At 35.1% G+C, this 72,089-nt stretch overlaps 1 pseudogene; it reads left to right on the top strand.

Annotated features, from left to right (window-relative positions):
- Positions 1-37,711: 37,711 nt before the first annotated feature.
- LOC123953897 lies at positions 37,712-40,391 on the top strand (annotated as a pseudogene).
- The last annotated feature ends 31,698 nt before the right edge of the window (positions 40,392-72,089 follow it).

Genomic DNA, 72,089 nt, shown 5'->3' with positions numbered 1-72,089 from the left:
AAGTTTTATGTCATACCTACTACTTTGTGATAAAATAAAAGAGTATATTAAAACAATTATTTTGCAGCAATAAATATTTTGGGTGCTAAACTTACATGATTGATAAAGGATATGTCTCTGAAAGTTCAGTAACTAATATCAGATACATACACACAAGTAGGACATGATAGTGCATTCAGAGCATTTTAACAAGCATGATAAAGACTATTAACATGGAAGTACCAAAGAAGATACCTACCTTGGACCTGGTGGTGGAAGGTGGTAGTGATTTCCTAAATTCATCATTTAAAAACTTTAAATATAATAAAAATTAGTTTATAAGTTTATTATATTACCTTTTCTCTAGTAGGAATAAGCTAAGGAGGTTAGCTTTGGTAGTTTAATTTGGGGGGGGTAGTTTAATTTAAAAAAAAAGTGTATTGTCAGGTCAACAAAAATCACACATCCTCTCTTTTAAAGACAGTTTCGTGCATTTGATACTGGTGACATATCTTTTTCTGGCAATACACAGAAGATGTCTTTGCCTGCAGAGAAAACTCAAGAAAAGCAAATGTGATCTGCCCATGACACTGTCACTTATACCACTTTTGTAATTCTCAGTCTCTCTGCTTTCCTTTTCTTTAAAACTGCAGTTCAGAGAAAGACAATTATCATATGATCTCACTGATATGAGGAGTTTGAGTTTGAAACAGAGGTTCATTGGGGAATGGAGGGGAAAATAAAACAAGATGAAACCAGAGAGGAAGCCAAGCCATGAGAAACTCTTAATCTCAGGAAACAAACTGAGGGTTGCTGGAGGGGAGGGAGGATGTGAGGGATGGGGTGGCTGGGTGATGGACATTTGGGAGGGTTGTGCTATGGTGAATGCTGTGAATTGTGTAAGACTGATGATTCACAGACTAGTACCCCTGAAACAAATAATACCTTATATGTTAATAAATAAATTACAGTTTAGCTATCAGCCCCCTAATAGCTGAGCATCTATATGTAACCTATCAAGGTAAAATGTTGAGCATTAATCATGTTTCTGATTTATGGCGAAGTCACTGGCTTAACTGGAATTATTCCTTCAAGTTTTAAGTGTTCAATGTTACAGTATCTTCCTAACAGGTGACTCTAAAATTAGTCACAGCTTCTGAGTTAAATTTTATAGTATTGACTATTGGTGCCTGTGTTACATCATGCCATTCCGTTTGCCACTATAAATAAAGGAAATCAATGAGAAAATAGAAATGATATTTGAGAATGATAAAGCATATTTTTTATTGTTATGTTTTTAAATAGGATCATTTAAAGTTTTCTATGGTGAGTTGATTTGATGAACATTTATTTTAAGAGTCAAAGGGAACTTAGTAATGCATTTATGCAAAACTAATGCTTATAATTAGCTTATGTTATGCAGTGCCCTCAATAAATAAATGACAGTTTTGAGCTGAGGCACATTTTTGTTACTATTTTGCTAAATATTTGTAGAAAAAATGATTTGAATCATTTGCAAGTTATATGAGCCATTAGTGATTATTGCCTAAGGTAGTAACTGAAAGTTATTTAAGTAATTTCCAAAGCCTGGTCCACAGTAGGCTAGGCATTAATCATCTGTTATGTCTTTTATAAACACGGAAGCAATTAAATGAAAATTGCCAGGTTTACATAGAAGACATTATCATTGGCAATTATAGTATTAGAGGATAACTAGTGATTTAAATTTTGTTGAAGAATAAAAATCTATACCACATTATAATGGCTCTTTTCTGAAGTATAAGACTAAGCTAATTACACAAATAAAAGAGGGGATTTGCAACAATATTCATGATCCTGGAATAAAAACAGTCACAATACAACAGTAAATATGATACTATCTCCTTTAAAATATAATATAAAACAAAATACGTATGAATGTGTTAATTTTAGAAATAGTGGATTTGGGGAGAGAGTGATTTTATAGACTTTTGAATTCTGAGTGAGGACACCATAGTGCAATTGTGACAATCCACTCCTTAAAAGCACAAATCTGGGGGTGCAAAATGGTATGTATATTAGAAAACTCAAGGATTTTAAATCACTTGAAATAAAATCATTCATAATATTTACACATAATTTTAGATAGATTTTGATGTTTTTACATTATTCAGCAGCATAGTAAGTAAAGTCATGTTGTTAAAGAAAAATATATCTAATTTATACCTATTTGGTTTAGTTATCATCTAAAAGCAAAAATTATAGCTATGTTCAGTTGTGGAAATTTAAGTTAAAATTTGTGCATATAAACATGAAGTTTAAAAAAAAATAAAGACTAAATAGGAAGTTATTTTGTATGTCAGCATGGTGCAGGTTGGTCCAAGAAAGGTTTCTCTAATCAGGCTAGAGGGAAATTTATCTAAACAGTTCCAACTATGGACCTTAAACTGTCAGAGCATTTTGAATTGTTGATTGATGGCAGCATCTGGAAAACTGAGCTAGGTGTTTTGCGCATATCTCTTTGTGTCTTTTAACTTCAGACATCATTGGAAAAATGAGAAAATTCATCTTTTTTAGTGTTCTACACTTGACTGAAATATATTTTTCATGGTTTAAGGGCTCATGAAAAAAATCATAGTCGAGAAAAAAGAAACTTTTTCTAAGGAATTGGAAGGAAAGTCTTCTCATTAAATAGCTACTTTGTGCAAACAAAACAACTTGCAAAAAAATCTATTCTTTTGGAGACACAAGTTGTTTTCTTTGTTAATATGGTTGCAGGCTATAAATTCCTAAAGTTTTCTTCCCATTTCCTTTCCAAAAACCTATGAAGACTCTTGGGTAAAATAAACAAAAGCAATAGACCATAATGATAATGATTAAATATATGCAAAGGTTTGGCAAATTTCTTTGCTTCCTGCCATAACAATGAAGCTTGACTAGAAATACAACTTGCTGTATATTTTGAAATGAATCAGCATGTTTGGCAAGAAAGAAGGTGAGTTGTGAGTTTACTCACACTCTACGGTGCCTTGACACTGGTAGTTCTGAAACAATCCAGAAATTCCAGAAAAACAGAAAATTAATACCTACTTTCAGCCGGAAAATTCTGTCTCTTTAACTTTTTCATTCATTCTTTTTTCCTCCACTATTCAATCATCTTTGCATTCACCAGATATTCATCGAGTGCCTCCTTTGTTCAAGGCACTCTGAAAGACACCAGGAATACAGCAATAAAAATAAAGTCCTCCTAGTTACCACATGAAACTTAATGTCTGGTTGAGCGGTACACTGAAAATATGAATATAAGTGTGGAAAGTGTTATAAATTATGAAAATACAGGGTGCTCTGAGAGTATGTGGCAGAGTCTATCAACTTATTTTTTGGCCACCTACTCAGAAAACCATACTTCTCATGATATAACATGAACCACTAACAATGTCCGTCAAGAGGTATATATTATAAATATAATATAATATAATTATGTATTTGGTAATTTTATTTTTCTTCCTATATGTTATATTTTAAAAATTTTTTTAAAGGTTTTTTTTTAAAGATTTTATTTATTTATTTGGCAGAGAGAGATCACAAGTTGGCAGAGAGGCAGGCAGAGAGAGAGAGAGAGGGGGAAGCAGTCTCCCTGCTGAGCAGAGAGCCTGATGTGGGACTCGATCCCAGGACCCTGAGATCATGACCTGAGCCGAAGGCAGCGGCTTAACCCACTGAGCCACCCGGGCGCCCTTAAAAATATTTTCAAGGGGAGTCTGGGTAGCTCAGTTGATTAAACGTCTGTCTTCTGCTCAGGTCATGATTTCAGGGTCTTGGGATCAGGTATCTTCCCCCACACCCTCGCATCAGGCTCCTTGCACAACAGGGTGTCTGCTCCTCCCTCTACTCCTCTCTTTCCCCCCATGCTCTCTCTTTCTCAAATGAATAAAATCTTTAAGAAAAAAATTTTAAATAAATTTCAGTGGGACAGGATTGACATTACAGAACATAAACTTGGTGATAAAGAAGACAAATTTGAGAATATAGCAAAATTGTATACATTGTGGACTATTATGAGAAGATCAAAAAATGTGTAGAAGAAAAATTAGAAAGATCCAATACATAAAAGATGTATTACTGAAACTAGAAAAAAAATGGCAGGAGCAAACATCAAATCTATAAGAGAAACGGCCCTAAACTGGACAAATACCTTTACCTTCAAATCATATCTTAGAAATATGAATAACCAATGTCTAGATTAAAAAATTAAACCTGGCAAAGAAAAATATGAAGAAAATATGGAAACAATCATCAAAACAACAGCAAAAACAAATACAAAAAGCAGAAAATAAAAGTAAAAGATCCTAGAGGAGCATCAAGGTTGCCATTCAAGAATGTCAGAGCTGGGTATACATCATTGTTTTAGGCAATCAAAAGTCAGTCTCAAACTTTCAGATTTGGGGAAAATATGTTATCCACCCATTTAAAAAACTCATTAAAGAAGGCATCTAAATCTGTGAGAAATTAATATGGAAATATTAAAATTGGTAAATCCATGCTAAAAATGGCCATGAATAATGAAGCCAAGTGAATAAGGTAGAAACTGGAAAATAAATATACTTACCTTAATTTTAGGACTAAATAATGCTATCTAATTAGAGGAGAAAGAAAGACACAGGAACTTTAAGAGAGGATTAATTATTCTTTTAAATGAGAAAATGAAAGCAAAATAAGCTATTTTTTTTAAAATTAAAGAGCTAACTATAAAAGAAAGCAAATTAAGCAAATAAATAACTTTTGAAAAGTCAAAAGTTATTATTTTGGGATTTATAATTTGATAAATGTATTTCTAAAAAATAACTTGGAAAACAAATTTTTAGCTAAAGTTTGTTCAAATTAAACACATTCCAAATTATTTCAGAATTATTTTTCCAGCAAAAAACTTTAAAACATTAGATATGACAAAATGTTATGGTTTAAATTCTGTTTATAGGAAGCAAACATTTGAGATTATACCAAAATACCAAATTGGGAAATTATCTGCTTCTAAAGAATTAGACTAAAACAAAGTGATGTTGAAGAACGTAAAGCCGAAGTGTTATATTATAGAAATCTGTACCCAATTAAAGAAAAAAATGACAATATTACTATTAGGCAGAAATAATAGAAGAAGAGAAGCACAATCGGTGATGAATACAAAACAAATTTGTTCTTTTATGCACCAAAGAATAGACATGAAATTAAAAACAACTGCTAGCCATTTAAAGATGAACCAACAGATTTCCAATTTTACTGGCACATTTTAACACATTATCATTATTTTACTCTATATAAGAATATACAAAAATTTTTAAAAGATTTTATTTATTTATGTATAACAGAGAGATAGCAAGAGAGGGAACACATGCAAAGGGGAGCTGGAGAGGGAGAAGCAGTGTGGGATCATGACCTGAGCCGAAGGCAGAGGCTTAACCACTGAGCCACCCAGGAGCCCCAGTAAAACACAGAGGATCTAGTCAATCTAATCAACATAATGAAACTAACTGATACGGAAATCCTTAACCTTTACTCACATTTTACATCTCCCTTTATATGTTCAATGGGCTACTTACATAATATTTCTTTAAAATATTTAACCAGAATGATACTCTCAAAGAATTAAAAAAAAAATTAGAAACTAGGAAAGTCAAAAAGTAATAGCATTTTTCAAAATGAACTTTCTATTCAGCAAACAGATTATTTGCATTAATAAAAATAGAACATTTCTTACTATTATAGTGAAACTACAAATAATTATATCTTGAGGAAAAACCTGAATAATGTAGATTAAAATTTATAGGCAGGCAGGCGTGCCTAGGTTGCTTGTCGGGTTGAGGTTCTGACTCTTGGTTTGGCTCAGGACATGATCTCATGGGTTGTGAGATGGAGTTGGCATCAGGCTCCACACTCAACAGGGAGTCTTCTTTTTTTTTTTTTTTTTTTTTTTTTTTTTTTTTTTTTTTTAATATTTTATTTATTTAGTTGACAGAGAGAGAGGTCACAAGTAGGCAGAGAGGCAGGCAGAGAGAGAGGGAGAAACAGGCTTCTCACTGAGCAGAGAGCCCGATGCGGGGCTCGATCCCAGGACCCTGAGATCATGACCTGAGCCGAAGGCAGAGGCCTAAACCACTGAGCCACCCAGGCGCCCCAACAGGGAGTCTTCTTAAGGAATCTGTTCCTCTGCCCCTCCCTGAACTCATGACTGCTTGGTCTCTCTCTCTCTTTCTCTCTGTCTGTCTCAAACAAATGAATAGATCTAAAACAAACAAACAAGCAAACAAGGGCAGTGGCTAACTCATCTCTAAACTTATCATTACTAGTGCCAGTCAGTAAACTAGATTATTTCAAGACACGACTTAGAAAGAGAACTGTAAACATGTTCTAGTTAAAAAAGAAGACAATAGTAAAAACTGTTATAAATTAATAAGAATAGAAAAAGCATTGCCACATCTAAGGTTTCATTTCTTAAGCCAAAATTGGACAAAAATAAATTCCTGGAAAATATAATCAAGAAGAAAAGAGCAAAATGTTCCTAATTCTCACCCATTGACAGCATTTAAGGTGATCTACAAACATCAACTGTAAAGGAAGAAATTACTAAGGGAAGAATTTCCACTTCGGGTTTTTTTATTTTGTGAAAAAAATTAGATACTTATTGTGAACACAGATAATGCTTCTTTGCAAAGAAAGTAGGGTTAGTGTTGAATTCTGCCAAGCAGGGATGTTATTGAAAAGTGTAGAAATGTTGTATACTTTTTGGTAGGTGTGTTTTATGGTTGTATTCAATATTTGTATAACTGCATATGTTCACATTTGCACTTACAGAGATTTCAAAGTGCTTTACAATTTTGGCTTGCTTAGTTCTAGATGGTTGGTTATTAAATTACACAATGGATTTCTAAAACAGATTACAAAAAGGAAACAATAGAAACCAGTCTCTCTTGGAATATAGTTTTGCTGCAACTATAATTACATTGTGCCAATGATTTATTTTTCATAGCGATGTCTTTGAAACTCTATTCTTAACCTCCTTGCACACTTTTTTCCTAGACCATGTTATGCACATTCATTATTTTAACATACATTGATAAATCCTGATTATAACCAGTTTAGACTTATACCTGGGGGATTCAGCATTTGCAGTTGGAAGTTCTCGGAGTATCTCATTTTTTATATACCTCAAATACGGTGTAACACTAGCCCACTCTACCCAAATCTGTATTTCCTTCAGTATTTGCTTATACAGTAAGTATAATCACCAGTCACCAAAGATAGGAATCTGGCCATTATCCTAAATGTCATTCTTTCTGTTACCCAACCTTACAAATCAAATTAAATTTATGATTATATCTTAAAAACATTACCTTCTTTTTTTTAAAACATTAGCTTCTTAAGTTATTTTTTATTCCATATTCCCACTGTAATGTCAAGATTTGCTCACGTGATTATCTTCACTCCAAGCCTGCAAATCCCTTCTTCTAACTGATCCTCCAGACTGCTTCTGCCATTATTATTTCTGTCCTCCAAAGACAAAGCTCAAAGCTCCCCAGAATTTCAGACATGTTCCTCTGATACTTTCCCTTGTTTGCCTTGATAAACATTTCCCATTCATTGTTCTCTTGACTCTCTATGCTAGACTTATCAAATTGCTTCTTGTCCCTCATCCCCATAACACCGAACTTCCTGTTCTTTCCTGAAATGTCCTCATCCTTTCTCTGCATTCCTCAAAGCTGTGCAAACATTCTCAGTAAAGCTCTCTTTAACTTCTTTATTAAGCAGGGTAAGTAATCTTTCTTTCTTTTATGCGATATTTTTTATTAACCATCAAGCTTCCTTGGTTACATGGTCCTCTTCTGCTATGTTGGATTCTACATAAATTTATGTCTGCATAACGTTTGGCTACCAGATGAACTGAGGTTTCAGTATACATACAGTCAGCCCAGTAGGAATAATTTTAAATAGAATATTGGGTGTTGAGGTTAGAAAAAGTAAAAGCTGGCAAATGAGAGTGTTTCAATTCAAGCATTGAGAGAAATAAAGATAGCTGCACTTATTTGTAGCCTTCTTTGTGTGATCTTATTCTTAGACCTCAGCTGAGGAGGGTATTTGGAAACAACAGCCAAGAGCACCTGCTTAAACATGAACTCATCATACACAAAGCTCAGATTATACTCAAATATGTTTTTCCTTCTCCAGATCTATTCTTTCCACACAGTATTTCTGACCATACAACGGGTGCAAGAAACATCCTGCTGTAGTCTTCTTACCACACACTTTTTCTCTTTGTTGAGATGTCTTAGGAAGAGCAAATTCCTCAAGAAACTTGAATCCAGAATGTTTTGAGATTTTTGTATCAAGTCAATTTTATAACACTTAAATTGGCTTTCATTGTGTTAATCAGAAAAATATTCACAAGTATTTGCCTATTTTTTCCATCGAAACTCCTTTAGAGACAAATTTGCCTTCCCTTCTTTCAGTTTTTTTTTTAATATTTTAGCTATCTGAAAAAGGTTTATGTTATAGTTTGTGTTTAATCTTCTTGTTTATTTGTTTTTATTAATTACAAAAATCTATTATTAATCTCTCAGTATAAAATTTACAAATGTAATTGTACTCCTGGGTCTCTAAGTAGTCAAACTGAAGGGACATTCTTAAAAAAAAAGGGAATTTCATTTCATTTATTTTATTTAAGTAAGGTATTTTAATATACATTTTTCGAAAGTTCTTTTTTTTTTTTTTTCTTTTTTGGTTTGGCCTGTTGTCTATCTGCTAAGTGTGAGTATGTTCCCTCAGATGAAAAAACAGACTTTGTTGATGTGATTAATGATCTTGGGATGAGGAGAATACCCTGTGTTATCAAGGTGGCCCAATAGCCTAACAGGGTCATCACAACGGAAAGAGGAATATAGTCTAACAGTCCGTTAGAGATACGAAAGCAGAAGAGGCCCGAGAGACATCTGTAGATGCAAATGGCCTCCAGAAGCTGGAAGAAGCAAAGGAACAGATTCTTCCCAAAGCTCCCGGGAACAATGCAGCCCTGCCAATACCTTGGTTTTAGGATTCTGGGCCTCCAGAACTGTAAGATATGAATCTGTATTGTCCTGAACCACTAAGTCTGTGGCAATTTGTTAAAGTGGCACTAGGAAACTAGACCATGATCAATACTACAATGTTATGTTTGTTATATGTTTTCAGATTATGGAAATTGTTTTACTAAGCATAGATAAGAGAGCTAATTGTTATTGAATACTTCAATGTATAAGAAATGACAAAGCTACATATTTTGCCAACTTTATCTATTTTTATCTTTAAAATTTCATGAGATAGAGCTTATCTCCAGTTTAATAGTGAAGATTTGGTAATGAACAACATCAAAAAAATTTAAAAAATTACACAGTTAAATGATAAAACTAGGATTTAAAAACCAGTATCTTTGGACTTGAAATCTATTATATTTCAAAAGAATTCTTGACTCAAATTTTAGATCAAAATTATTTCTGAATCTGGAAACATCTGAAATAACACCATCAATCCTGGCTTGATTATTTCATTTTAAAGATATTTTTACTGAATTTACTTTTTGTCATCTTTTAATGATTTACCACTGTCAAGAAATCATCCTTGCCCCTTACTTCCTTCTGTCATCATGGATTAGTTGGTTCTTCTAAATGTTTTCTTATTCTGCACCTCCATCTACTTTTTAAAGTATTTTTTTGTTTCCCCTGTATTCTACAAGCATCTTTACAACATGTAGAATTGATTTTTTTTTTTTTTTTGTATCTAGTATGGTAACATGATGACTTGCATTTTTCAATATTTTTTTGTATAATTAATAATTCAGAGCATGGCCTGCTGATATTTTAGTAAAATGTTAAAAAAATTTTTGAAATATTGGGCAGTTGCTTTATTTCAACAAAACATCTTTATTTTTACATCTATATCTATCAGTTTGATGATTTGTTGTGTCAATTTAACTCATGTTACAAATGTTGCTTAATGTGGTTTTATTTGTCTGCATAGTTGATTCTAAAATATTGTTTGGAAATAACACTATTGCAGTAGTAGATGGAGACAATATTATTCATAGTTCTCAGAAAGAAAGACTGAAAAGAGAAACAGAAACAAGTTATCTACCAACAAGTCAATGGCAGAAATGAAAATAGGAGAGTCACCTGGGTGGCTCAGTGGGTTAAAGCTTCTGCCTTCGGCTCAGGTCATGATCCCAGGTGCTGAGATCGAGCCCCACATCAGGCTCTATGCTCTGCGGGGAGCCTGCTTCCTCCTCTCTCTCTGCCTCCCTCTCTGCCTCCTCTCTCTCTGCCTCTCCCTACTTGTGATCTCTGTCTGTCACATAAATAAATAAAAATCTTAAAAAAAAAAAAAAGAAATGAAAATAGGAGGGTGCCTTGGTGGCTCAGTCAGCAAAGTGACTGCCTTGATTTTGGCTCAGGTTATGATCTCAGGGTGATGAGATTGAGCCCCATGTGTCAGGCTCCAAGCTCAGCATGGAGTCATCTTGAGATTCTCTCTCTCCTTCTCCCTTTATCCCCTCCCCCTGCTTGCACACTCTCTTTCATAAAATAGATAGATAGATAGATAGATAGATAGAGAAATAAATAAATATCTTTAAAAAAAAGGGAAAAGAAAATAGAGTTCAGGTAAGCTAACAGCACATACTACTTTTTCTTCTCAAATGTTTCCTTCTTTACCTCATGTTATCTGTGACTTTCAAGTTATTTCATCCAATATATCCCCATATGAAAAACAGCTAAAGTAAACGGGTATATACATATTGGTTCAGTCACGTCTGGATCCCAGTTCTACCACCCACTAATAAGCTGTTCCCTGTTGTGAAGTCAAAATGTAAAGTGCAAAACTCATCAGAAACGTGTTCTGTTATAACAGCAAATCTGAAATAAACAGAAACTTTTTTTTTTTTTTTAAGGGAGACTGTAGGAGTACAGAGTGCAGTGTGTATATGATTTTAATACAGGAAATATTTTCCTGGTAAAATCATATGTGGTTTACCAAATACATGAGACAACAGAAGAAAACTGTGAAAAGAGCTGTATGTATACATCTTGGGGCTCTGATTTAATCAGATTTGCTTGAGCTTTGGCTCTAGAGATTTTAAATCAAAATGTTACTTTTCGAGATGAAGAATATGAATAAATTGGAATACGTATTTTAAAATATGCTGTATATTCTTAATATAACATAATCATGGAGTAAAACTTTCACATTAATCAATTGATCATTGAACTATCGAAAGGTAATTGCTCAATAGACTTGTTAAAATTGGCAAGGAAGTATCTACTCAAGACTATTGCAACAGAGGTCAAGATTATAGGGGTGAGAAGTTGAACTCAACTCCACTGAAACAAAAGGCAGAAGGATTTTCAAACTCTAAAGCTGACTAATGGAAAAATACTGAAGACCCTGTGGGAGGGTTGGTCTGTGTGATTAGGCTATCAGTGTTTGCTAATTGATGCTTATCAAAATGAGGCTTCCACTCTCTCACAGAGACTGGGCCACAGAAGCCTTACCTTCCTCATGGTTACAGTTCAAAGGGACAGCTCTTAGAGTAGGACACTATATCTCTGCATTGTAAAATATTTGTATCTCAAAGAAACAGAGAAAGAATTTACAATTGAAAATTTTCTAAAGTAAATGCTCTGAGAAAAAGGAGTGCAGGAGTTTACAGTCAGTAAGAAATAGATATAAAATATAGTGAACTTGGAGGGAATGTTAAGGCCCTGCTGGTCCATGTATATAATGCATGACTTGAATAACATGAATTACAATACTAAAAACATTATGTTATCTTGAACAAATTTCAATAGTGTCTTTAGGATTCAAATTTTTGGGGAAATGTAATATTTTAGGACATTCCTTTCTTTCTTATACTTGTATAAAAGTGCCAGTAAGCAAAAAGAAAAAAGAAAAAGAAAAAAAAAGAAAAAGGAAAAAGAAAAGAAAAATGCTCTTTCATCACTATTTAATTGTTACAAAGATATTTCAATAGTAATCAATGTCCTCAGGTTGAATTTTGAATATAGGCTCTCCTGAAGAGTTGTACTCCTGAAGAGTACAACTATGAAAACTAGGTAATTCAAACAATGATGCTGATGGTTTACATTTCCAATCTTTTTAAAAAGAGATATCAACACAATATTGCTACCTCGATTATATAGCTTTATAACATCAATTTAATTTCTGTATTTATAATTAGATCAGCAACACGTTGACATGGGCAATAATAAGAAAAATTGTATCCAAGGTTAGTATTTTAATTTGTGCTAGTGAGACCATGCAAATTAACTTTTTTAAGTGATGTGGGGTGGGGCTTCAGTTATTTTGCTTATCTATTGTGAAATTATTAAAACGAAAAAGACAAAACACTTAAAGAAAAAGAATGAACTGCATGAAAACCCAGATAATAGTACAGAGATGAGTAATTTTGAGGTAAATACCCTGTCTGGACATTTTTAAAATTATATTTTATTATTTTTTAAAAGATTTATATATTTATTTTAGAGAGAGTGAGAGAGCAGAGGTGGGAGGGCAAGGGGTAGAGGAAAAAGGAGAGAGAATCTCAAGCAGACTCCTGACTGAGCTTGGAGCATGACATGGACCTCAGTCTCACAACCCCACTGGGACAATGACCTGAGTTGAAATCAAGTCAGATGCTTATGTGACTGAGCTACCCAGGCACCCCTGCCTGGACATTTAATTTCCATTGAGTTCTACACAAAACAAAAGCAAAAACAAAATAAAAACTAATAAACAAGAACACCAATCAAGCAAAAACACTAATAATGGAGATTTTAAATCTCTAGTACTAAGAAGTAAGGGGGAGGAAAAGGAGCTAAATTCACTACTATTCTTCCTAGAGAACCACTTTAAGGGGAGCAGAACTTGTGACCCCAAAATATGTCTCTTGGAGATTAAGATTTTGTTAACTCGTTATCTGTAAAACAATAAAAAAACAAAAGACAAATACGACAACAATAAAAAAAACAAGCAAACAAAAGACAATAGACATAAAAGAAGCTTTGAAAACCAAGTGGAAATTACCTTTTTGTAAAACACATGTACATTTATAAGGGAAACTTCCATTTGTAATGGTATCTCCATCTCTGTAGAACTATGAATAAATCTCCATAAAAACTTAACAATGAAGAAAACATGGACTTAAATCACATAATAGCATACCCTTCTTTACTGTGTTTTGCCTGATAACTTCCCATAACTTCTCACCCCCAGTATCTTATTTTTTTTTTTTTCTTTTGCTGAAGATGGTATTTAAGGGGACAGCTTGGGCCATTTCAAAGTTATTCAATTCTCCTAGAGGAAATAAATCAGGAAGTATACTTGTTATTAAAATTCTATTTGTTTTTCCTTCTATTAATCTTCCTTTTGTTACAGAAGGGGTCTCAGCCAAGAACCTATGAGGGTGGAAGGAAAATTATTTTTCCTGAGAAAAACCTCTGAGATTTATTGTCTATCAGAATAAAAACAGTCTGTGCTTTGAAAATGGTCCAAATCATCTGGCTGTAGCATTTCCAAGGTTCTTATGAGTAAGACTGAATTGAAGACATCAAAGGTCATTGGTGTAAACGACAATAATAGAGCCATGGTAATATTGATAATGAGGCATATAATGAACTGGACTTCATTTTGGAGATCCTCAGTGACCAAAAAGAGAATTGCAAATGAAGTGGAAATTTAGAGAAGATTAGTCAGGGATGATGAAAAAAGACTATTTTAAAAGGTAGAATTTCAGGTTGGCTGCAATTTAGTATAATGAGATTCTACTCTTAAGCGAAAATCCATTAAATGACAGAAATAATTTAAATAATGAGAAATTCTATGAGATGAGACAGCAAAATCCATATATCCAGAAGAGATGTTCTCTCCTGACTTTAGTCCCTGAGAACTGCAATGAATCTGTTTCAGTCACTGGTCCATTTTGATCAATTTGACCAATGCAATCCATCAAAAAACCCAAGAACTGAATTAATTTATTATTAAAATTTTGTTAAATTATTGTAGAAATTAACATATATATGTTGTTATTTAATTGTATAAGTTTATGACCTTTTTCCTGATTTTATACAGCTTTTCTAGCTTAATAAATTTTTATTTGTACATACAGTGATGCAAGTTGATCTATCCTATCTACTTATCACCTATATATGTTTACATAAAAAATAACCACTACACTGCCTTTAAATGATTACAATAATGATTCATCTATGTAATTATTTTTTATTCTTAGAAAATTGTCCTTTACCATACAAGCATCTTTGAGAAAACCACCATTCCTCTGACAGTGTTGTTTTCCATTGTTATAGGTAGATACCTATTTCCACCATTTACCACCTATATGAACTCCAATAAACTTATTATCCTTTCCAAACTTCAGTTTTCTCACTGGTAAAATGGTGGTAACTACCATTCTCATAGGGTTGTTCTGAGAAGTAAGTGAGTTTACTCAGATTATCCTAAATTATGGGAATGGAGGTTGGATTTTTGTATATATATAATAGTATATAACATTCATATATATGTGTAAAAATATATAATTAAAAGTGATTTCCAAATGTATTTAGCGTTTTCTATCATTTACAGATAAGGAAATTAAAGATAATGGAGTATAATGAATTACCAAGGTTATACAACTTGGTAGAAACCATGACAATATTAGAATCCAGTATTCCTGATTGTCTAAGTCAGTGCTAAGAATGGATTTATTTATTTTTTAAAATATTTTATTTATTTAAATGACAGAGATCACAACTAGGCAGAGAGGCAGGCAGAAAGAGAGAGAGGGAAGACTCCCTGCTGAGCAGAGAGCTTGATGTGGGGCTCAATCTCAAGACCCTGAGATCATGACCTGAGCCCAAGGCAGAGGCTTAACCTACTGAGCCACCCAAGTGCCCCAAATTTATTTCTTTAAATATTCTACTAGGTAAATAGCATTAACTACAGTGATGAAAATAACTAATTACCGTATAAGTTTCAATAAGACACTTCTGTCTCCACTTCTGAACTCTCAGCATCCTTTTTGAGAATCATATAAAAATAAGGAGTCAATCCCATTTACAATTGTACCCAAAACTTTTTTTTTTTAATATTCCAAGAAATCAGTAAAAGTTTAAAACTAATTTCAAGAAAGCTATGTGTCTCCTTTCAGGTTATAGTTTTATCACCTATCCTTTCTTTAGGGGAAAAAGAAGTCAGTTGAGTAAACATACATGTATTTCCATGCATACAAAGAAATAGTAAAATAATTCATAATACCAAGAATCTAGAAAGAAAATACACAAACTAATTATTTTAAATATCCTAAAAGTGTTCAGTTTATATACATACACACACAATCTTTTTTTATTATTTTTATTAACATATAATGTATTATTTGTCCCAGAGGTACAGGTCTGTGAATTGTCAGGTTTATATACTTCATAGCACTCGCCATATCACATACCCTCCCCAATGTCCATACCCCAAACACCTTCTCCACACCCCTCCACTCCCCAGCAACGCTCAGTTTGTTTCCTGAGATTAAGAGTCCTTATGGTTTGTCTCCCTCCTGATCTCATCTTGAAACATTTGTAACGACATGGATGGAACTAGAGGATATTATGCTGAGCAAAATAAGTCAATTAGAGAAAAACAATTATCATATGATCTCCCTGAGATGAGGAATTTGAGAGGCAGCGTTGGGGGTTTGGGAAGTAGGGAAGGAAGAAATGACACAATTTTTTACTCATTGGTTGAGGAGAACAAACTTGGTGACATTTAAGGAAAAACTTGAGGATAGATACTACAGGTTTGTAGATTTTTCTTTCATCAGAATTTTATAATCCAAGAATAATTAACAAATTTGGCAAAAATTTTTGCCTGATGAGCATGGAATATTCAGTGCTATAACTCCTAATTTCATGAGAAAAACTGAATCATAGGATGTTATATTTTCTGGTAGGTCTCAAATATTTGCTTCTAGTAGACAGTAATCTTCCCTTATTGATATAACTGTCTTGCTTAGACAAAAATACATTAGTACTTATATATAATTGTAACGTAAAAACATAAAAATCTAATTCTTTGTTATACATTTATTTATAATCCCTATAATTCTTTATGAGTATATATAATTAAATAACAATTACCTCATTTAAAAACTTGATTTTATGTACTATAATATGGAGTGTTTATTTATTAGTATTTAATTACTTCTTAATTAAAATTTGCAATTTATAAAATATGTATTCCTTTAAAATAGCTAATGATAAATATAAATAAATGAAAACAATTATTTTACTTACAAGTTAATAATTATTAATTATTAACTTTTATTTATTAATTTTTATTTATTAATTATCTTTTTAAACTGACATTTTGTTTCCTTTAATGTTTTTAATAACATATACTTACAGACTTTCTAAGTGAAATAGGTAGGAACATTTTAAGTATAGAGGATCTCAAAGATTATTGTCCATAACAAGTATTATTTTCACTTAGTGAAACACGGTTCTTGTGTTTGGTAATTCAGGATGAAGAGAGTTCCTGCAGCTATATTCTCAACTTAAATGGTGGTTGACTCCTCAGAAGTCTTACTAGAATATCATTTTGTGGATTTCTCCTGGGCCCTAGCTATTGCAAGTGTCAGCAGTAATTTGTTAGAACACTTCATCTCCTATAACATAGACTTGTGACCTGAATTTGGATAATAGTTTCTTTTTATAACAACTCTTCAGTGTAGTTGAAATAAGCTCCATTTTACAGATCAAATAGTGTTAAGGAAAAAAAAATTCCATTAATCCTCATTCAAATTATAAAAAGCAAGTTTATTTTTTTCTCAATATGCTCAAATCACTAGCAAATGGTATAAATGTTCAAAAGGAATTATCTAATAGATTATTTCATGTAATATTTTTAAAAATATGAGGTATGTTATTTTATGATTATTAATACATGAATATTTTGGTTCTATCATTAGTCATGTGAAAATGTGCCATGCACATAAATCTACTGCATATATTTAAAAAGTTTGTCCAATAAGAGATTGTGTCCAAGATGCTGTCGGAAGTTAAACACCATGAAACATTTACTTCCAGTGAAAATATATTTCTGATTTACTGAATAAATCTTGCTCAATTGCCCTAAAACATTAAGCTCTTCACACTTCAAGTGGTCTCTTCTAATTATGTTTTCATTAGCTTTGGATTTATAACATAAGCTGGTCTGTTGGGTCAAAGGGAGGATATTAGAAAATCAGATGGGAACACACAAAAGACAAGTTGAATAGGAACATTTCACAACTTAGAAATTGAAAAAATATTTTTCATACATAGTAATGGGAGGAGAAAGATATATACAATATCAGGTTTTGATGAATATATCTATCCCATTTGACTTTCCAATTATTCAAAAGTTTTGTGGGACTTTTCCAGAGGAAAGCAATGGTCTATTTCTGCGATGAGTCAGCAGGGGGCAGTAGGTATCACAGAAAGAGGATGGAAGAAGCTTTAACAAACTCTTTTCCAGTGAGTTCCCTCACAAACTTCTAAGAACTTGTTACCAACACATCGCTTTGATGTTTCTATGTCAGTGCTTTTATACACCTGTTTGAAAATGAGCTGATGTAAAAAGTAAACCTATTCTCAATTTCCCCAGAGTATACTTGTTGAGTGCATTTATTTTCAACAGAAGAAAGTTAATCCATGTAAATAAAAACTTACTGGAACATCAAGAATAACATATTTGGAGTTAAATGAGCCCTTGGTTCTGAACAGCTTAGAAGTTTATAGGGGTGGTACTCTTACCCAGTCCCCCATCCAGTAGATATTTAACCATAAATTTTAATTTTTCTATGTAGCTGAGATTAAATGAATATTTAGAATATAAACCACTGTAAAGCCAAGGTTTTCTAAAATAAAATCAATAAAACATTAAAAATACTGTGATGTCTTTAAAAAACTCCTTCAGTGCTGGTTTTTGCTTTGCTTTGTTTTGGTTTCTGAAGTCCATTTAAAATACAGCTTTCTGTGGTTACTATGGGATAATGGTAGCTGATTATATGATAGAGCTGCACAATAATAATTTGCAATCTGTCATGTGTGAAATCTTGCATTGAAGCAGATAAACCCAGGCTGCTGAAGTGTGCTCGGTATCATTGCATTAGATGTAATAGCACAGATTGTATAACAGTATATAATAAAAACACTGTGTTTCTTCTATGATTAGAAATTTGATTACTCTAAATTATCATTCTGCCAAATGTTTTAAAGATTTTTTATAAGTTCAACTGGAACTTTGTACATTAATTAAAATGATCCACCACAAGTGCAGAAAATCCATTAGGAAGAACAGAGTTTGCTCCACCTGGTTATTTTTTACAGCCTCAAGAAGATTTGAATAAATGTCATGTTCAATTCTACCCATCATCCTATTGCCTTTTTTCTGTAATGAATATGGAAAAGATGATGAGGGCAGTTTACCAATGAGACAGGCCATGACACTCAGATGCTGAATAACATTACCATGATTCTTATCTCCCAATGAAACTAGAAAATTAAAAATGTTGGGAGCATGACCTCATGTAAAATTGAGGTCATTCCTTTGAATGTTGTGACAAAGAAAACTTCCAGGTGTATTACGCCCCTTACCAGGGTCACAACTTGGGCACATACATGTACTGTGCTGGCATCAAAACTTGTTAGCCTATTCCTGTTGGTAAAAATTTCCCTAGGTTTATTCAGTAATCATAAAATTATCTTTATGTCCATGATAAAAAAGCAAAAACAAAGAAACAGCTTTGTGTACAGGTATATATGGATAAATTTTACCCACATGAAGAAATTTTGATACTTAGCCACAGGTAGGTATGAACTGTGAGATGTGGGTTGCAAGACTGGGTAAGCAAATATAGAATCTTCATGGACCAGGAAAGAAGTCTTATGGTTAATTGGTATTAATTTAGGATGGACTGCGTGAAAAGAGTCTGCTTGGTTGTCTTTTTAAGAAGGGTAGGATAGGGGCGCCTGGGGGGCTCAGTGGGTTAAGCCACTGCCTTCGGCTCAGGCCATGATCTCAGGGTCCTGGGATCGAGTCCCACATCGGGCTCTCTACTTGGCAGGAAGCCTGCTTCCCCCTCTCTCTGTGCCTGCCTCTCTCAGTGCCTGCCTCTCTGCCTACTTGTGATCTCTGTCTGTCAAATAAATAAATAAAATCTTAAAAAAAAAAAAAAGAAGGGTAGGATAGCTGGTTAGGATCCCAAGATAGAGAAGATGCCCTAGTCAAGAAGAGGTACGCACACAGATTCATAAGCATCAGACTTTTTTGAAATTGGATGCTTTCAATCAAAAAAAGAAGGTGAGTGGGGAAAGTTAAGTTGCCAAAAGAAAGAAAGAAAGAAAGAAAGAAAGAAAATGTTGACAACCAGCTTACTTTCTCACTAAAAAAATCTCTAACAATCCAGAACTTTGTGGTGGTACCAAATTTTGTAGGGGATAGGCCAATTACTGGCTGTAGCAAAAACAACTATTTAATCAATAATAGTGGTAATAATGATAACAACAATACTAAGATTTCTTGATCAAAAATGGTGTGCCAGAAACATTTCAAAGTACTTTCCATACATTGTCTTGTTTGTCTCTTGATAAGTTTAAGAGGCTGATATTAATTTTATGCCCATTTTATAGATGTAAATATTGAAACAAAGAGTGATTGGCATGCCCAATGTTCTGAGAGCTAGTTAGTAGTGGACCCAGGTTTTGCATCTACGATATCTGGATTGAGAAATACAGGCTCCCTACTTATATCTATAAAGCTATTTGTGAAGAACTTTGAAATAGCTAAGAAATTTATGCTCTAGATTTTTGTTGCTAATTAGTATTTTGGTCATTAACATATTACTAAAAACTTTTAGTTTTATATTACCAATGTTCTAAAATTTAAGTCATCTAACACTGAACTTACCTATTTCTATTAATTAACATACAATATATAGCCTTTCCAACCATGCTTGGAATTTTTCAAATTTGTCAACTCTGACAGAATTGAATGATTAGAAATGGATGAGCTTATCTATATTTTCACTAAAAACAATGTAAAGAATTACAAGACACCTGAAGAGGTTTGGGTTGTGCTTAACTGTTCATGTGAGGAAGGAGGTTAAAAACTTAGAGAAAAAAAAAATGCTGAGTAGAAGTCAAATGTATATACCGTTAACATTCTATTGTCTCCAAGTTGTTAAATTATATATTTCTCCAATTCTCTTCTTTTCACTTTTTGCATTATATTACTACTATTTATGAACTTAACTTTACCCCATGATATTCTCATCTCCTTGAGATCAAGGTCCTTATTCATATCATCTGTTGGCCAGCAAAATGAATTGGATGGTGATAAAAGAGGAAAGCATATATCCAACAGTTACTGTGCACTAGAGTCTGTGCTAATCTAATTATTTTATGTTCGTTACTTCAGTTAATCCTTACAACAACATGAAGTCCTGATAAATGAGTAGCGTCAGTTCCCACCATACTAAGTGGTGAGGCTGGAGTTGCTTCTGTTAACTCTGGAGTTTTACATGAGAAAATGGAAAAAAACAAAACAAAACACACCCCCCCCCAAAGCATGAGAGAGTGGAGAGGAGAGTGTGGTGAATAAGTGAATGAATAAATTAATGTACATATGAATAAGGCATGGTTCTTTATTTTACCTTATATTGCATCAAGCTGTTTTTTTCTGTATGTGCCAAAAAAATGTTTTTACAGAAATTTTAATTCTCATAAAGTGTCTCCTTATATTTTGGAACCCCTCCTCACTAAACTCCATTTATTTTCAGAATATAAGCAATTGAATGATCTGTTCACTGTGACTGTTCTGAAGTTTGTATGGCATTGCTTATAGTACAGAAATTTATTGAGCTTTTTGATAAAGTGCTGAAAGAATTTTATTGTCATAAGTGCTTGAGGAAAATCTTTTCTTCCCTGATTTGACATTCTCTTATAATGTGAGGGGTGTGCATATGTGTGTTTATTATATGGATGATGGTTAAAACATCAGTGTAGTGAGGGACACCTGGGTGGCTTAAGCAGTTAAGTGTATGGCTTTGGTTCAGCTCAAAGTCTTGGGATCCTGGGATCCAGCCCCGTGTAGGGCTCCCTGCTCAGTGGGGAGTTTGTTCCTCCCGCTCCCTCTGCCACTGCCACCTGCTTGTACCCCCTCTCTCTCTCTCAAATAAATAAATAAAATCTTAAAAAAAAAGTAAATGTAGTAAATTGGTGAGAAATTTTTCACCATTCCGTTATTTTCAGAGAAGTAAGTGAACTATTGGGTGAAGCTGGCTGCCAGTTTTATCATGGACACCTTGATTCTTCCCTGTGTTCTGAATTATCAAAATAGGAGGGTAGTACATCCATAAAATCAACAAAATATTTACATTTGGAAATCTGCATTTAGCATGATCTTCAATTTTGTCTCTATCAAATTAAAATCAGCTTAAAAAGATCATCAGGGTATGAGGAAGTGGAGATGCAACATGGGCGGTTAGGGGGGTTAGGAGAAGAATAAATGAAACAAGATGGGATTGGGAAGGAGACAAACCATAAGTGACTCTTAATCTCAGAAAACAAACTGAGGGTTGCTGGGGGGAGGGGGGTCGAGAGAGGGTGGTGGGGTTATGGACATTGGGGAGGGTATGCGCTATGGTGAGTGCTGTGAAGTGTGTAAACCTGGTGATTCACAGACCTGTACCCCTGGGGATAAAAATACATTATATGTTTATAAAAAATAAATAAAAAATTAAAAAAATATATCATCAGGGGGGCGCCTGGGTGGCTCAGTGGGTTGAGCCTCTGCCTTCGGCTCGGGTCATGATCTCAGGGTCGTGGGATCAAGCCCCGCATCGGGCTCTCTGCTCAGCGGGAAGCCTGCTTCTCCCTCTCTCTCTGCCTACCTCTCTGCCTACTTGTGATTTCACTCTCTCTGTCAAATAAATTAATAAAATATTGAAAAAATATATCATCAGGATTGTTGTATGATTATCATTCTATGTTAATAGGATTAATAAAAGCAAAAAAACTTTTCTATAATTCTATGCACGAGATGTACTACTGATTGAAAATTGAAATGTTATGCTTATAACTTACATGTTTATAAAATGGGATAGAATGTTGACATTTCAATTTAAGTCCCTATTATTGTTATTTTGTTTGTATGCTTTTATTTTCATGTTTCAGGTTTTATATTATGCAATAGCCACCATGAGCATTTAAACAAAATAAAATTCTGAAGTAATATTTTGCTTCAGTAGGGATATAGATTACCAAAGCGTATCAATGCAAGTATCTTTTCAATTTATTAAATTATTGTTAGTTTGGGAAGTTATCATAAATTGGCCCTCCCAAGAAATTTATATATGAAAGGGAATTTTTTGAACTAGCTGAAATAAAAATCTTTGAGCAAATTGTGCTTCATTTAATTGAAGAAAAACTTTTAAAATCTGAATAACTTAGAGTAAATGTTTATATTACAGTTACTATAGGTCAGCTGTAATTATGAATAATATTTTCGTATATTTTAATTCAATTCATTAAAGTGTAATAATTATTATCTGATAGGTATGAAAACAGAGGCAAAGAGAGGTAAGATAAATTACTCAGGGATATGTAGTTACTAACACAACGATTGGGATTTGAACTAAATACTTGCCTTAGAATTTGAGTCTTTAATTATTACTCTAGACTAACTCTTCTGTTTTGTTGCCATATCAAGAATCTAGAAACATTAGAATATATTTTTATTTATTGACCCTTTTTATCTATAAGCTCATGTTAACAGTTATCTATCAAGCTCATTGATTTGTTTGTGTTGAGACATCCTTTCATCTCAGGGATACGCCCTACTTGATCATGGTTCATGATCTTTTCAGTGTGCTGCTGAATTTGGTTTGCTAGTATATTATTTTTGGTATCTATATTCATCAGGGTTATTGGTCTTTAGTTTTCTTTTCTGATAATGTTCTTTTCTGGTTGTGGTATCAGGATAATGAGTCTGAGACTGTTCCCTTCCTTTGATTTTCTGAAAGAGTTTGAGAAGTTTTGGGGTTCATTCTTCCTTGAATATTTGGCACAATTCACCAGTGAAGCCAGTCCATCCTGGGCTTTTCTGACTGGGAAATTTTTGATTGCTGATTCAATTATTTTGCTAATAATAGGTCTATACAGATTTTCTATTTCTTCCTGATTCAGTCTTGGTAATCTGTAGGTTTTAAGAATTTTTCAATTTCTTCCATCGTTCAGTTTGTTGGCATATAGTTGTTCATAGTAGCCTCTTATGATCCTTTGAATATCTGTCATATCAGTCATAATGTCTCCTTTTTAGTTTATAATGTTGTTGATTTGTTTCCTTTCCCTTTCTTCTTAATCTAGCTAAGGGTTTGTCAATTTTGTTTATCTTTTCAAAGGACCAACTCTTAGTTTAATTAATCTTTTCTACTATTTGTCCTCTATTTCATTTATTTCTGCTGTAATTGCTATTATACACTTTCTTCCACTAACTTCAGACTCACTGTTCTTTTTCTAGTTCCTCAGGGCATAGAGTTAGGTTGTTTATTTGGGATCTCTTTTGCTCCCCAGAGTAGGTATTTATTGCTATGAACTTTCTACTTAAGACTGCTTTTCTGCATCCTATGAGCTCTGGTATGTTGTGTTTCCACTTTTATTTCTCTCAAGAAAAGTCTGTTGTGGTCTTTGAGAAGCTGAAGGTGCTGCAGCCCAACTCCCGTGTTCTAAGATTCTCTCAGTGGTGAATTTTTCTTGAATAGATACTAGCTGTTCTTCTTGTGAGAAGTGAAGTCAGGAACAAAGTATGTCATCATCTTGGTGATGTACTCTTAAATTTTATATATATATATATATAACTTTTGCTATTAATAGAAAAATTTACAATCAGTTCTGGAGCTTACTTTTTAATACATCCCCTTCCCTACCATGCACCAATAATTGCCAGTTTCAGTTGAAAGTAAATTCCAATGTCACAAAACATTGCATATTAAACTTGACTATAACACTTTGAAGAGTACACTATCTATGTAAATTTGTGGGTAATGGTACAAGGAGCAGATTTGGGTTTGGTGATCTAAGGGGACTTTAAATCTTTATAAGGAGAACAGCAAATAATTTAAAACATAAAGTTTAAGGAGTAGTTTATAGATAATTTAGTGTATGTTATATGTTCTTAAAATTGGGAGTTTTATAGCCCATTTGATTGCACTCTATTACTCTAGCTTTGTCAAGCTATTGAATATTCAATATTCTTATCAGATAGCATTTCTTTCCCATATAATTTAGTTGGAAAGAGCTCATTTCTTTATGATGTAGTTGACAGTATTTATTCCTACTTAATTTTTAGTAAATTTGCATCTATATTAAATCAAATATGTATCTGTAAATTTATACTCCTTGTCACTAAGTAGTTTTAAGTAACTGCCATGAATATATGTAAGAATTATAAGTTACAAGTTAGTTCAAGCAATCAACTTAGTATTTGTGCAAACTGTATATCCAGAAGTATGTTAAGGACCTATAAGGGTGAACAAAATATAAGATAGTGCCTTTGCTCACAAAGACTTGGAGAAAACAAGTGAAGACCAATTAAGAGCTAAAGAGTGAGATACTGATTTTAAGGTCAATAGAATGCAGAGAATGACAAGCTCACTCTGGGCTGAAACTCAATGGAAGGGGTCAGGAGTGAATACTCAGGGAGAAGAAAGAAATTGAAAAGCATAAGACTTCCTGTGATTGAAAAGAATCCAGACAAAAGGAATTGGAACAAATTTGTAGTTCTTAGAGTGACTTATAAGATTAGACACCAGGAGCTGACCTAAGCAAACCCTGAAGAAATCATGGGGGATAAGTAAAAGGAAAGACAGACAAATTTGGAAGGGAAAAAATTGCTTGAGAAATCAAGAGATGAATTCTCAGTGCAGATATAGAAGGTTACAGAGGGGAAAAAACAGCCATTGGTTTCAAAATGGGTCTCAAGTTTCAGCCTGCAAAAATAGAGGATATATTTTTAAGTAAAAATTATGTTTAAAAGAAGAAAAGTAGTTAAGTGCAGTAAAAATTGCAAAAGGGAAGACAAGCACATATTTATTTTTCAGGAATGGTTATGATCATGATTAGTGGTTGAATGAAAGATAAGTACTAATCTTTTACAGTGCACTTAAAGCAATAATATCCTTCATTGGTATAGGATTATGTCACTTGTTATTGAAAATTTTGTGTGTTTTCATATTTAGCACAGTTTAAGAACAACTTTGGGAAATCAGATTATTATTAGTTACTATTTTCTCTTACCAAATATTTTTCTAAAGGTTTTTTATTTATTTATTTGAGAAAGAGAGAGAGAGAGATCACAAGTAGGCAGAGAGGCAGGCAGAGAGAGAGGGGAAATCAGGCTCCCCACTGAGCAGAGAGCCTGATGTGGGGCCCAATCCCAGGACCCTGAGATCATGACCCAAGCTGAAGGCAGAGGATTAACCCACTGAGCCACCCAGGCACCCCATCTCTTACCAAATCTTTAAAAATATTTATTTATTTATTTATTTATTTATTTATTTATTTATTTATGTGAGAGAGAGAGCAGACCAGGAGGGTATGGCAGAGAGAGAAGTAGGCTCTCTGCTGAGCAGAGAACCTGATGTGATATGGGGTTCAATCCCAGGACCTTGGGGTCATGATCTGAGCAGAAGGCAGACAATAGACTGAGCCACCCAGGCACCTCTCTCTTTTTGATTTTTGAATTTTTGAAGAAGAGAAATATTAACACTGAAAATTTCTTGAACATAATAACAAGACTTGTAAGTGTCAGAACTCAGACATTTGTTTGAAGATTTTAATTAATTACTTATTTATTTATGGAGAGTATGCATCTAGAAGTGGGAGGAAGGGCAGAGAGGGAGTGGAAAAGAGAATGTCCAGCAGACTACATTCTGAGCGTAGAGCCTGAGGAGGGACTCAATCCCGGGACCCGGACCTAGGCCAGATCAAGAGCTGGACATTTCACTGACTGAGCCACTCAGGCAACCCAAGAACTCAGATATTTTGAAAGCTATTTGTGTGGTCTTTTATCACTATTCCACGTAGTTCTCCACCTGTGGGATGACTGTGTTTATGCATATTAAGTGTATTATAAATAATACACATATATCATTTTCTACATGTGTACATTATATACACATCATATGTGAATGTTTTAATTCAAATAAATGCTTTATTTTTTAAATTTAATTTTTTATTGTTCCTTAAATATTCATTAGCTTTTATTTATTTTTTAAACCATTTTGCTGAGATATAATTAACATACAAAAAATTATACATATTTAATATACAACTTGATGAGTTTGGGCATGAGAATATACCCATGAGTGGTGCCTGGGTGGCTCAGTGGGTTAAAGCCTCTGCTTTCTGCTCAGGTCATGATCCCAGGGTCCTGGGATCAAGCCCCACATTGGGCTCTCTGCTCCGTGGAGAGCCTGCTTCCTCCTCTCTCTCCCTGCTTGCCTCTCTTGCCTACTTGTAATCTGTCTGTCAAATAAATAAATAAAATCTTAAAAAAGAATAATATACCCATGAGATCATCACCACCACCACCAAAGCCATAAAAATATCCAAGGTTATGTCAATGAACTTTTTCAGCCTGAATGTTGTCCCACTTTTGTCCACTGAAAGATATTCTGCTTAGTAGTTCAGAAGGTCTGAAATTAGAACAAGTTAAACTTTTTTTTTTTTTAAAGATTTTATTTATTTATTTGACAGACAAATCACAAATAGGCAGAGAGGCAGGCAGAGAGAGAGGAGGAAGCAGGCTCCCCGCAGAGCAGAGAGCCCGATGTGGGGCTGGATCCCAGGATCCTGGGATCATGACCTGAGCCAAAGGCAGAGGCTTTAACCCATTGAGCCACCCAGGCACCACTCATGGGTATATTCTCATGCCCAAACTCATCAAGTTGTATATTAAATATATATAACTTTTTGTATGTTAATACATACAAAGTTGAACAAGTTCAACTCTTAAATAACAATTTCCTCAGGGTGCTTGGTTGGCTCAGTCACTTAAGCATATGCCTTCGGCTCAGGTCATGATACCATTGTCCTGGGAAAGAGCCTGCATTGGGCTCCCTGCTCAGTGGGGAGACTGCTTCTCTCTCTCCCTCTGCCCCTCTGCCCTAATTGTGCTCTCTCTCCCTCTCTCTCTCGATCTATTTCAAATAAATAAATGAAATCTTTTAAAAAATTTTCTATAAGTCCTGGCAGTTAGGAAGTCCATAACAATAGCATAGGGATCTAAGTTGACCGAACAACCAGTATCTTTTTCATGTGGAGGCGATATGTTGACTTATAACTAACATCCCATGATTTTTGAGATTGAGTGAAAAATTGCAAATGCACAAAGAGCTCCAAAATTTTCTTTCTCCCTTTCTCTGTCCACTGTTAAGAATATTCAACATGAAATTTTTACTTGCATTCAAACATGCACAAATAGAGACTGAGATAATAGCAAGTAAAGCAAAAACTGAAAAAAAAAGATTTTGAAAATCTCATGGACATGGGAATACATCTGTTATTCATAACTCCTACTCATAACTGACTGATCATAAACACAGTTGAATTATTGAAAAGTTAATGAACTTACAGGCTAAAAATAAATTGAACTAGTTTTGTCACTTAAGTAATTTAAACGTTAACTACAGTGGTAAGAAATAGCTTTGTTGAATTTATGTAATTTATGAAAAAAATCAGAATGCAAGATATTTAGAGCATCCTGACAATGTCAATACAAAATGCAAACCAAAATCATTCAATACACGACATGCTCGGATATACAGGATGCCTGGCAACCTTAGGTAGAAGTCTTTTTATAGACATATGCTTTCACTTTTCCTGGAGGAGTGCCTTAGAGAGGAAAGGCTGCTTCATATTATAAGTCTGTATTTAATGTTTATAAAATCTCAAATTTATTTCCAAATTGGTTTTATCATTTTGCATTCTCACCAGCATCACATGAGTTCTCCTGGTTCTCTATTTCATTCTCCAAACTTGGCATAGTTTGTCTGTTCACTTTTAGCCATTCTAAAAAGTCTATATTGATTTTCCATTGTCATATTACTTAGTAATCTTCTAATATTGATGATATTAATGTTTTTTCATGTTCTTAGCTTGCCATCCTTATATCATCTATCTTTCTAGTTAAGTGTCCATTCAAATAATTTGCTCAGTTTCTACTGGGGCATTAGTTTTCTTAAAATTGGTGTTTTAGATTAATACATATATCTATATGTCTATATAGATATATTGATATTCTGACTAGAGATTCTTTATCTGACATATGATTTGCAAATATTTTTTTCCCAGTCAGTGGCTTGTCTTTTCTTTCTCTTAATAATGTCTTTCAAAGAGCAGGAGCTTTTAATTTTTCTACTCCTTTGCCTTTCTAGTAATCTTTTTTCTTGTTGGGTGGTAGATATTTTTGTATTCCTATAAATATTCTTAAGCTTTGTTGTAGAATGCAGTTAAGTCACTTAAAGCAGTTTAAATCTCTCTAGTCTTTTTTTTTTTTTTTAAGATTTGTTAGTGGAGACCAGAGTAGAGGTCAGTCTAAAGCCAGTATTTCTTTTCTTTTCTTTTTTTTTTTTTTAAGATTTATTTATTTATTTGACAGAGAGAGAGATCACAAGTAGGCAGAGAGGCAGGCAGAGAGAGAGGAGGAAGCAGTCTCCCTGCAGAGCAGAGAGCCCGATGCGGGGCTTGATCCCAGGACCCTGAGATCATGACCTGAGCCGAAGGCAGCGGCTTAATCCACTGAGCCACCCAGGCGCCCCTAAAGCCAGTATTTCTTAAATATCTTTCATTATACTCTAGGAAATGTTTTTAGATTTTTTTTCCAAATTACTTTCCTTTCATGAAATTCAATGCCACCATTTATACAGCATTTCCATTTATAAACTGTGGCTCATTAGAGGTCTATAAAACATTATGATATCTAAGATCTTCTTGATTCTGATTGATTTAAATCAGAACTGATTTTTAACCTTTAGAGGTGATATTGCCCCTATTGAGACTACATGAGCTGAGGATACTTATTTCCAACTACTGAGAACTTCTCTCTGTTCTTCTCTGTTACTCTGCCCAAGGCACAGCATAAGATTTCCCCATCCATCTGCTGGGAACAGGCACTATTTCCAGCCCTGCATCAGGGCCAGTCCCTGTTACTTCTTATCCTTTTGGGTTCTTTTCCTTGACATTGTGTAGGTACCGCACACTTGTACATTGATCTGCACTCAGCTGAATGTTTATGGTGAAGTTTTTGAAGATCTCTGAAGTTCTTGCTCTACCTTGTGAACTCTAGTTTCTTTGTTTTCTGGACTCTCAGATCCATGTCCTTAGGTGATCCACTGTATTTTATCTGGATTTTCTCTCCCTGTTCCCCTTCCTGGCAGTAAGCTGGCATAATCATAGGGTTCACCTCAACATATGTCATTTCTCAGGGATCACTGTCCTTCATTCCCCGATGAATTGTCTTGAAACCACTACTTCAGATGTTTTACTTTTTGTTTCTTTGTTTCCAGTGATAGGGCAAATCTAGTCTCTTTCCACATCTTGGGTTGAAGCAGAAATTTCCCATTATAAAGCTTTAAAATGGTGATCCACAACAAAAATTTGTCAAAAGGACAAGGGTTTGAGAATTAACTTTTTAAACTCTTTCACTCCAGGAGCGAGTTTGGGGATGAAATTAACATTCCTCTGCCTGCCCTTCCTTTTTGCTCTGTTTTGTTTTGTCTTAATAGAAAAACAATCCTCAAGACCCTGGACAAGCATACAGACAGTAGAAACAGGTCTTAGAATCTGATCAAGTGAAGGAACAGGTGATTAAGAGTAAGCAAGGTAGTAGTTGCAGAACAATGTGAATGTACTAAATGTCACTGAATTGCTCACTTTAATTTTATATGATGTGGACTTTAATTCAATAGATTATTTTTAGAAACTCTCAGTTTCCTTTAAAGATGTATATGTCTTTGATGAAAATCCTCCTATACTAATTCCTTCTCCATTAGACTCATGATATTCATAAGACATATGGTTTATGGTTTTTCCAAGTTCTCAGATACATTGGTTACACCAAAAGATAATTACAACCTGAATGAGAATCAACAGTATTATTTGAAATTACTATTTAAGGTGACTCATGCCCCCCACTCAGAAATGATTCAGTAGGTCTTGATTTATGGCCTTGGCATCTGTATTTATGAAAAGTTGTTTAGATGTCTTATCTACATTCTTTCTTTTGAATTCTGCACTAAATCACAAAACTATTCCCATTATATTAAGGACAATTTAGTTGGAAAAATTGTTGATAAATTTTAGACTCTCCGTATTAATATGGAATACTGTATTTGCTTAAAAGTTAAATTCCACACTGTATTATGTTGTACAATGAATGTTGCATGATTGAGCATGCACTTATCTGATACAAAAAACTGAAGTGGAAATGATGACTGATAGAGTTCAGTACATGTTCAACATCTATGATTTAAGGCAATGCACACTGCTAGGGGGAAGCCCGTTATGATCAGTTCACCTTTTTCTGGGTCATCAGCATCAACCCTTTATAGAACAAGGAAAACAGGAAAATGAGGTGATGGAAAAGAGAAGGAAGACAGCTATAACTAGAACATGAAAGACTAGCAGAAGAGGACAAAATTGAAGCTGTAGTTTCAATCTTTGCAAGAATATCACCACCATCAGCCCTCCTATATGTAAAAGGAGAGAAATAGATTATCCCTTTTAATGGGGATGGCAAGTTTCAGAAAGAGCATGTAGAGTAAAAAGCACTGTTGAGGACAGTTTGGAAAATACATTCTTCCTTTAAACATTAAAAAAATGGATAAATAAAATTGAAAAATGAAATTAAAAGTTTTAGATATTTAAATCAAAATTGTGCTTCATAATATTTTTACTTGATTAGTTATTATGTGGACAGTTTTCTGATTGTTTAAGATTGTTTAATTTAAGGATTTTAACTCTTTATAATTTATCAGAAATTATCTGTTTAAATTTATCTATTTAAATTTATCTGTTTCTTCACCTGTATTTTTCAGCATTTATTATTAGATTCAAAAATATCTTAAAATACCTGTAATTCTTCAGAGTACATTAAACAACATAAACATGTGAAGGTTTGCCTCTGTAAAGTTAGTTATAGTTATTATAAGAAGTGTGATTTCCAGAAATATCTGTGAAGTTTTTGTTGTTATTTTTTACAAAAAACTCAGTACAATCTACAGATCATAAATAGGTACATGAAAATATGCTCAACATCACTAATCATCAGGGACATGCAAATCTAAACCACAGTGAGATACCACCTCACACCTGTCAGAATGACTATTATTAAAATGACAAGAGGGGCACCTGTGTGGCTCAGTGGTTTGAGTGTGTGACTCTTGATCTCAGCTCAGATTTGACCTCAAGGTCGTGAGTTCAAGCTCTGCATTGGTCTCCATGCTGGGCGTGGAGCTTACTTAATTAAAAAAAAAGGCAGATAAGAAATAACAAATGTTGGCAATGGTGAAGAAAAGAGAGCCCTTATCTCTGTCAATGTAAATACAAATCTCTATAGCCACTAATGGAAAATAGCATAGCAGTTCTTCAAAAAACTAAAAATAGGACTACCATATGATCCAGCAATTCTGCTTCCAGGTATTTATTCAAGGGAAACAATAACACTAATTTAAAAAGATATGTGCATCCCTATGTTCTTTGCAGCATTATTCACAATAGCCAAGAAATGGAAACAACCAAAATGTCCACTGATGGATGGAATGTATAAAAATCTTAAAGGATAAAGATGTGATGCACTTACACATACACACACGTGCGTGTGAAAACTACTCAGCCGTAGAAAAAGAATTCAATCTTCCATTTGTAATAACATGGATGGAAATTGTGGATATTATGCTAAGTTAATTAAGTCAGACAGAGAAAGACAAATATCCTATGATTTCAACTATATGTGGAATCTGGAAAAAAAAAAAAAACAAATAAACAAAACAAAGTAAAACCAAATGTATAAATGCAGAGAACAGATTTATGGTTGCCAGAAGGGAAGGTGGTTGAGGAGTGGATAAATGGAAGAAAGGGTCAAAAGGTAGAAACTCCCAAGTCATAAAATAAATAAGTCATCAGGATATAATGTGACAATTGTCAATAATATTGTATTGCATATTATGAAACATTTTATGGTGATGGGAGAAACTAGACTTACTGTGGTGATCATTTTGCAGTGTATACAAATATCAAATCATTATCTTATAAAACTGAATTTAATACCATATTATGTCAATTATACCTTAATTAAAAAAATCAGTACAAAGTATTTAAGTTACTATTTTAATGTAATGTAGTTCCATAAATCAATATAATGCCTCTTAGAGGAGCAACAAAGGAGAACAGAGTAGTTTGGTGGTTATTTTTACAGTGATACTCTTTAGAATGCAAGCTTTTTGTTGCTTTGATTGTTTGGTTGTTATGTTATGTTTTGTTCTTTAAAAAAAATTAAGTATGCTTTTAGTTTCCAGGAACTCTGGAAAAGGAAAAGATCTAGGAAGGCAATACTTCATTAAATAAATGCATGTAATGTGTTGATCAACTTTATGAACTTATATTCGTGTGGTTAAATTAGATAGCTTTCTATTGAATAAAAACCATCTGAATTTTATAACAATTTACTTATTTATTTTAGAGAAAAAGAGAAAGAGCATGAGTTGGGGGGAAGGAGAGAATCTCAAGCAGACTCCCTGCTAAGCTGAGAGCAGGACTCAGGGCTTGACCTCACAACCCTGAGTTCATGACCTGAGCTGAAATCAAGAGTCAGAAGCTTAATCCACTGAGCCACCCGGGCACTCTGAATTTTTTTCGTTTATAACTGATTTTCATTTGTCTTGAAATTGAACATGAGATCATACCAATAATTGGCAAAGCTATCAAACTGTCTGCTTTGATGGTACATGATGTGATGAGCACTGGGTTTACACAAAAACTAATGAATCACCAAACATGCCATCAAAATCTAACGATATTCTAATTGAATTTAAATTAAAAAAAATTAAAATAAATTAAAAAAAGAGTGGCTTTTGCTCAGAAAAAAAGATCCAAATTGAGATTTTATTTATAATCAATATAAACCTTATCAATCTTAGCAAAATTATTTTTATAAAATGTGACTGATGTTTAGAGTCTGAATTACAAAATAATATTTTATTATCCATTTTTCTAAAATTTTATTGTACTATCATATATGAATGGGATAGAATTGGACTTTGAATTTAGGATATTTGAAAGGATGGGGCTTATAACACACTATTGGGAATTTTCTCAAATATACTGTAGCTAAGTTAAGCAATGAAACAATTATTTACATACTACATGAAGACATAGTTTTTTCCTAGTTTAATACTGTCTATAATACTATATAGAACTAACACTAATATTATCATAATTATACTAATAATTAATATATTAATATACTAACATATAATACTGTGTTAGCATTATAATCAGTGAAGTAAGCAGCACTGAAATTGCACTACTTCTTAGAACACTGGATTTTTTTTTTTAAGTTCACAAATGGCCTTCTTTAAGACAATTATAACCTAGGAAATTAGTCCAGGAATTTAATTTTCTAACTCACTAAATTTTAATTCAAACTATCAATCCAAGTGCTTCCATAGGTTTTCAATTAATTCTTTTGTATAGCCATTTGAAAATAGTATTTCTATCTGTCTATAGCTTGTATATATATACATATACATCAGGATGGTATTATGTTTTGGCATATTTAAAGCCACTTTCATGTGAATGTTCTATTTTTCAACCAGACTATGATATTCTTAGTGTCTATCCATCTTATCAAAACCAGTAGAGTTGTCTCTTAATAAAAGTTTGTGATATTTGCCACATCCTTATAAAATATAGGTTTTAAAGGGAATCATAGTTTTAGAGATTTCTGCCCAGTATCTTGCCCAAAGATATGTTGCTCATAGCTGTCACCTGGGTTTCCAGATCAGATAATCTGACTCCAGATACCATTTTTACAGAAAACACCTCTTGGGAATTAGCAGAACAGGCTTTAAATTTTAGTTTCTCAAGTTACTAGCTCTGTGGTCTCAAGCGAGTTATATAAACTTCCTGAACTTCAGTTTCTTTATCTGTAAAACTGGCCTAATAAAATCTAGTGTATAGCTATGTTATAGAAGTAATATTTGATAATGAGTGCACAGTGTCTAGTAGATCTTAAACATAAGTAGACAGCTAAGTGGTATTATTATGTCAGTGAATTGTTTCTTGTTAGAGATGAGGAAACTTTCATCTTTAGAATTAGATGGGCTCCACCTAAAACATAGTCTTTAATATCTATTCAACACTTCATTCAAGTGAGGCGAGAGGATTTAAGACTATCAAACATATTCTGAATTTAGGTGGACGTTTTCACCTGGTTATATATGGATAAAAGGCAAACCGTGTTTTAGTTAATGATGAAAAGGCAACTAAATAATGCATGGAGTGAAAAGTGCATTCTCAAATTATCTGAATAAGTCTTAGATAAGCAACATTTCTTAACTGGATAATTGAGGTAATCTGTGGATTGCCATGTGTAAACAGATAGCATATTTGTTTTGGTAAATGTAATCAGTGTGGACTCAAATGAATTACTGTCCAGATTTTAAAATCTAGCCCTAAAATACTATATTAAATTTGAAATTGAGCATTTTTATGATTGCTCTTCTTATTTAAAACTGTACTTGCTCTGAGAAGGATATTTACAAGAGCACTGCTTCCCACCCACCCCCCCTTAATGGTTTTCTATTCCTAGGCAAATCACCCAGTTGGTCTCTGAAGATAAATTTTTAAATGCCTGGTGTCTACATCTTTCCAAGCTTTTCTAATCAGTTTGAAATGCAGTTGTGCCTTGTAACTTTAGAGAATTAAATGGCAGTTTCTGTAGTCTTTAGAAATCAGAAATGAATTTGTCTCAGGCCTGATCTATTTACTTATGTTTTTAGAAATTCAATATATTCACAGATGGATATTATGTAGCCAGCATTTTGTGGTGTTCTAACATGCAATATATATAACAAATTGCCAGCTAGGTTATTATATGTTTAAGAGTTTTAATTGCTGTGTACTTCAAACATTTTTTACATTGTGCCATCTGGCACATGGAAGCGTTAATGAATTTTTAAACTTAATGGGATATGCTTTGCATTAGGAAGGTCTGAAAATTAGTTGCTAACCACTGGTAAATGACAGATTTATCAACACGAACTCACAAAAACTGCAATCCACTGTTTTATGCCATTAAGGTAGCAACACATTTTTAAGTGCTAGTAAAAGTTGTTCAAACAATTGTCTGGATGGAAATAATTCATAAATATAATAGCTCTCCTTACCATTTAAAGAAATTGCATCTGTAATATCACAACATTTTTTCTTTGAAAGTAGTCTTAGAAAAGTATTTTTGATACCCAGTAGAATAATTCACTTAAATTTTAAACAAATTTTAGACACGTTGGAAAAGTCAGCTAATGTTTTCAAGAGCTCTTACTGAAAAGTTTCTGTCTCAATAATTTAAAGACACTCTCTTTTTATTAGTCTTCCATTTCTATTGTAAATACATTTTATGTACATTAAATTAGGCGATAATATAAAAATGACTAGCTGCCAGAATAATCTAATTCAAAGCAGGATAATCCACTGTGCTCTTCTTAATTTCTATATGCTTTGGTGTTCTTCCTTCTATAAAAGTACTAAATGAACCAAGATGGGATTGGGAGGGAGACAAACCATAAATGACTCTTAAACTCACAAAACAAACTGGGGGTTGCTGGGGGGAGGTGGGATTGGGAGAGGGGGAGCGGGCTATGGACATTGGGGAGGGGAGGCGAACCATAAGAGACTATGGACTCTGAAAAACAACCTGAGGGTTTTGAAGGGTCAGGGGTGGGAGGTTGGGGGAACAGGTGGTGGGTAATGGGGAGGGCACGTTTTGCATGGAGCACTGGGTGTTGTGCAAAAAGAATGAATACTGTTACGCTGAAAAAATAAATAAAATGGAAAAAAAAAAAAAAAAGTACTAAAGAGTAGATTTCCCATAGTCCTGTAAGAGAAAAATGCAAAGAAATCTCTCAAGAATGCAAGCAGTAAACAGAAAGCCATAGTACAAAAAAACAGGAAACAGGTGAGACAATCTGTTGGATAAATTGGGGAAAATCTCTTTAAATAGAACATATATGTGGAAATTACAAAGAAAATATTACCACAGTTATTAAATCATAAATGAACATTTATAAAGTATAAAAACCCATAATAAAGCCAACTTCAAACCACTAGTTCAGATTTTTTTAAATCATTATAGCAAGTAGCATAAAATTAATCTTTATATTTTTTATGAAAATATTCCTTCTAGGAAATTACTAGAATGTCCATGATTATACTAACATAACATAAAAGATTTTGTTAGCTAGGCATGCTTATGATACATTTTGTTTTAACTTACAGCTGTGTTATGTAAATATATACATTATAAGCACAGGTGTTCACTGCTTAAACTATTGCTTTGCTACTGAAACTTGGAGGGTTTCAAATAACTCTATTTAGTTTAAATAATTCCAGTAGATAGTTGATGAGAATAAAAAAAAATTCCAAAAAATACTTTTTATCCTCTTCTTTCCCACTGACCACTTAAATAATGTTGCAACTTTAACCCCTAAGGATTGCCTTGTTAAATCTTCAAATGTGACCAGACAATTCTGAATTTGCAATATTGCTTTGAAGTTCCTACATAATAAAAATTAAAATATACACCTTTCTGAACTGCTTTCTGCATTACTGAATTATCACTTCCCTACATGCCAATTTAAAGGTTATTTTGAGCTCCTGTATGATGATACTGCCTGCTGGTGGGAACCCTGTAACCCGTGTGGCATGGGAGTGAATTCAGTTAGTTTTTGCTAAGGTTGCCATAGTAAATGGGCAGAACTCAGTCCCTTTACATTTCTACAACTGCATATTTCAAAATTCCCCATTGCACAAAGCTGCCACAGCTGTCATTCATAGATCTGCACATTTTTTAAGGAAGTTTCTTACTAATTAAATCAGATGAACAATCTTATTAAAATGCCGTAGAGGTTATAGATCTTGGAGATGCTCAGGGTGGCACCTAAAACCATCTACACTTGGAGTCTTTGTCTAAGTTCAAACCTGATAAAATAAGCTTTTCCATCTTGACTACACCCACATTTATCTAGGCAGAAGACTGGTTCAGGTCAAAGGTCTGAGTGGGGTTTACCACAATACTTACATTTCATTTTCCTTTCCTTTTCTTTTTTTCTTTTTCTTTTCTTTTCTCTTCTCTTCTCTTCTCTTCTCTTCTCTTCTCTTCTCTTCTCTTCTCTTCTCTTCTTCTCTTTTCTTTCTTTCTTTCTTTCTTTCTTTCTTTCTTTCTTTCTTTCTTTCTTTTGCTGAACGTTTATACTAAGAGAATGTTAAATGCAGGGTGATGTGGCTGCAGGGAGGTGGCCCGTGTGGAACCGCAACCAGAACACTAATGCTCACTGCACCTGTCTAACACAGGACACCTGGCCGACACCACCATGCTGCAGCAATTCAACAAGAGAGACAAGGAATCAGGTGGAGGCTCCAACATCCAACATGCTGCTCAAGATCCCAGCATCTTGAGAAGAGCGCAGTACTCCAGGAGGTCCGTGTGTTTATTGACACTCGGGTCAACCCTTGAAAATTTGCCCACATCCTCACCAAGATCCTTTACTTCATAAACCGGGGGGGAACACCAAGGGACCACTGAAGTGACCAGGGCCTTTTTTTGCTATGACCGAGCTCTTTCATTTCAATGATCCCATACTCCATTGGATGTACTACTTAGTCATCAAGGAGATATCTTGCATTGATGAGGATGACATTATCATCACCAGAAGCCCGACAAAAGACATCACTAGGAAAGAAGACAGCACCAGGGCCTGACTCTGCATGTCCTTTGCCAGATCAGTGATAGCACCATGCTGCAGGCTATTGAGCACTACATGAAGCAGGCCATCATGGCCAAGGTGCCCAAGGTCTCCATCACTTCCCTGGTATCCTCCCTGTACCCGCTGGAGTGCAGCTTTGATGAGGTCAAGCTCTGGGTGAATGAGGCCTAGTAGGTGGCATCCAGTGATAACCCCATGGCCCAGTACTATGCACTGGGGTTCCTCAACCATGTACATAAGAATGACCACCTGGCTGTCAATAAGCTGATAAAGAAGTTCACCCAGGATAGTCTCAAGTCTCCCTTTGCCTACTGCATGATGATCCAGGTGGCTGCAAGTAGTTGGAGGAGGAGGATGGCAGCCATGACAGCCCACTGTTTGATTTCACTGTTAGCTTCTTGCCCAACAAGTGCAAGATGATGGTGTACAAAGCTGTCTTGTCCATTGTGAGTCTGCCAGACTGCAGTGCCTAAAAGCTGGCCCCGGCTCTGTCAGTGCTCCAGCTTTTCTGCAGTTCACCCAAGGTCACTGCTGTGCACACCCTCAATAAAGTGGCCATGAAGAAACTGTCAGCAGCGATGGCCTGCAGTCTGGACCTAGAGAAGCTGGTTGCATATTTGAATTGCAGCATCACCACAGTGGCCATAACCATACTCCCAAAGACTGAGAACAAATTTGTCTCATGAAGCAGATCTCATCCTTCATGTCGGAGATCTTGGATGAGTTCAAGGTGGTGGTATTCCAGACTACCATGTGTCAGAAGTATCCTCTGTGCTCATGAACTTTCTATTCACCATGCTGTGGGAAGAGGGTGGTTTTGAGTATGGGTAGGCCATCATAGACTGCATTATCAGAATCACTGGGAAGAACCCAGAAAACAAGGATATCAGGCTTCGGGACCTATGTGAGTTCATCGAGGACTTCAAGTTCACCATGTTGGCCACCCATGTCCTGAATCTCCTGGGTCGGAGTGACCCAAGACCAACAACCCCTCCACATGCATGTTTCATGTATGACTGCCTGGTCCTGGAGCATGAGGAGGTCAGGAAAGGTGCTGTGAGTGTTCTGCCCAAATCTGGAGCCCAGAAAGAAGAGATGTCACTCAGTATCCTGATGTTGCTGAAGAGATGTGTGATGAATGATGACAGTGAATTAAGGGACCAATCTACCCATTATCTCAATATCCTTGAGCAGAAGCAGAAGGCCCTCAATTCAGGCTATATCCTAAATGGTCTGACTGTTTCCATCACTGGTCTGAAGAGAGCTCTGGAGCAGTATACCTTAGAGCCATCCAAAAAACCTTTTAACCCCAAGTCTGTTCCTCTGGCCACCGTGCCAATGGCAGAGCAGAAAACCAAATGCACCCCCATCACAGCTGCCAAGAAGCCTGAGAAAATAGCAGCCACCTGGCAAGGGATCTTCCAGGAGCAAAAGTACCAGAGTTCCATGGGTGGGTTCTCCTCTTCAAGTCCTTGCTGTGACCTTTACTGAGTCAGAGACAGAGTATGTTATCATAGCACCAAACATATCTTCACTGACCACATGGTGTTCCAGTTTAACTGCACAAACACACTCGATGAACAGACTTTGGAGAATGGTACAGTGCAGGTGGAGCCCACGGAAGCCTACAAAGTGCTCTGTTACATGTCTGCCCAAAGCTTACCCTACAACCAGCCTGGGACCTATTGCACACTGGTAGCACTGTCCAAGGAAGACCTCACATCTGTGGCCTGCACAGTCAGCTGCATAATGAAGTTCACTGTCAGGACTGTGACCCCACCATTGGGGAGACTTGTGATGAAGGCTATGAAGATGAATATGTGCTGGAAGGTCTGGAAGTCATCTTTGCTGATCGCATCCAAAAGGTCATGAAGTTGAACTTTGAAACAGCCTGGGTTGAGGTAGGGAATGAGTTTGAGAAGGAGGAAACATTCACCTAGTCTACCCTCAAGACACTTGAAGATACTGTGGGCAATATGGTGAAATTCCTGGGAATGTCCCCTTGTGGAGCTCAGACAAAGTTCTGGATAACAAGAACACCCACACATTGCTCCTGGCTGGTGTGTTCCAGGATGGTCATGACATCTTTGTGTGCTCTCAACTGCTGCTTTTGGATGCAGTAAGAAAGCAGATGACAGCAAGAAATTCGGAGGAGAAGCCAGTAGACATCATCTTGGCTTCTGTGGCTAACGGGCCAGACTGCATGGGCCCTACCCTTAACCTTACCCCTCCAACACTATGTAGAAGTCACACCTTACTCCTGAACCCGGTGGAAACTTCTTCATAAGCTTCAGTATTCAAAAACAACAAACAGCAATCACTAAAATAATAATAATAATAACAATAATAATAATAATAATAATAAAATTGTTTAACCCCTCCCCAGGACTTTTAAGGAGTAACTTTTTTTTTTCCTTTTTTTCAATAAGGGATGATTTTAGCTTGTCCTAGAACTGCTGCCCTGCTTGTTAGGGAAGGGACATCCAAATGAATGGAATGCTTTCACTTCCTCTTGAATTTATCACCAAGGAAATAATCTTATCCTTATAAATAAACCAGTACATTGTTTTAAAATAAATACATAAATGAAAGAATGTTAAGAAGTTGTAGGAATAAATACACACGGACATTTGGGATTTTACAAAAGGGTCAACTTCTCAGAATTTGTGTTAATGAAGCTTAAATGAGGCCTCCTCACAGAGATGAACGTTAGCGATAATTCTGGAACTTTGTGGCTTGACATACCTTGTCTTTAACATCATCCCCAGGATTCTGAGATGTCCCACGGAAAACTCGTGGTTAGGCACTGGAGGCATTTGAGCTTGTTTCTCAGGTCAGGAATCTTACAACTGACACATTACCTTGTGGTGACGGTATTGGAATAATTTGCAAAGCAAGGTCCCTAGGGAAAAGCAGAGCAAAAACAAAATAATGGAGAAAACCCTTATTTTTGAGAAAACAGGTGCAGCCAAATGTATAGGTTCAATTATTTTGGTAGAATCCAACCACCACTTTGGGGCTGATGCAGAAAGGAAAGTTCCTACAGAAAATATCAGGGTTAAATCCCTTATCCCTGGGGACAGCTGGCAAGTCTCTATGGCTTTTACCTCAAAGCCCCCAGTCACCTGTGAAAATGCTTAGCCTCATGATTTTAGGATCTCAAAGTAGGAAATGCCTGCATGAAAAATAATTAGAAATTTTAATATATAAAGTATAACTCTGGTTATAACATATGACACTTTGTTTTGTTTTTTATTTTGACTTTTGTACTTCCCAATAAAACACATTTTATGTACAACGTGGGTATTTCCTGCAAAATTCTTCTTTTTTATGGAAGACTGTAACTATAAAGTGAATGTAGGAGTCACTAATGTACATTCTATTTTATAATTCTGAGTTTCAATACTGAAACCAGCCTGTATCAGCCATGAGTACTCATGTACATCCAGACAATGAAATAGTATTCAGAGCTAAAAAGAAATGAGCTATCAAGCCATGAAAAGATGTAGAGGAACATTTAATACATATTACTAAGTGAAAAAAAAGCCAATCTGAAAAGGCTACATTCTGTATCATTCCAACTATACGACACCTGAACTATATGACTTTCCAAAAAAAGTAAAATCGTGGAAGTTGGGGTTAGGAGAGAGTTGAGCAAACAGAGTACAGAGAAATTTTAGGGCAATGAAACTGTTCTGTGCAATATTATAATGGTAATTCCTTGTCAAATCCCATAGAATGGACAATACTGAGAGTGAATCTTAATATAAATTACAAACTTTGTGTGATAATGTTGTGTCAATATAGGTTCAGTGGAATGTTGATAGTGTGGGAGGCTGTGCTTTTGTGGAGTCAGTGGGTACACAGGAACTCCTTGTATTTTCTGTCCAATTTTGCTTTGACCTAAAACTGCCCTAAATCATCAAGTCTGCTTTAAAAAATACTAAAATGAGATTTTTCTGATGAAATACCAGAAATCTAAAATAGCATGAACTCAATTTTTATTCCATTTTTTCTATGCATATATTGAAATCATTGATATCACACTCTACCTCTATAGAATTTATAAAGTTTCACATGTAATTTGGAAGTCTTTATACTTTCCTTTGTCTAAGCAAGCCTATTTCTTAAAAACTCTTTATAAATATTTTTAATTACTTAAATATCAATATAATAATAACCTTCCTATCACTGGATACTTGGGATATTTCCAGTTGCTGATTATTATAGTAATGTTCTATAAGCATTTTCTGTAATTCCAGTTGTTTCACTAAGATGCATTACTATATGTGGAATGACAAATATTTTAAGGCTTTTATTGAATAGTGTGCAATACTTTCCCCCCAAAATTAGATTAGATGTTACTCTTACAGGGAGCATGAGAGAATGCTCTTGCATTCCATCTTCTGCATGGAACCTTATAATTTCTGATAGGTAATAATTACCCAGTCAACTTTGCCAGTATTTTTTTTTAAAGTATTCCCCTATCTCCCATTCTTTATCCAGAAGAATAACAATTTGGTTAAATAGAGAGGGTTGAAAGTATTGCATAATTTCATAGTGATCTACAGTCTCATTTCATTAGTAAGATTTGACATACACCTAATGACATAAGCAACCAGATGTGTATAATTGTTTTCAGAACACAATGTGTGAATAAATGGTCCGTCTGTTTTACTTTTTAAGTTTTATGTGAATGGGTCCAGTTTGAATAGTTCAGCATCTCTCTTTTAAGTTTGAGTTTCCCAGATCATGTCCTGGGTAAGCTGGTAATTACTTCCTATGGTAGAGTGGTCTGGTGGGATCCTTAGCGACTAATTGCTATTGGCATGAACATATGTGCTCCCAAAGACTTTCAACAACTTCTAGTGATGAGAAGAACTATTGCATATTTATAAAAAGCTACTAGAACCATCAATCATGTGATCTTTGAAATCTTGACAAAGTCTCAATTCTCCTGGAAAGTTTGTCAAAGGGCATCTCGAGGAAATGCTATAGGTTCATGAATATTTATAAATACTGTTGTAAATTTGGCAACATCCTCAGGCTTTCTGCCTTAACCTTTTAAATGTGATGGACTGTATGAACTAAATTATGATATGAATGACTAGGAAAACTGATCAGGTGATATGAGTGCTGTGACATTTCCTCAAGTCCAATATATTATTATTACATATATATTACTCTTTCAACGTAGTTCTTGCTTTGCCAAAATAGGCACTTTACACTCTCTAATTTGAAAGAGCTATGTTAGTGTAACACTCCAAAACCATGTTAGGGATTAGTTTGCCTATAATTTCCAGTTACTTCGAAAGATGTGTGGCTGACAGGGTACATGCTAATGTACAAAAAGCATTTGTATTAGAAGTTACTACTTTAATTTGTGGTTCATTGAATATATTCCATTTGTTAAATGGCTTTCTCACAGCCTCTGTTCTAGGTGCCATGATTACTGCTCTATCTAAGCCTGACCTGGGTCTACCCTCATGAAGGTTCTAATTTTGGGAACAAAGAATTTGATGATCTGGTATGACCCCTACATAAAAGGAAGTGCAGAGTGGAACAAATCACATACAAGGGAAACTCAATCTAATTTGAAAGAAGAAAAAAAAATTTGGAAAAGTAGCATTAAACCTAAGATTTGGAGGGAGCTTAAGAATTAGTTAAAAGATCTGTGGAGGAAACACTAGAGTAAAAGCCCTAAAGTAAGGAAGCAGGATCTATGGAGGGGGGGGAGGGAGACCACTACAGCTTGAGCAGAGATAGTGACTATGACACCTAGACATGTAAACTAATGCTGTGCATTAGTAGAGGGACACAGAAGCCTTGTCAAACATTGTAAACTTTACCTCAAAAGATGTAATTGAAGAATTTTAAGCAGAAGAGTGATGTAAAAATATTTGTGTTTTTAAAAAATCGCATAGGGTGCAGTGAAGGAAGAGAACTGTAGCAAAGCCAGGAAAAGGTACAGAGAAATCTGGTCAAGGCAGCAGCAGTGAGCGAGGCGGGTTACCACAGTGCAGGATGGATCTAGGGTGAGAACAGTGGCAAATTCAGAAATAAACTCTTCTGAGAGATATTTGGGAGAGAAGATTAATAGAACTTAGTAGCTAATTCTATTTGGAGCTGAAGAAATGTTTTTAATTTGAGTCGCTGGATATCAGTGTGCATGTTAAGGTTAAGATTAGAATTGGGGTATTTTGAAGGACTTGTGGAACACTAAAGTGGAGGGTTTAGGCAATAAATAGAGAGGTCTCAAGTGCAAAAGACAGTCGCTGGGCTACAAATGAGGATTTGGACATAATTAGAATATAGATGATGAAGCTATTAAAGTGGGCAAAAATACCAATAGAAGACATTAAAGAAAAAAAAAAAGCTCTGATAAATAAAACTTCAAATTCAAATATTTGTTAAAGACAGCTGACCTTAACATTTCCCTCGCCTTGACCAAATTTTAGATAGGCTTTTTCCAATCTCTAGACCTGTGACTTCCTTTTCCTCAGAGCCTTTGTTTTAGAGAAGTTATAATTGTAAATTCTTTTTTGGCTTCTTTGAGATGCAATTTTTTTTTAAGATTCCAGCATAATTAACATACAGTGTTATTTTAGTTCCAGGTGCACAATATAGTGATTTCAACAACTCTACATATTACTTCATGCTCATCAAGGTAAGTGTACTCTTTAATACCCATCACCTATTTCACCCATCTCCCACCCACCTCCTCTCTGGTATCCAATAATTTGTTCTCTATGTTTCAGAGTCTAGATTTCTGTTTGTCTCTTGTCTTCTTTGTTTTGTTTTGTTTCTTAAATTCCACACATGAGTGAATTCATATGGTATTTGACTTTCTCTGACTAACTTATTTCACTTAGCATCAAAGTCCCTAGGTCCATTCATGTTGCAAATGGCAAAACGTCATTCTTTTTTATGGCTGAGTGATATTCTGGGATATAAATATTTTTAAAAGGCTTTTGCCACTTGTAAAGTTCAGGATTATCTTTTTCAAGAACCTGGAAATCATTCTTGGAAATGTAATAATCAAGAAAGATAGTAGCTCCATCTCCCGATTTCTGTGGGAAGACAGGAACCTAACTTTGGAGAACGCTTAGCTCCAAGTTATAAAATACCTCCTGTTATGAAGTCATTAGAAAGTTTACTTTTCCTGTTGATAAAGCCAATGAACAAACACGGATGGCGGAAGATCTCCCATTCATCTCAGCTCTTAAAAACCCTACCTCCTGCCTTGTGTGTCAAAGCTGGGTTCAGATTGAATCTCAGCCTCTCTTATATATTGAAATAGCCTTGAATAGTGTCTTTGTTGCCCGTCTAACTTTATCTGGTGCCACATAAACAGACTGAGAATGATCAACATTATCTATGGGAAGAAAACCAGGACATTATAGCATTATGGAAATCAAGGAAAGGTAATGATTCAAGAAAGAAGTTATGCCCATCATTGTCAAAACTGCTGAAATGTTAAGTATGGTAAAGACTAAACCAATTATATTAAATTAAACATATGTGAACATACTGAAATCAAAGAGTATAGAGTGTGTGAATGGAAAACTGCCTGGAGTGGGTTGAAGAAAAAGTAGGAGGGTGCCTGGGTGGCTCAGTGGGTTAAAGCCTCTGCCTTCGGCTCAGGTCATGGTCCCAGGGTCCTGGGATCGAGCCCCACATCAGGCTCTCTGCTCAGCAGGGAGCCTGTTTCCTCCTCTCTCTCTCTGCCTGCCTCTCTGCCTACTTGTGATCTCTGTCAAACAAATAAATAAAATCTTTAAAAAAATAAGAAAAGAAAAAGTAGGAAGTAAATAAATGAAGACTATCAGGGTAGACAAGAACAAAACACACAGTCTTTTTCCTTTTCAATTAAAAAATTAAAACTGAGTTTTAATTTCCTTCCAGAGTCAGGTTAGTTGAAGCATGTAAAAAAGAATGTAATGTTTCACCAAAAACAATTCCTCTTTGACTTTCTTTCTTTCTTTCCTTTCTTTCTTTTTCTCCTCCCTCCCTCCTCCCTCCCTCCTCCCTCCCACCCTCTTCCTTCCTCCCTTCCTTCCTTCCATGTTTCAAGCTTTTATTTAAATTTAATTTAGTTAACATATAGTGGAGTATTAGTTTCAGGAGTAGAATTTAGTGATTCGTCACTTACTTATAATATCCAGTGCTCATCACGGCAAGTACCCTCCTTAATACCATTCATCCATCTAACCCAGGCCCCCACCACCACCACCACCTATATCCCCTCCAGCAAACCTTAGTTTGTTCTTTATAATTAAGGGTGTCTTATGGTTTGCCTGCCTTCCCCTATGTTCATCTGTCCTGTTTCTTATATTCCATATGTGAGTGAAATCACATAGTATTTGTCTTATTTGACTTATTTTGTTTACATAACACATTTTAGCTCCATCCATATCATTGCAAATGGCAAGATTTCATTCTTTTTGATGGCTGAGTAATAGTCCATTGTGTATATATAAAACACTTCTTCTTTATCCATTCGTCATTTGATGGATACTTGGGCTCTTTCCATATTTGGCAATTGTGGATAATGTTATAAACATCGGGGCACATGTGTCTCTTGGAACCAACATTTTTGTATCCTTTGGGTAAATACCTGTTTTTGCAATTGTTGGTTCATAAAGTAGTTCTATTTTTAATTTTTTGAGGAACCTCCATACTGTTTTTCATAATGGCTTCACCAGTTTGCTTTCCCACCAAAAGAGTAAGAGGGTTTCCCTTTCTCTGCATCCTTGCCAACATCTGTTGTTTCCTGTGTTGTATAATTTTAGCCATTTTGACGGGTGTGAGGTGGCATATCATTGTAGTTTTGATTTGTATTTCCCTGATGATGAGTGATGTTGAGCACCTTTTCATGTGTCTGTTAGCCATTTGAGATACACAGTGTCTCTCTCTCTCTCTCTTTTTTTAAATACATAGGTCTTAAACTCACAATCCTGAGATCAAGACGTCATATCAAGAGACCAACACTAAACTGACTGAGCCACTCAGGAGCCCTGAGTTGCAAAGTATCTGAATCTGATTTCTTTATTAGGTTACTATGTATATGTTCAATTCAGAGACCCCGTTGAAGAAATTCATTTCTATTACACACCATTTTTTTAAATTTCTTTTCAGCGTAACAGTATTCATTGTTTAAACCATACCCAGTGCTCCATGCAATACGTGCCCTCCCTATTACCCACCACCTGGTTCCCCCAACCTCCCACCCCCCACCCTTTCAAAACCCTCAGGTTGTTTTTCAGAGTCCATAGTCTCTCATGGTTCATCTCCCCTTCCAATTTCCCTCAACTTGCCTCTTCTCTCCATCTCCCCATGTCCTCCATGTTATTTGTTATGCTCCACAAATAAGTGAAACCATATGATAATTGACTCTCTTTGCTTGACTTATTTCACTCAGCATAATCTTTTCCAGTCCTGTCCACGTTGCTGCAAAAGTTGGGTATTCATCCTTTCTGATGGAGGCATAATACTCCATCGTGTATATGGACCACATCTTCCTAACACCAAGGAAATAGAAACAATCATCAGGGCGCCTGGGTGGCTCAGTGGGTTAAAGCCTCTGCCTTCAGCTCAGGTCATGATCCCAGGGTCCTGGGATCGAGCCCCACATCAGGCTCTCTGCTCAGCAGGGAGCCTGCTTCCTCCTCTCTCTCTGCCTGCCTCTCTGCCTACTTGTGATCTCTGTCTGTCAAATAAATAAATAAAATCTTAAAAAAAAAGAAACAATCATCAGAAATTATTACCAACAGTTATATGCCAATAAGCTAAGCAACCTAGATGAAATGGATGCATTCCTAGAAAACTATAAACTCCCAAAATTGAACCAGGAAGAAATTGACAACCTGAATAGACCGATATCTAGTAAGGAGATTGAAGCAGTGATCAAAAACCTCCCCCAAAACAAGAACCCAGGACCTGATAGATTCCCCGGGGAATTCTACCAAACTTTTGAAGAAGAAATAACACCAATTCTCCTGAAGCTGTTTCAAAAAATTGAAGCAGAAGGAAAACTTCCCGACTCATTTTATGAAGCCAGCATTACCCTGATCCCCAAACTAGGCAAAGACCCTACCAAAAGGGAGAATTTCAGACCAATATCACTGATGAATATGGATGCTAAGATTCTCAACAAGATTCTAGAAAACAGGATCCAGCAGCACATTAAAAAGATTATCCACCATGACCAGGTGGGATTCATCCCTGGGTTACAAGGTTGATTCAACATTCGCAAATCAATCAATGTGATAGAACAAATCAATAAGAGAAGAGAGAAGAACCACATGGTCCTCTCAATTGATGCAGAAAAAGCATTTGACAAAATCCAGCATCCGTTCTTGATTAAAACGCTTCAAAGTATAAGGATAGAGGGAACATTCCTGAACTTCATAAAATCTATCTATGAAAGACCCACAGCAAATATCATCCTCAATGGGAAAAAACTTGTAGCTTTCCCGTTGAGATCAGGAACACGACAAGGATGCCCACTCTCACCACTCCTGTTCAACATAGCATTAGAAGTCCTAGCAACGGCAATCAGACAACAAAGAGAAATAAAAGGTATCCAAATTGGCAAGGAAGAAGTCAAACTCTCTCTCTTCGCAGATGACATGATCCTTTATATGGAAAATCCCAAAGACTCCACCCCCAAACTACTAGAACTCATACAGCAATTCAGTAACATGGCAGGATACAAAGTCAAGGAACAGAAGTCAGTGGCTTTCTTATACACTAACAATGAAAATACAGAAAGGGAAATTAGAGAATTGATTTCATTTGCTATAGCACCAAGAACCATAAGATACCTGGGAATAAACCTAACCAAAGAGGTAAAGGATCTGTACTTGAGGAACTACAGGACACTCATGAAAGGAATTGAAGAAGACCCAAAAAGATGGAAGACCATTCCATGCTCTTGGATTGGAAGAATAAACATTGTTAAAATGTCTATACTGCCTAGAGCAATCTATACCTTTAATGCCATTCCAATCAAAACTCCACCAGTATTTTTCAAAGAGCTGGAGCAAATAATCCTAAAATTTGTATGGAATCAGAAGAGACCCCGAATTGCTAAGGAAATGTTGAAAAACAAAAACAAAACTGGCGGCATCACGTTACCAGATTTCAAGCTTTACTACAAAGCTGTGATCACCAAGACAGCGTGGTACTGGCATAAAAACAGACACATAGACCAGTGAAACAGAGTAGAGATCCCAGATATGGACCCTCAACTCTATGGTCAAATAATCTTCAACAAAACAGGAAAAAATATACAGTGGAAAAAAGACAGTCTCTTCAATAAATGGTGCTGGGAAAACTGGACAGCTATATGTAGATGAAACTCAAACATTCTCTTACACGTTACACAAAGATAAACTCAAAATGGATAAAAGACCTCAATGTGAGAAAGGAATCCATCAGAATCCTAGAGGAGAACATAGGTAGTAACCTCTTCGATATCAGCCACAGCAACTTCTTTCAAGATATGTCTCCAAAGGCAAAGAAACAAAAGCGAAAATGAACTTTTGGGACTTCATCAAGATCAAAAGCTTCTGCACAGCAAAGGAAACAGTCCACAAAGCAAAGAGGCAACCCACGGAATGGGAGAAGATATTTGCAAATGACAGTACAGACAAAAGGTTGATATCCAGGATCTATAAAGAACTCCTCAAACTCAACACACACAAAATAGATAATCATATCAAAAAATGGGCAGGAGATATGAACAGACAATTCTCCAATGAAGACATGCTAATGGCTATCAGACACATGAAAAAATGTTCATCATCACTAGCCATCAGGGAGATTAAAGTTAAAACCATGTTGAGATACCAACTTACACCAGTTAGAATGGCCAAAATTAGCAAGACGGGAAACAACGTGTGTTGGAGAGGATGTGGAGAAAGGGGAATCCTCTTACACTGTTGGTGGGAATGCAAGTTGGTGCAGCCACTTTGGAGAACAGTGTGGAGATTCCTCAAGAAATTAAAAATAGAGCTTCCCTATGACCCTGCAATTGCACTACTGGGTATTTACCCCAAAGATACAGATGTAGTGAAAAGAAGAGCCATCTGTACCCCAATGTTTATAGCAGCAATGGCCATGGTCGCCAAACTGTAGAAAGAACCAAGATGCCCTTCAATGGACGAATAGATAAAGAAGATGTGGTCCATGTTACACACCATTTTTTATAACATAACCATCTTAAGAAGTCCTTTAAGAAATTTCACAATTACATCATTGATTTTATTTATTAAACTTAATGACCTGTAATGTTGTTATTGTACTGAGATGTGTTCTTTTAATAATTTTCCAAGTTCATAAAGTATTTTAGTTAGTTCTATGTGAATCTGAAGGCTATGAGAAATCTTATCATCACAAGTATTTGGGGCACAGCTAGTCAGAAGCCCATCATGATTCTGTTTGTGTCATTTATTTTGTTTCCTTAAAGATAGGTTGAAAACTTCTTAGAACATCATATTTGGAAGCTAGTTTACTGACATAACTTCCATCCATATGTCCTCACTCAGCCATTTCATGCCATGGTTCTGCTCAAAATCTCAGATGGAAATACCATTTCACTCTTTATTATTCTATGACCTGATTTTGACTGAAATTAAACTGGGGTTTATCCATTTTTATTAGGACATAATGCTATAATCAGAAGCTATAAATACCCAGTAAGTGAATAGGCAATAAAATGGTAATAGGCACTATCATTTATGAAACTGATATAATATAAATTAGAGAATTGTATAATTATATGGATTCACAGGGAAAGAGTGCCCTTCTCTGCACATGGCCATCATAACTCTGGCTCATGTTCTTCTAATAGAAGCCCAAGAAGATTTTATTCTCTTGGTTATTTCATTTCATTTAAAGGATAATAGTTTTATGTGTTTATGAGGGTTATATTTTTGATAATTAGAAGATGTAAACAAGACTGGAAAAGAAACTCTAAGGCATCCTGATGGTAGAAGAAGGGTCCATTTTGATGCCAAGCTCAACAATTATACTAGGCAGTCCCAATGCTCTGGGAGAATATATAACTGCAGTTTGCAATGATGACTCTGATTCCAGGGCAAATAAAAGTGAAAATGAGTTTCTCTTTTCCAATACATAGTTCATTTTGGTAGCAAAGTCAATGCGAAGAATTGAAGATGAACGCAGATATCAAATTGTGTGATTTAGTGCACACACTGATCTGATCATGTAATAAGTAATAACCAGCAGTCTCCAGAAGAACATTCAACTGCTCTCTTATATACAACTCAAATTCTTCCCCAGCTGCATGAATTCATTCTTTACCAATAGCACAAACTAAAGGAAGATCCTTTCCAGTTCTTGCCCCAAGATTAAGTTCACAAGCTTTTATTACTGCTTATTTCCTCTACATGAGATTTTTCTCATGATAATGTTATTAGCTTGAAGGTTCTTTTGCCAGGACCATAAGGAGTGGTTTACCCAATTTTGGTCTTTTTTTTTTTTAAAGAAGGGAGGGCCAGAGTGAATGAGAGAGAGAATCCTAAGCAGGTTTCCATGCCCAGCATGGAGCCCAGTGTGGGGCTTGATCTCACAGCCCTGAGATCACAACCTGAACTGAATCCAAGTCAGATGCTTAACCAACTTAGCCACTCTGGTGCCCCTCACCCAATTTTAGTCTTGTTAGAGACCTTGAACCTATCAATCAGATGACATTTTCTTCTTCTTCTTATCTCCTGATGATCAGTAAAAATCCAGATTATTTCATAACTTAGCTTGATTTTTACCATTGATTTTATATCTTCTTAACATCTGGTTGATCTGTGTTATTTTTCTTGAATTTACTACCTTAATTCAAAAATACAAAAAGCTCACCTCTATCCATATGGTTATCATAACTCCATTCCCTTTGGGGCTCATGTTCCTATAAAAGATTCACAGTGGGCTTTGGTTCTCTAGCTGAATTAAGTTTACTATGTAATTTTATTTATTTTTAAAAGTAAATGTTTCAGGGGTGCCTGGGTGGCTCAGTCATTAAGCATCTGCCATTGGCTCAGGTCACAATCCCAGCGTCCTGGGATTGAGCCCAGCATATGGCTCCCTGCTCAGTGGGAAGACTGCTTCTCCCTGTCACACTCTCCTTCCTTGTGTTCCCTCTCTTGCTGTGTCTCCTCTGTCAAATAAATAAATAAAATTTTCAAAAAAATGTTTCATTTCACTTTCACTATGTAATAGAATTTCCCTTTAATCAAGCCTATCACCCGACATTGGTCATGTCTCTTTCTAAATATTATCTCCCTAAAACTACCATATTTATTATTTCATCATTTAATATTTCATCTCCTCATTCTTTTGTTTTATTTATTCCTTTATAATACATTACACTAATCAAAGACGATTCCTTGATCATTGGAACCAGTCTTAATACCACGCCAGATCTGCCCTGTCACGTTTACATTTTTAGGCCCACAGACAATTTCTTTGCTTCAGGACTTGAAGAGACCTGTGTTTTTGTGATCTTAGAGCCATAAGCGCTGTCTCCTTTGCACAAGACTTTTAGCACAAGACTGTTTCGCATTTGCCAGATGTGCAACCTAGGATGTAGAAAGTTTTCCATCATGTCTCTAGGCACAGTTCCCAACAATTCCAGCAGTGTCTAACTGTAATGGTATTTTTGAGGTTCAAAGAGTTCGTGTTTCCTTTCTTCCCTTCTTTACTTCACTCCCCTTAGAACTGCATGTCTCAGCAATTATCAGTAAACTGAGTCAGCCTCTATTTCAAAGAGTTTATCATCACTTTTATTGTAACTCTCCTTTTCATGCTGCTGTTAAATACACTTTCACAGTCTCAATTTCTAAAGATTGGTATCCTTTTAACTGGGCTGTAATATTGCAACTAGGCGTGATACGATTTTATTATCATAGAGAATTTTGACCAATTTTGTTTTAATCTAACTAAGTACTGTCAGTGAAAATACTGACATGTTTACCAAGCCCTGTAATTTCTACACATTTCTACTCAATTTTTCATCACTTTTGCAATAAATTCCAAAATATCACACGATTTCCCCTCATGACATAACCGCAATATTTCTTCCACTGTGTGTCACTCTATTTTACCTTGTAGACTGAAAGTCTTCCATGGTACATTTTTCATGTCCAAGAATAGTTTCTCAGGACCTCTGCTTTACTTCCAAATATAAATTTCAGAATTTTTTCCCTCCAAATGAACTTAAAGCATAATTACACAACCCTGATAACATAACACAGAGTCAGATCACACCTTGTATAACTTGTCCTCAAACACAGTCCCTTTTTCCAAAATTGGGGTCCATATACCCTGGTGGGATCCCAAGTGACAGCCAAAAGCACTATCTCACATTGACACAGTGGGATTTCCAAAGTCTGGCAGGCTGAGTAACCATAGTAGAAGATGCCAAAGTAATTTGATTCTTAAAAAACAGAGACATGTCAAAAAGACTAATTCTTTAACATTCTACACAAATCCTTTTACTTGTTTTATTCCTTTTAGAAGACATGAGCCCATGTCTCTATTTTCAGTTACATTTTTGAAATTTCAGTTCACAGAATGTTGATTGATCAAGAAATTTATATATGTATGTCAATTACTTTTATTATAATTTGTGACAGAGTACCCCTGTTATCATTATTATATTCTCATAAATTTTTCGAAAGACTCCACTTATTCTTATCAACTGCTATTACTTCCCTTTTTGATGCACAAATCTTCTATGTTTGTCCACTCTTAGAGCTGTCTTCAGGCTGGACTATTTGTCCTCTGTAGTAATATCAAGTAATATCTAAGAACAAACAGCACATCTCAGGTTCAATATATCTATTATTATTATTATTATTATTATTATTGCTGGCTCTAAAATGCAGAATCAGCTCCTTTCTGGATACAAGGATGTACATTGATAAGTAGAAGAAAGAATGAAAGGATGGAAGTTTCAGGCTTTTTTGATATGAAAATAGGAGTTTTTCTTTTCTTTTTTAAAAAAATATAACATAGAATTATGCTGGTAATTAAATTTATTCCTTTTTTCCTAAATTTCATGTTTTACTTTATTTGAATTTGAGTTTTGAGTTGTGCATTTTACTTTTGTTTAGGTGTTTTTGGCCTAACAGTCCTAAAAGTGAGTATAAATTGTGCAGGTCCAGGAACAACCCTTTTAATCATTAGGACACCAATCACCTGAAAAATAAAATACCCCCCAAACACTAGAGAATTGTATCAAAAACACAGTCCCAATGCGTTAATAAGATATAGTGATTAAAAATAAAGACAAATGCTATTTTTCAAAGTTTGGCTTAACATCATCTTCTAACCTTTTTTGTTTGGACTCCACTAAGGGCATCTTTACCATTTATAGATAGCTGCTTTATTACTGCCACTTATGTTTTTACTGCATGTGCTTTTTAGTCATTGATTATGGTTTCACAAAGGCCCCTCCATATTTGCGTCATCACGGTATTGCTCTACTTCAATTCCCCAAACTAGTAAAATGACTCAATAGCACCCACTGGAATTAATACCCAGAATTCTCAAAGTCAGATATGGAAGCACAAATGTAAAAGTTGCAACTCAGAAAAGTAGTACAGATTAGCTTCTGTAAATCCTTATAACCTCCCTAATTTTAATACAAGAGTTTTCTTAAGATAGATAGATAATAGGTAGCTATGTAGATAGATGGATGATAGATGACATATAGATGATAGATGAGAGAGAGAAAGAGAGAATGACAAACCAACAGCTTAAGATTTACTCTGTCTGCAATGTATCTTCCTTATTTCTTGCAGCTCGGTTTGGAGACAGAGTCACAGTTCACAGGCAGGGCAGCTTTCTTTGTCTCGTTCCCAGTAGCAATGGTAGGGTAAAGTCACTTTGTGTTTTTTCTTGTTAATCCATTTTCTCTCTTCTACTCTACCTCTTCCATGGAACAATCACAATAGGGAATCTATAAGGCTGTATCTCTTAAGTGTATCAACATCTGAGCTTAAAAAGTAATTCAGATTCCAATGGGATGTCAACCAAAGCAATGCTATGCAAACAAAATTATTCTATCTTTCCCAGTCTTTATTTTTAAACTTATCATGAGAAATTGGATATAATATTAAATATTTTATTAAACTTAAATTCTTTAAGTTCACCTGAATGCAAGTATCAAGTTACAGTTCCATACTCATAATGCACAGTTTATACAAATGTTGACACCTTTTCCTGTTCCCTTGATACACATCCAAGTTTTATGGATGTGATTTTGGAGCCTCTTGTTGAAAATTTATCTGCAATGGCAAAAGAAGTGACTGCACTCATCCACAATGCTTGCCACTAAAATTACACCTCATGGAGACATAGAAAGACAATGTTTACCCCTGTAAAACCGAAGGAACACCTGCAAACATAGATGGGGATGAAGGTCAAGAGCAACATAGAGCACCTGGTATAGGGAGTATTTTTAATCATTCATCTCCCGGAAAAGAAACAATGCTAAATCCCTCTCTCAATTGAACTAACTCATTACAGGAAAATTCTTGCCAAGTTTCTGTTGTGGGATTTTCTATTCCCTCAAAGGTAGGCTATTTATCCTAGTGAAATACATTCCTTTCCTGAACCATGTCTTTTCATGTGAACTACTAGCATTAGTGCATTCCTGTGTCATGAATAAAAACGGCCACTGAACAAATGTGTTAAACTTCATTTTGCCCAAGAGGAACAGTCTGTGTATCTCCCACCCACCCTGTATTTCTATTTTACCCTGATATCCCCTTATGTTTATACGGAAAACAAATGTTTAACCTTGGAGGAGTAGAAAATACAACATTATATACAACTGAAATTTATAGGAAATTATCACTAAATGGCTAATTCAAAGGAATTAACTTGTTGTGTGTGTGTGTATATATGTATATGTATATGTATATATAGTACTTTATTCTTCTCCTAGTTACATAGGAGAACTTTAAGGGTCTTTTGTTTTTGTTTTTGTTTTTTCCTAAAAGGACTAGAATTTACACAATGTTAAAGCATAAAATATTGTATAAGAGTTTGCAAAGATTTAGGAGGTATTCTGGAAATATTAGCCTAGGAAAAATACATTGTAACCAGGAGAATTTCAAGATTATAGAGAATTTGTATTTGTGTGCATGTAGTCATGAATAATATTTCATAAAAGAAAAATTGCACTTGTAGTAAAATGAGTTATTACTCAGATGGAGGCAAAATAGACAGTTGATGCTTTTGTCCCATGCAAGCTTGGGATTTTAGAAAATTCAAAAACAACAACAGCCAAACCTCCACGTTATATATAATTCAAGTTAACATTGTATATATTTTCACTTAGTTCCATGGGGCTGCTTCCATGTTAATGCTGAGATGGTCCCAAGTCTCTCTGATTGTTTTTGAGTGTCTGTTGGTCCAAAAGCTTAAGGTTCATGTGATCCTGTATGTGTTGCAGCTAGATGGTGCTAGCCATCTCCTATTAACAATGTGATAGACAAGCAAAAGTCAGTTCAATGTATCTGCACAACTGTGAAATATTTTCAAAACACTACTGATGTCAGATGGGTAGGGGAGACACCCTGTTTAGTACTCAGTTTCCTGGGTTGTTATGGTGTTTCTTAAAGATGGGACTAGGGTAAGAAATGGCCAGTGGACAATTGCAGAATGGTGTTTTTAGCATTCCTTCAGTTGGCTCATGAGAGAATTATAGAAATCTTTTCTTTATGTTTTTTCCATGTTAAAGTAAAAGCATCTGACAACAATGGGTTCTGGCTCTTGGTGGTAGTTCATGTTGTTTTCGTATTAATGTAAGTTTTGTTTTGTTTTTTGAAAGCTGTGTCATTTGTTCATTTTAGGTTTCTTGGGGCAAAGCAGAACTACAGGGGAAAAATACCTACTTGAACAAGTTTTTCTCTTTCTTTCCTTTCCATACTCTGTCCACCCCCTAAGAAACACTATAGCAATGGAAATGTAAAATCTCTATTCAGCAACTTCACTATTTAACAGTATGACAAGAGTAAACCAGTTAGGTTAAACAATCTCCTAGTTCTTCTTTGAATCTTTCTTGCTTCATTGATTCAAAACCATGGGAGGTAAAAATTAATATTTTTCATGTGACATTTGTTTGTCTAATTTTACCAAATGAAAATACAAAAACAAAGAGAAAAAACTTTTTGGATGTTTCTAACCATTGCAGCAGGCAGAAAATATCTTATTTATAGGGTAATATTTATGAGTTCATAGGGATAATAAAATGATAATTTATGAATGCATCCTCTTCAGTGTTAGCAAAATCTGTGGCTTCTCCTGCTAGGTAGGAGGGGAAGAAATTCAAGTGAGGAACACCCGTCACTCCTCTAGCTAAAACTTTGTAGTCTTGCTCAATCAATGAAGATTGAAAAGCATAGTAAAATTCTCAGAAGTCACTTTTGATGAAAACTAATACCTGCAGCAACACACATATGTCCGCACACATTATAAATACAATCATGTAGAGAGAAAAATAAGAGGGACTTCTGACAAGAAAACATGAACCACTTGTTTGTGTAATAGTTGTTTCTTTAGTCTATTCATCTTACATACCAGAACCCATATTTCCCATGAATTATCTGTGATGATGTGAGGGTATCCTAATCACCATCAATGCATTTCCATAGGCGGGGCTCCTGCATGGTTCAGTCGGTTAAGCGCCTTACTCTAAATTTGGCTCAGGTCATGATTTCAGCATTGTGGGATGGAGCTCCACATTGAGCTTAATGTGGGGAGTCTGCTTGAGATTCTCTCTCTCCCTCTGCTCTTCCCCAACTTGGGTGTGCATTCTCTCTCTCTCTCTCAAATAAATAAAGAAGCCTTTGTTTATTTGACCTTCCCATAGGCAACTGCCATCAAAATTATGCTTACTAAGGGTTTTTTGAAAAAGATTTATATAACAAAACAAGTATACACTTTCAATAATCATGGGCATGAAATTTTAAAGTTTTCCTGAATTTTTGTTACACCAAGAAATGTCTCTTGTTATTAAACCAAGTTAGAATGTATCCAATCTAACCTGAAAAACTATGTAAGTCTTTGATCTCCCAAGGATAATGAAGGAAAGGTAAATTTCCTAAGATTCAATGAGTAGCTAATAATGGAAAATAGTTCCTCAGAAAACAGTTTAATAGATAAACACATGAGTGTCACTGAAAAGCCTTACATATTTCTCATATGAAATTAATGACATTACCTCTTAGAGCAAAGCAAAATCATGTTGAGGCTTAAAAACTACCCAAGAGTCATCTGTCCATAATATTAGCAATATCAGTAACACTTTAATATAGTTGATGTGAATATCACATATACTTTTATATAATTTCTACTTTTGTTCTGCATAAATGAACTGAACTATTTTTGTACAGGGCCACTTAGTTTGAGTTCTTCTATCTTTGAATTATGAAATAAGATGTTTTCATATTCTCTGTACTTTTTTCTCTTTGTTTATCTGAAATGCATATACTACAGAGTTTGAATGGATCCTTTCATTAAGTCAGTTAATTATAAGAGGTTATGCAATAAATCTGAGCAAAGTCCTCAGTACATGCACCACAGTCCTCTTTTAATTGGAAGATATTAGAAATAAACTGTATTAGAAATAAACTGACACACAGAAGGAGCAAACACTCCTAAGTTCCTTTTATCTCAATTCCTCTTACTGTGAAAGCTAGAGCTCCACACTTTTCCCATTTTCTGTACGTCCTATGGTGATAGCAACACTCAGTTCAGAATGATGAAATCTCATGAAAAGCTTGCTGCTATGCTTCTTTCTTGATGAAAAGACAAAACAAAACTCGTGTCTAAACTAAAGGAGGGTTTAAAAAAAAAACAAAAAACCTTCCTTTCTGCCTCAAAAGAAGTATGAGATCGGGAACGGAAGTAGTCTTCCTATAACCATCAATATAAAAGTAAGTTTAAAAATGTCAACATATTGAGGATAAAGGAACAGAGATAAAGGGAGAATACTAGGTCCTTGAAGGGATCTTGGTCTTGCTGAGTCTGAACCAATCATCTCCTACTAGGATTTGCTACATGAACAAAGGAAACTCTTTTTGCAACTAATGCACTGTTACTTTGATTTTCTATTCCTTGAAAATGACTAGTTAAGTCACATTTCATATGTATTTGCTAAATTTTGAATTAATGTAGTTATAGTACTATATTCGACTATAGTATTATATTTGGCTATATGCTATATATAATATATGATATATATTATATATATATAATATATGATATATATTATATATATATATATAATATATATATTTTTTGTATTTTATAGTGATGTGTATGTGACCTACATCTATCATTTCATGTTCCAAGGAGGACGCTTTAGACCCATATAGTGTATCTCCCTATCAACAATTAGGAAGGAGAAATAAAGCAAGGATACAGTTCACAAATTTTTAAGAGCATGGAAGCCCATTTGCTTACATCTTGTTCACTAGAACTTAGTTTTATAAACACCTCTAAGTAAAAGCAAGGCTGATAAATGTGCTCACTTATAAATTCTGTTACCAAAAAAGGGAGAGATTAGTATCCGAGGGCCAGATATGGTCACTGTTTCTGCCCTCCTCTTTAGCCACCAGAATATTCATATTCACTATTTTTCTTACATATACAAAATTTCACCTTCTTCCCTAGAGTGAAAAATCTTAAACTATCCTCTAGTTTCTGCAGCCAGTTCAACTGTCAAAGCCAGCCAGGTGACCCCATTGTTGTTTTGTTTGTTTGTTTGTTTGTTTGTTTGTTTTCTGCAGCCTGTTCAAAGCCCAGTATCTCTCAATGTGTGGTACAGTCTTTTCCAGGAGATATACCTATTCAGTGGTGAAATACAGGCAGAAAACCATAGTAAAAACATACAGCCATCACTACGCCATAGCAACAGTACAAGTCCATTAGGCAAGGATAATGAATAGTCTTGCCTCTGACACATGTATAAATTACTGTATTAGCACATATGACGACACTGATTGTATTCTCTGGGAAGAATCCACTTTTTCATTGTTTTCTGAACACTTTCTGTGTCCTTAGAGTGGTTCTTCTTTGTTTTTTCTTCACAGCCACATCTATGGTGAGCATCAGAAAATATGTACTTTGGGGGGACTGCACAGATTTAAGAGCTCACCTTCTGCTCATTCAGATTTGTGGGTCCTGAAAATATTATTGCATAGAAAATTTATTAACTTCTGCAGCCCAGTCTGTCTCTTGTTTTCTGTGGCAATATAATCCATTCAACAACTCTCTGAGCTTCTTATTTGTTTCTAGTCAATTTCATTTCCATGTCCCCCCTAGCACAATATTTTGTTTACACCTAGTTTTTAACCTTGAAATCTTTGGTGTTTTTGTAAAAAAAAACTTTACCCATCCTCAATCCTCTCAATTAGTGTTGGTTGTCTTACACTATCTGAAATAATGTCATGGGGGGGGGGGGGACAACACTTTTTACCAAAATATGCCATTAGGCTTGCAATCTTTGTGGGGAAGAACATCAGTATTATTTCTTATTAAGTCTACCATTTTGAAGCTACTACTTAAGTGGTCCAGTTTTGGTACAAAAGCAGGTGGCAGTTTTAATCATACATGGCTGCAAATTATGGATCTTCCTGTCAGTTTCCAGGCCAAGACAGAAAGTGCTTCCCCTTTCTAGCTTGTGGTTCTGGATAGCTCTGACCTAAGTTCATCTTTTTAAGCATTTTTTTTAAAAGTAGTAACAACATCTTCTGAAATAGTAGGAACATGATTATCTCCTGGTTAATAAATGACCTGGTTTCAAAATTGCAATAGATAATATTTGGCTAAAAGTTTTCCATGGCATGATAAGGATAATGAACAACTCAGCCTTCATAATCTGAGTCTTCGCTATTGACTGAAACATTCCCACTCAGCCTACATTAATAAATTCTAAAATGGTAAAAGTCCTAATTTCAGTCAACAAAATCTTTTTTTTTTAAGATTTTATTTATTTATTTGAGAAAGAGAGACAGAAAGTAAAAGAGCATAAAGGGGAGAAGGTCAGAGGGAGAAGCAGACTCCTCACAGAGCTGGGAGCCCCATGAGGGACTCTATCCTAGGACTCCGGGACCATGACCTCAGCCAAAGGCAGTGGCCCAACCAACTGAGCCACCCAGGTGCCCTCAGTCAGCAAAATCTTTATCATCTTAAAAATCAACCAAAATGACATTGACTTAAGCAATTTGGAAGTTCCTCCTATCAATCCAAAAGTCCAGAGGTCAACATGGCTGGATTTGGGTGGCAGTACTGTTCTACCAGCTCAACATGACCCAGACTCCTCCATCTCTAGGGAATGGCTGTATTGTCTTGGTTCAAGATGGTATCATTTCAATTCTAGGCAGCAAGTTGAAGAAAATGACTTAGGACAGAGACAAAGTGTGTACAGAATTATCTTTTATAGAAGGTACTGTAGACACTTCTAGTTATATCTCATGGGCCAGGATTTAGTCAGATGGCTCTATTTAGCTGCAAGAGTCTGGAAATTTGACCTATATTCTAAGTAGTATCAATCACAAATACAACTTTAAGAAAGGGGGGAAGAATAATATTATTCAAAAATTCAAGGAACAAATAACAAATAATATTAGGGAAAATAGCCATTTTTATCATCTTGTTCTACAATTTTTTTTTTAATACACCATTGGGGTATTTTGTATTCAAGGGTTATAGTTGGGGATAAAGTTGGGAGATGGTAACAAAGTACTCAGTTGCTAATCAGAGAAACAGCGCCCGAGGAACGAGTGCTTTCTTAGAATTGGCAATATCATGATGTAAAAAGCCATTTCTATGTTCCTTAAAATATTCTGAAAGTATGAAAAGTGGAAGTGATGTACCAGCTTTATTGAGCCAGTGTTCCACTCTATTCAGATTGGAAACAACCTTATAGCATTTGGTGGTAAAATTCTAGTTAACATTACAATAAATTCAAAGAGCTATACTTTAGTGTTTTGTTTGTTTGTTTATTTTTTGTTTTTTTCCCCTCATATCCCTCCTCCTCTTTTTCTGATATGTAGGAACTAACAGTCACACTCACAAAAATAACAACAACAACTGACAATCCCCTTAACTTCCATGAAACTGGGGAAGATAAGTGTAACCATCCCTCAGAACAACGTACTGCTTAAAATATAACCCATGAGAAGTTATACTAGCCATCAATCATGCTTAGATATAGCCTTAAGAAAAATATGTACTGGCAACAGGCCTCTGGGGAAGAGGACAATATACAACCTTGAAATGGAGCAGCTGGGGATGTCCGGCTCTCTCAGGGAGGAACGCTGACTGCTTCATTTTTCCGTTATCTCCCCTTCCCCAGAGATCACCTGTAGTTAGTCAGACAATCCTTTTGTTTGGGCTTGCTCACTATAGGTCAGGTACTATGTGACCAAACATATTTTGCCTCTCTTTTTACTTACCTACAAAACTCATGGTCAATGTGTAACCTACTCCGACTTTGTTGGTTGTTACTTACTTTCCAATAAATATGAGACTGAGGAGTTGTTTAGGGCGACAGCCTTTTCTACTGTCAACCCCTGCTCCCTTTCTCTTGCAGCTGACTTGTTTGTGTCTCATTCGTCTCCCATGTGCCATCAGGAAGCGGCAACAAGTGATTTACTCCTCATTTGGATAATTTTTGATTAAATACTCTATCAAAAATTTTTTAATAGATTTATTTATTTATTTTGGAGAGGGAGAGAGAAAGAATTGGGGAAGAAGGGCAGAGTGAGAAGGAAAGAGAGTCTCAAGCAGACTCCCAGCTCAGCATGAAGACCCACGTGGGGTTTGATCTCAAGACCTGAACTGGAATCAAGAGTTGAATGCTTAACTGACTGTGCCACCCAGGCACCCCACAAAAAACTGTTTCTAATTCAGTGTTAACCTAGTTCTTTATTGTAAAGTTAGACAAATTCTAGAAAATACAGGCCCGCAGGATTTGCTCTTCTAGTTTCATAGTCTCAAGCTGAAGCAAGGATAAGCAATTTTATTTTACTTTATTTTTTTAAATTTTTTTAAAAGATTTTATTTATTTATTTGACATAGAGAGAGAAAGATAGAGAGAGAGAGAGCACAAGGAGGCAGAGTGGCAGGCAGACAGATAGAGGAAGCAGCCTCCCCATTGAGCAATGACCCCAATGTAGGACTTGATCCCAGGACCCTGGGATCATGACCTGAGCTGAAGGCAGCCACTTAACTAACTGAGCTACCCTGGTGTCCTAAGAATAAGCAACTTTAAAGGCTATAGAAGAAATCCCAAATGTTTTTCAAAAGTGCTTGGATTTGGCCTCAATCAGAAAGGAAGAAGCATTGAATCAGAAATAAATCAACTTCAGAAAAGATAGTATTCTGTTATGCCAAAAGATTTGTTCCTCTTATAGATACTCATTATAATATAAAACACATTTTTTAAAAATATTTTATTTATTTATTTGACAGAGAGAGATCACAAGTTGATAGAGAGGCAGGCAGAGAGAGAGAGGGAAGCAGGCTCCCTGCTGAGCAGAGAGCCCGATGCGGGACTCGATCCCAGGACCCCGAGATCATGACCTGAGCCGAAGGCAGCAGCTTAACCCACTGAGCCACCCAGGCGCCCTAAAACACATTTTAATAACATTTATCATGCATTATCAGTTTTAAGAAACTTCAAACTATTGATGTACATCTCAATGGATATCAAAAGAGTCTCCTTTGTGTAGTTGCTAAGAAACTGATGCATCAAAGTCAGAAAACTTTACCCTCGTTGATTGTATTTTCTAACAAAAATGAATATTTGGACTAATAAAAACAGGAAAAAAGCCATCAAATTAGGAAATAGAACTTTTCTATCATTTTGCTCCCAAAGAACACCAATTCTGACAATTACTCACGGATGGAAGCATCTTTGTGGAAGTCCAGGAATCCAGAGATACTGGAATAAAACCAATCTGACACTGGACATACTGAAGAAAACAGTTCTATTTTACCTGTGTCACTCTTCCCCCAAGGCAGCATAGCTCAGTATCAAAAGAGATTTTCTTGGCTTGTGATTGCTTTCTTGGAGAAAGTGAAAGAATGTGAGTGAGTACCTAGCTTCCTCAGCTATATAGGATGCTTCCAAAGAGACATACGTCTTTCTTATCCCATCCCAAATACTAAGATATACTGCACAACCGTGGGGCAAGGAGTAGCTGGGAGTAGCAGTCAAGGCTCTTGGAGGGCATCAGAGGGACCTGAATCTTACTAAGTACTTTGGGAACCCTATAAGAAAGCCTACCCACAAGCTGCTGGGGATGCCTTGTCTATTGATCACCCTAACTGGTCCAAGGGCGTTCCTTATGCTCCACATGCCTTAGCAACACACATATACACATCATCCCATGGCCATTTAATTATTTACCCCCAAAGGTGGTGAAAGCATGCTTTTGTAATTAGCTAGTGAGCACATGTACAAAGTGGCCCAACTGTGCATGACTGGAAGAAAGTACACACATTTTGAGATTTGGCATCACCCAGCATGAAAAATCAAAGAACATGATACCACCAAAGGAACATAATAATTTTGCAGCAAAAGATCCTGAAGAAATATTGATTTGTGATTTTTCTAATAAAGAATAAAAAATCATGTTTTAAGAAAGCTCAGTGAACTATAAGAAAACATAGAAAAACAGTTTGATGAAATTAAGAAAACAACACAAACAAGATAAGTTCAACAGAGAGATTAGAAATATAAAAAACAAACATAACAAAAAATAAAATACTTCAGGTATCTGATATTAAAAAAAAACAGAAATTCTGGAGTTAAAGAATACTATGATTGAAATGAAAAGTGTAAGAGCACCAATATCAGAATGGATCAAGAAGAATAAGAAATCTGTGAAACAGAAGGGAACTCATTTGAATTTATCCAATCAGAGAAGAACAAAGACAAAGGAAAGGAAGACAAGTGAGGAAAGCCTATGTGAGCAATAGGGTACAGCTAAAAGAAAAAATTTACATATTATTTGAGTCCCAAAGGAGAAAAAACAGTGAAAGGGGATGCAAGCTCATTTAAAGAAATAATGACTGAGAACTTCCCAAGTTTCAGGAGATTTGAACATCCTAGTTCATACATTCAAAGTGTCAAAAGAAAAAACTGTCAACCAAGAACACTTAAGCTATTAAAGTTGTCTTTCAGAAATGATGAGAAAAAGACTTTCCCAAACAAACAAAAGCTGAGCAAGTTCATCATCAATAGGTGTGCCTTATAAAAATTGATAAAAGGAGTTCTTCAGAGTGATGCAAAGAACATGAATTAGTAAAAAGAAAACAGGAAAATATAAAACACAATCGTAAAGTAAGTATTTGGTGAAATTCAGAATACTCTAATACTATAATACTGTGTGTTAATCACTTAACTCTATTATAAAGTTAAAGTATGAATGTATTAATAATAACTATTGTTACCAAAAATTTTTAATGGATATACAATATAAAGAGATGTTAATGTGACATCAAAAACATAAAATATTTGAAGAGGGATAAAAGTGAACAGTTTTTGTGTGCAATCAATGTTAAGTTATTAGCTTAAATAGACTATTATAGTTATAAGTTTTTTTATATAAGTCTCATGGTAATCACAAAAGAAAAACCATGTTAGACAACACAAAAGATAAAGAGAAGGGAAGCAAAGCATAGCACTATGGAAAATCATCAATTCATGAAGGTAGCCAGCAAGAGACGAAGACAGGAACTCCCTTCTAGAAAATAATTAATGACATTAGTAAGTCTTTATCTATCCATAAATATGCTTTAAATGTAAATGGATTAAATTATCCAATTGAAAGTCTTAGAGTGGCTGAGGAAATGAAAAAAAAAAGGCACAAAAATTGCTAATTACAGTTACACAGCTTTAAGGACACACTAGAATGAAAATGAAGGAATGAGAAAAGACACTCCATGCAAATGGAAACTGAAAGAGAACAGAGGTAGTTATGTTTATATTTATAGAGATACCATTATATTTACATAGATGTATGTATATATATATAAAATATTTAAGTCAAAAACTGTCATAAGAGATGATGAGGGTTATAATAAAATGGTAAATGACTTAATTTATCAAGAGGATTTAAGAACTGTAGGTAGATACATATGCAACTAACATTAGAGTACCAAAATATATTAAGCAAATTGGTATAGCTTCTACTACCACTGCTATAACCACTATGGAAAACAGTATGGAAGATACTAAGAAAATTAAAAGTAGAACTATCATAAGACCTAGCAATTTTATTTATGGCCATATATCCTACGGAAATTAAGTAACTATCTCAAAGAGATAGCTGTGTGCTCATGCTCCTTACAGCATTATTTAAAATAGCCAAGACATGAAAACAATCTAAGTGTTCACTGATGGATAAATGGATAAAGAAAATGTGTATATATAAAATAGAACAGATGATAGATAGATATAGATATAGATACTATTTAGGAATAAAAATAACAAAAATCCTGCCATTTGTGAAAACATGTTAGAACCTCGAAGGTATTAAGCATAGTAAAATAAGACAGAGAAAGACAAATACTGCATGGTTTCACTTACATGTGAAGTCTAATAGAGCTGAACTCATAAAAGCATAGAATGGTGGTTCCCAGGAGTTGGGAGTTTGGTGAAATGGGAGATATTGATCAAAGGGTATTAATTTCCATTTATAAGATGAATATGTCCTGAACATTTAATTTACAATAGTGTCTATAGTTAACAATATTGTTTTAAAATATTGTATTATATGCTTGAAAGCTGCTAAGAGAGGAGATCTCAAATGTTCTCACACGAAAAAGAAGATTTGTGAGGCAATGAACATGCTAACTAACCTTATTCAGGTCATGATTTTACAACATATATGTGTATGAAATCATCATGTACATCTTAAACATACACAATGTTATATATCAAGTATATCTCAAAAAAAACTAGTAAAATTATTGAAAAATAAAAACAAAAAAGGAAAAATAACCTTAAAACACATATTTGTTTAAATATATATTCAATATATAAATGTATATTGATATAATATAATTATATAGTATATAAATATATTTATATTAATATATATTTATATAGATGTATATTTATATATATTTATCATATATATATGAATATATGTGTCTCCTCTCAAATGGAAATTTAGGGACATTTAAGTGCATTAATAATGAATAAGTACCATTTTATAGTAAAATATATCATGCATATTTCAAACAGAAATGCTGATTTTAAATTGAAAATATCACTCACACATCCTGGCAGAAAAAGTCTCCTTTAAAGCAACAGTATTGTAATAAATGTCGCTCTATTTTGCCCATTTTATGCATCAGAAATTGTGACATCTAGGAAAAAAATCTAGAAGAGGTAGCCATCATAATACATTTTTAAAGGTGTGACACATAGAATAATAATTCTTAAAAATGTTCAGAAAAAAATAATTTCTTGGCTAAATATTTTCGAGTATTACCCCTTTTATTTTTTTTAAGATTTTATTTTTATTATTTATTTGACAGACACAGATCACAAGTAGGCAGAGAGGCAGGCAGAGAGAGAGGAGGAAGCAGGCTCCCTGTTGAGCAGAGAGTCCGATGCAGGGCTGGATCCCAGGACCCTGTGCCAAAGGCAGAGGCTTTAACCCACTGAGCTACCAAGGCGCCCCAAATATTACCCCTTTTAGATATCTGTAGTACACTCTAGCAATTTAGAATACCCAGGTTTCCCCAAATTTCTTTACACGCCATCTTTTTTTTTTCCCCCACAATACTAATTATATCTCTCTGAAAAAGTTCTACTCAAGAGAGTAGATTGGAAGTTCTTAGAACAGGAAAATAAATTCTGTACCTGTGTATTGCGACAGATGATAACTAGACTTATTGCTGTGATCATTTTGCAATATATACAAATATTGATTCATGCTGTGCACCTGAAACTAATATAATGTTGTAGGTCAACTATATCTCAGTGAAAAAAAAATGTAAAACAGAATTTCTAAAAAAGAAAATATTTAGAAATCACTGGTTTCCATTACATGCCAAAAGTCATGTGTTTTTTTTAATATTTCAAATTTATTTATTTTTTCAGAGTAACAGTATTCATTGTTTTTTCACAACACCCAGTGCTCCATGCAAAACGTGCCCTCCCTATTACCCACCACCTGTTCCCCCAACCTCCCACCCCTGACCCTTCAAAACCCTCAGGTTGTTTTTCAGAGTCCCTAGTCTCTTATGGTTCGCCTCAAAAGTCTTGTTTTAATTGTAGCCTATAACATGAATCTTCTAAGCAATCTTGGAAATACAATTTTCAATATATGGTATAACACTCCATTCAGCAGATCTTTCTCTCTCTTATAGCCTGAAATTAAAATTTAAACACCCATAGTGTAGATGACACTATGTTAGACGTTGGAAATTTTGCTCAGCCTTGCTAACTGTAATAGTGTTGAAGGAAGCCCAAACTCCTCAAGAAAATCATATCATTTTTCCTGACCTCCATTTCCTTAGCTGTGTACTATAAATAGTATTTCCTACTTTATAAATTTTTTGTTATGCTCAAGTGACTCTTCCAATGCCTGAAATAGTGCTTTAGAAACTGTTAAGAATTATGAAAATATAGGATATGATTATTACTGTCTTTTGGGCTCGGTTTTGATTTGGAACTTGTGTTTAGTTTAGAGGAATAGTATGGAATTTGAGGTTAATTTGTGGGGATCAAGATATTTGTTATGTATAATTTAAGATTTAATTCAATGGCAATGTTGTGGGCATGATATTTCTCTTAGAAGTAAAGAAGCAGGGTGCCTGGGTGGCTCAGTGGTTAAGCCTCTGCCTTCGGCTCAGGTCATGATCTCAGGGTCCTGGAATCGAGTCCCGCATCGGGCTTTCTGCTCCGCGGGGAGCCTGCTTCCTCCTCTCTCTCTCTCTCTCTCTCTCTCTCTGCCTGCCTTTCTGCCTACTTGTGATCTATGTCTGTCAAATAAATAAAATATTAAGAAAAAAAAAAGAAGTAAAGAAGCCAACACCTTAACTAGCAACCACAAAAAACAAACAACAAATAAATTACTGGTCAGAAAACTTATCCGAGGATAGCTAAGAGAATAATGTCTTTTGACCATTTCAAGATTTTTTTTTTTTTTTTCCATTTTATTTATTTTTTCAGCGTAACAGTATTCATTCTTTTTGCACAACACCCAGTGCTCCATGCAAAACGTGCCCTCCCCATTACCCACCACCTGTTCCCCCAACCTCCCACCCCTGACCCTTCAAAACCCTCAGGTTGTTTTTCAGAGTCCATAGTCTCACAAGATTTTTCATCTATTCCACAGCTATTTCTCACCATCTTGCATCTTCCACAGTGTTCTTGTGACAAGCTGATTGACATGTGAGGGAAGTACTTGAGGGTGAAAATGGAAAAATTACTAATCCAAAGAGTTAAAAGGAACTGGATACATAATAGGAGATAGAGTATTATTTAGATAGTTTTATTTAAGGTTTTTTTTTCTTAAATATGTCTTCTTGTGATTGATACCATTTATAATGATGGAAGGAAGGAAGGAAGGAAGGAAAGAAAAAGAAAGAAAGGAAGAAAGGAAAAAGAAAAAGAAGTTAACCAGCGGGTAGGAAAATTAGTCACCCATAACTTGGATTTATGTATGGTAAGACTTTGCATTTTTGAGCAAGTTGATTTCCTTAATTCATAATGACAGGAGTAATTTCAAATGAAGGTCTAGGTTCTCCATACAATCCCATTCTGTGTCTGTTCTGTATCCTGTTTTCTATATTCTCAAGTATCTCTTGTGTCAGCTATTTTACACTTCCCGGATGAGTCATGGCAACTTCCTGTTCCTGTGTCTGTAATCTCATTTTCTCTCTTCTCCTAGGTTGGGAATAAAATTTTTGGTCTTCTCTGACCAGGAAAACTAGGGTAATTATTTGTCCCACTTTATCCTTCCCTTTCCATCCTTACCCTGAATTTTGCCCTGCAGAGTTACATAGCTTATAGTACTTGAACTTCTCTGACCTCTGATTTCCAGATGTGTTTAGTCAATGAGAAAAACTGCTAGAGATAAAAAGGCCATGCATAGAATGGTAAGGTATAGCCCCTTCCACCTCTCCATCTGTTATTTACCTAAGGCAGAACTCCTATCTGGCAACACTGTACCCATGCCTATAGTGCTCCCTGGGATGCAGTACATGTTCCCTCTCCTTGCCTCTTCAGGACTAGGAATGGGAATGGCTCCCCACTGAACTTTACCATTGCTTTCTCCTAAACTCCAGCCATAACACTGGAAATTATAACTACTGAATTCTCTTTAACCCAAATTAAATATACTTTTTTTCTTATTGCAACTCTGATTGATAGAGAAATAATGTGCAATTTTCCAAGTCAAATTTATCTCTTCTTTATAAGGAATACACTGAACACCTAAATTTATAGTGATTACATACTTTTTGAACCAAAAACTTTGACTTTTATATGATTAAACTCAACATTTAACCAAGCAGGACCTCACAAAATAATCTTGCATTTTTTTAAAAGATTTTATTTATTTATTTGACAGAGACCACAAGTAGGCAGAGACACAGGCAGAGAGAGAGAGAGAGGAAGCAGGCTCCCTGCCAAGCAGAGAGCCCGATGAGGGACTCTATCCCAGGACCCTGAGACCATGACCTGAGCGGAAGGCAGAGGCTTTAACCCACTGAGCCACCCAGGCACCCCATAATCTTGCATTTTTTTCTCTAGTGTTAATGCTTATTTTATTAATCTGTTGTCTGTTTGTCCCTATATTTTAGGATCCCTGAGAGGAATTAATATCTCATTTACTATATAAGTATTTCTTTTTTTTTTTAAAAGATTTTATTTATTTATTTGACAGAGAGAGATCACAAGTAGACAGAGAGGCAGGGAGAGAGAGAGAGAGAGAGGGAAGCAGGCTCCCCGCTGAGCAGAGAGCCCAATGTGGGACTCGATCCCAGGACCCTGAGATCATGACCTGAGCCGAAGGCAGTGGCTTAACCCACTGAGCCACCCAGGCGCCCTATAAGTATTTCTTGATTGTTTTTTTAATCATTGTATACTAGTGGCCACTAAATACATTTTGAATGTAAGGAGTTTTGACATGATACATTATATTACCTCTCACAGCTCTTCTCCATAGACTTCAATCGTGTTTAAGGAAGTGTGTGCAGTGTATGGACACCTAGCTTGATAATTAACTCAACTTAAAACCCAAGTTGGCATTTTTCCCTGCTGAATTTACTAAAATCTTAATTTTTTATTTAGATGATTGTGCATATATACCAGCTCAGGAAAATCCGTAATGAAAAGGCGAAAAGATATCTAATGAGATGTCAGATCCATCAACTTCTACCGTACTATTTCATAAGTCGTAAAACCCAAAATAAGTAAAGTAAACAAATACAAAGCAGAACACTAAGGAAGTGAACTGGTTGGCATATGCGGATAGTAAATACTAATGGAGTATCCCATGTGCATACAGAGTGGTCGTTCTGAAATCAACCAGCCAGAATCCAGACGAGTGGCTAGTTGTATAACTTTGAGAAAGACACTCAACAGCCCTGAGTTTTATTTTCTCCTTAGACAGGTGGGGTCATTAGAACCTACTTCAGAGATTAGTGCGGTGCCTGGTGCCACATACGAGTAGCCAGGGCTTGCCTGTTTGCACAAGCACACAATAAAGTGCAACTATTTTACGCTGTATATGCTATTTTTGAAAATTCCAGGTTAAGTTACAGAACAAGGAACACAAAAATAATGTACAAATGTGAAAATGTGTACTTACATAAAACAACTATTTTAACATGATAACACACACATCTACATGGAGTATCTTTCATTAAGGGAGCCTTTACTTAGTTTGACCTTTACTTATGAAAAGTATTAAATTATTAT

This window comes from Meles meles, chromosome 12 (assembly GCF_922984935.1).
Source record: "Meles meles chromosome 12, mMelMel3.1 paternal haplotype, whole genome shotgun sequence".
Taxonomy (NCBI): Eukaryota; Metazoa; Chordata; class Mammalia; order Carnivora; family Mustelidae; genus Meles; species Meles meles.
The sequence above is the reverse complement of the archived record's forward strand: the minus strand, read 5'-3'. Positions and strand labels throughout refer to the sequence as shown.